At 38.7% G+C, this 72,089-nt stretch overlaps 2 protein-coding genes across 2 annotated transcripts; one reads left to right on the forward strand and one right to left on the reverse strand.

Moving 5' to 3' along the window:
- Nucleotides 1-1,410: 1,410 nt before the first annotated feature.
- On the reverse strand, nt 1,411-16,624 carry ube2ia (ubiquitin-conjugating enzyme E2Ia). Its single transcript, XM_063012376.1, has 7 exons — nt 16,513-16,624; nt 14,271-14,366; nt 13,513-13,596; nt 12,226-12,298; nt 12,024-12,133; nt 5,729-5,808; nt 1,411-3,975 (listed from the first exon to the last, which is right to left on the reverse strand). Exons 2-7 carry the CDS (start codon nt 14,334-14,336, stop codon nt 3,915-3,917), a joined length of 474 nt encoding a protein of 157 aa, XP_062868446.1. The 5' UTR covers nt 14,337-14,366; nt 16,513-16,624; the 3' UTR covers nt 1,411-3,914.
- A 6,703-nt stretch (nt 16,625-23,327) lies between these two features.
- Nucleotides 23,328-39,526, forward strand: LOC134301226 (interleukin-21 receptor-like). Its single transcript, XM_062985837.1, has 9 exons — nt 23,328-23,403; nt 23,736-23,811; nt 25,835-25,943; nt 26,169-26,356; nt 26,471-26,625; nt 28,450-28,639; nt 29,729-29,810; nt 31,716-31,809; nt 38,846-39,526. Exons 2-9 carry the CDS (start codon nt 23,754-23,756, stop codon nt 39,524-39,526), a joined length of 1,557 nt encoding a protein of 518 aa, XP_062841907.1. The 5' UTR covers nt 23,328-23,403; nt 23,736-23,753.
- The last annotated feature ends 32,563 nt before the right edge of the window (nt 39,527-72,089 follow it).

Raw genomic sequence — 72,089 nt, forward strand, 5'->3', positions numbered from 1 at the left:
CTGTATATTGGTGCATACAAGATGCATAGTATTGATAATATACACTGATCAGCCATAATATTAAAACCACCTCCTTGTTTCTACACTCACTGTCCATTTTATCAGCTCCACTTACCATATAGAAGCACTTTATAGTTCTACAATTACTGACTGTAGTCCATCCGATTCTCTACGTGCTTTGTTAACCTCCTTTCACCCTGTTCTTCAATGGTCAGGACCCCCACAGGACCACCACAGAACAGGTATTATTTAGGTGGTGGATCATTCTCATGTATAATAGCGTGGACAGTGAGTGGACACGGTATTTAAAAACTCCAGCAGCGTTGCTGTGTCTGATCCACTCATACCAGCACAACACACACTAACACACCACCACCATGTCATTGTCACTGCAGTGCTGAGAATGAACCACCACCTAAATAATACCTGCTCTGTGGTGGTCCTGACCATTGAAGAACAGGGTGAAAGCAGGTTAAAAAGGTATGTAGAGAAACAGATGGACTACAGTCAGTAATTGTACACCTACAAAGTGCTTCTATATGGTAAGTGGAGCTGATAAAATGGACAGTGAGAAGAAACAAGGAGGTGGTTTTAAGAATATGTATTGATAATATACATTGACAATTTTAAGCTTAGATGGAAAATGACAAATGTTCATGTGCACTATTATTTAACCCCCAGTTTCAGAACTTAGTGGAAAATTTTTTCGACCTTAATAACCTCTAACCTCTAAGTTATTTCAGCTAACAAGCTTCTGACACCTCTTCACCTCACATAGTCAAGATTGGCAGTTCCTGCTTAAAAAAAACATCCTCACATATTTACTGTCCCACCTCTATGCTTGATTGTGGTGATAGAATTCTTCTGGTCATAAGCCTTGTGTTTTACCACCGCGCCCCCTGAGTGGCGGGTGCACATTTTAAATACACAATTATACTCGTTGAATTCTGTCTGTTGCTATGCATACTTTGTCAGACACTCTCTAAACTAGGCAGTGGTAGCTTAACAGTTTATGTATTGGGTATATTGGGTATAGGGCAGTTGTAGCCTAGTGATTAAGGTACTGGACTAGTACTGGACTGGTACTGGACTGGTTCAAGCCCCACCAATGCCAAGTTGTCACTGTTGGGCCCTTGAGCAAGTCCCTTAACCCTTGATTGCTTACACATTATACTCTCACAGTACTGTAAGTCACTTTGGATAAAAGCCTCTGCCAAATGCCAAAAATGTAAATGGTATTGAAAATGGTCCACCACTCGAACAGTATTTGGTAAGTCATATTTGTTACACTCTACCCCATCAAAGATAGCATTTGTGTATCCATATATACAGTATGTATGTACCCTTAAAAATGGCCAATAAATGGACATGAAAAGTGTAGTAAATAAACTGACCCCGGATTTACACATCTTGGCTTTGTATAAACATTTTATTTACTCTAAACACTTACATGAAAAAACACCATATAAACACAAAGACTGCGGCAGCAACGAACGAATCTTCTGGCTTTGCTTCAGAAGCCTTTTCGCAGTACTTATTTACTCAGCCAAGGCAGCATATCATACACTATATTACAACATGCTGTCTGCACTGCCCGCACCAGGAATGGAAAGTTCGATCGACACACTACTTCAAAAATCAAGAACGTATAAAAGTATCATTTTACAGCAGTTGAAATACTGACATTTAAGCAATAGCATTTTACATTATTAAAACCATAGAAGAGTCTAAATATAGCCAGTCTGACAAAGAAATAAAAAAAAAAAATGAATTCATCAATGTATGCTCATACCTTATTTGTTTATATTAGAGCAGTGATGTGGATGTGCATGTAAAACATCGCCTGTGTGTTTTGTAACAAATATAAACATCATATTCCTAATCGCTCATTATCTTCAAAGCAGGGGCCCGTCTTATAAAGCAGGTTCATGAAGGCTTGGGTTTATATCTTTGTTATAAGGGGCTCTGTTTATTAGCGGTTTAAACTCTTCAAAAACTGCTGATCAGGTGTGAAATAGACACAGAAAAACACTGAAAAACATCCAGTGAGCAGCAGTTCGTCAACAGCTCCGGCTGGTGGTGTGAGAATGGGGTTTGAATGCCACATATACCATCGTCTAATGACTGCTTTCAGCATCATCATGTGCTGTTTGTTAAACTCGTTCTGTTGTACTCCAGCTGCCTCCTTAGTCACTAGGTCAATATCAAAAAAGCATTTGGAACTTGGTGGAACAGGAGATCCAAGAATCCAGTGCATTCTACAAAGAACTGAAGCCATAACTGAGCATAATATTCCTAATAAAGTGGTCAGTAAATGTAAGAAAACAGCCATATATTTAAGTACTCATAAAAACCTATTTGTTGTGTAATATGCAACAGCTGAACTTATTTTGCCAGGTGGAAGCAAGCTGGAAACCTGGACTAAACAGCCAAGCATTAAGAAATGACTCTTTTCAGTTCATTCCACTGTAATTTAGTACAGGTGCTGTCAAAATATTACCTTTTGACATTTGAGGTTTTGTACAGAGGACATCGAGAATGCAGATTGTAAAATCTGCATTGAATAATTACTTTTTGTTTGTTACTGTTTTATTTGATATTGGGTAAAAACAATTTTCTAACCAATTATTTTTTTAAGACCTGCCCCCCCTGGTAGTTGCACCCCTGGATAGAATTCTTCTGGTCATAACCCATAAGCCAATTATTTTTTTTAAGACAGTAAAGAAGAAACACTTCTGCTGCAAGCAAAAATGTGCTATTTTGTATGTTTATTTAGCCCACAAAATATATATATATATAAAAATGAACAGATTTAGCCATAAAAATGAAACTGGCCCTAAAACATTTTCTATTTATAATACACACATACATAAAAAGAACAGTCATGTTTGGAAAATGAAGCATTCATATTGTCATGTTTGTCTTTAGCATGCAGGGCAAAAGGGGTCTCTGACTCTAGTTCCAAGGGTTCCAAGAGTTACCCTGCCTGATACACAGGATCATCTGATCAGTTTCTCCAGCTTTTTCTTACTAAATCCTGGAAAAATTCGATTTTTTGTGACTGTAGCCACATGTAACTGTTCTCACTTGCATGTACAGATCAGTCAACTAACTGGATACACTGGATAAATGGAATTAAAAAATATTTTGGCTGTCATTTCAGTAATTAGGAACAGAATCGAGCATATCATTTGAACATCAAAAGAGCATTTAAAGAAAATGGTAATGAAGAATTGAGTGCTAGGCTTGTAAAGTAGATTAAAGGCTATTTTTTTAAGTGGTCTTGGATGGACGTCCTCTAAAGAAATGATATGTCTATTTTTAGAGTCTGGCTCACTTTTGGTAGCCAGGAAATGAACTGGACTTTTTAAAAGATGATAGGTCCAAGAGCTGTATACAGTCTACACGTGATCTGGTAATACTAGATCAATCACTGGATATAAAATCCATTCTTACCCCAAATGTAACCAGATAACCAATCCACCCTGCTTCATGAGACAGGCCCCGAAAAGACGACAGCACAGAAGTCAGTTGTCCCTGTACAAACACACTCGAATTCATTGCATGAGCTAATTAACCAGTCGTTTATGGATCCAAAAAAAAAAAAAAAAAAAACACCACCACTGTAGCATACAGAGCTGGAGAACTCATGGAATGAGTGCTTGTGCCAGCACTGAGCTGGAATAGGTGGCAAAGGTGTCATCCACCTCTTTTAAAAACAATAAAGCCAAATTAAGAGCTGATTGAGTGCTTTGTTAAATGAATCACCTGACACACGATGGCACAACACGTTCAGTTCTTCAAACCCTTGTGGAAAACCGTGAAGTGGAAGGAGGGGAATGAAATGAAAGCTAGGGAAAACTGCATGGTCGCTGTTAAATATCGTTTCTTCCATCAGAATGAAATCTTGAGGCTTACGGAGAAAACTTTTTGGCTTGTGCTCTGACCCTTTTTTCATATTCCACTCTGTTTTGGCTGTGAGGGAACAAAAAAAAAACAAATCAAAAGGCTGCAATTAGGGTTTACAGTCAACAACATTTTAGCACTTTTAAGTCTGGTAATATTTATTTATTAGGATTTGATCATCATGTTTTACACACTTTGGTTACCTTCATGACAGAAATGGTAGTTACTGGTTACATGTCAAACACAGTCATGGACAATTTTGTTTTTCCAATTCAGCTCACCTGCATGTCTTTGGACTGTTGGGAGGAAACCGGACCTCCCGGAGGAAACCCACGCAGACACAGGGAGAACATGCAAACTCCACACAGAAAGGACCTGGACCGCTCCACCTGGGAATCGAACCCAGGACCTTCTTGCTGTGAGGCGACAGTGCTACCCACCGAGCCACCATGCTTCCCATAGTCTGCTTAAATTGTTATTATTATTTATTACTATTTTATTCGTTACACAACATTTATCAGTTCACCAGTTCAATGTTAAACACAGTCATGGACAATTTTGCATCCCCAGTTCACCTCACTTGCATCTTTTTGGACTGTGGGAGGAAACCAGGGCTCCAACAGAGACACATGGAGAACATGCAAACTCCACACAGAAAGGACCTGGACCGCTCCACCTGGGAATCTAACCCAGAACCTTCTTGCTGAGGCGACAGTGCTACCCACCGAACCAAAGCTATGCTTTCCATAGTCTGCTTAAATTATTATTATTATATAAAATTTTTAATGTCATGTTTTAAACAATTTGGTTACATTCATGACAGGAAGTTATTCGTTACACAGTCATGGACAATTTCATATCTCTAATTCACCTTGCACTCACTTGCATGTTTTTGGACTGTGGGAGGAAACCGGAGCTCCCGGAAGGAACTCCACACAGAAAGGACCTGGACCACACCACCTGGAATTCAAACCCAGGACCTTCTTGCTGTGAGGCGATAGTGCTAACCACAGAGCCACTAGTTAAATGAAGCTTAGGTTCAATTTCCTGTGTGATTCCTTTGGGTAGATGTGAACACAGTAATCAGACTTAGGTGTGACCAAAACAAGCACACCGAGATCCTACAGAGGAGGGTGTCTCTGTGCGGTCCCAAACAAACTCTGCAGCGTTGCATCTGTGGCGAGAACGTGGTTCGACCTCGATCTGACTCAACTACCAAGTGTGCACCTCGAGTTTGAGCTAAACTGTTTTGGTTTAATGTGCTTTTTCTAAGGGTACTATGTCTTCTTTGCAAAGTCAGTACATCATACTCTCAAAATGAGTTTGGAATTCTGATGATGTACTTTAACCAGAAATACTTCCCAGATTACTACAGCTATAAACAAATGCCACCTCTGCTACTCTTGCAAAGAAATATGCACTAGTCCAAAAAACATGGGACCTTTCTCCTGCATTTACTTTCTTGCTTCTGATTCAGACACATCTGACCAATAAGCAGAGTAAACATTTATTTGAACTTCTCTCTGTCTAAAAAGAAACCAAACCCAGAGGAAAACGTTCCAAGTTAACAAATGCATCAACTGATTCAGACCAGAGCAAACAAACCTACAGGTGTGAAAACATCCGTAATCTCAAGGTAAGCTGGTACTTCATTGGATTCCTTACTAAGTAAACATTGTTACAAGGTTTTTTTTTTTTATTATCATAAGTTAACTGAGTTTATATAACATAACATTGCATTTTGTATGTTAGAGTTATTATGTTATTAGTTATTGATATTTTATTAGAGTTCATAATTGAGAATGAAATCAAAAACACTTACCAGTAAATTGTATATGCCTCTGCTTGTGCAGGGTCCTGAATATTTGGCTCATTTAGGAGTTCTTGGATTCCTAGCAATATCTAAAATAAACAATTATATATTAATAGCAATGTAATATAATAATAATAATAATAATTATAATTAAGGCAGCAGAAAAAGGCAAGACAAAAGAAAAATCTAAACTAAAACACCCAGTTTTATTTATTAGGATTTTAATGTCATGTTTTACACTCTTTGGTTACCTTCATGACAGCAACAGTAGTCACTGGTTACACAAGATTCATCAGTTCACAACTTTAATGTCAAAACAGTCATGGACAATTTTGTATCTCCAATTCACTTCATGTCACTGCATGTCTTTGGACTGTGGGAGAAAACCTGAGCTCCCGGAGGAAACCCACACAAACTCCACACAGAAAGGATCCGAACCACTCCACCTGCGAATCAGACCCAAGACCTCCTTGCTGTGAGGTGACAGTGCTACCCACAGAGCCACCATACCCAATTTTAAGATAAAAATATGTTTCACCACCTTCAGGAAGACGTTGTACAATTTTTTTTTTTTTGCCAGACTTAACCCCTACACCTAGCAACTGTCTACAAAAATACATAAAAAGTGCATTACACAACAAACAGACTGTACAAGCTGTGCACTGTTGTAATGTGCACAGATTGTATGAGTCTCTGGAACTACACAGATGGAACAACATTCTAATAAAAGACATTCATGGAAGTCTGATGGCAGTACAAGCAAACGTTTTAAACACCTACTGAAGATTATGTACTGCTAAACTGTTAACACGGATTGACTTGGTGATTATAAAAGCCACATCATATTAACTCATTCAACCCTCCATGCATTGTTGATCCAGGCATTATCACTGTAGTGGAAAGAAATTCAGCTTATTCCTGGTCAGGGTTGTGTTAGTTCCTGCATGATCCAAAAATATTAAGCACAAGACAGGACCACAAATTTATTACATTCCCTTACTCACACCTATTGACATTTTTAAAGTAGCCAGTTCAGCTTCTGCGTGTTTTTTAACAGGTGGATGAAAACTACTTCTCCCAGAGTAATAAACCTTGGCAAAAATGGGGGAAAACAAGCAGAACTGCACAGATCTCACACAGGACCTCATAAATGATCCTTTATTGCGCCACTAACTCCACCAGCTGTCCCACCATGCTGGTAAATAATATCATAATGTTGCATTTTATTAGTCTGAATAATTTTATATTAATTTGCAGTTTTCTCCAAGGGGACAAGCTGAACCAAACTGTGCTATACAAAATGCTTATTTCAGTACCACATATACAGTATGTAATGAAAACATAAAGCTTTAGTTGGTCACTCAATCGATACAATTTAAATAGTATATTATATTGCTTTCACAATCCAATCACATTCAACACATTAACTTTTTTTTCTATGCTCACATCTGAGGTATGTAATTATCCAGTAGGATTTCGAATGGTTCTGTACTGAATGAATGGTTCATTGTGGTCATTCTCCAGTGGGGACCGCCACAGCGGAACATTCACCCATATATTTCATTTACATTTTCAGCATTTAGCAGACGCCTTTATCCAAAGCGACTTACAGTACAGTTACAGTATACAGTCTGAGCAATTGAGGGTTAAGGGTCTTGCTCAAGGGCCCAACAGCAGCAACCTGGCAGTAGTGGGGCTTGAACCATCGATCTTTTGATTACGAGTCCATGTCATTTGACACAGTTTTTTCTTTTTTTACACCAGATACCCTTCCTGACAAAACCCTCCATTAATACAGGATTGGGACTGGCACTAAAGGTGTACTAATATTACCCTCCAATGGCTTGGTTCATAAGTTTAATGTCAAACACAGTCATGGACAATTTAGTGTCTCCAATTCACATGCTTTGAAATGTGGTAGGAAACCAGAGCTCCCAGAGGAAATCCACACAGACACGAGGAGAACATGCAAACTCAACCCAGAAAGGACCTAGACTCCCAGGCCCCACCTGGGGATCGAACCCAAGACCTTCTTGCTATGAGGAGACAGTGCCACCCACTGAGCCACCGTGCCGCCCTGCTTGGTTTAAACAACTCCATGCACCATCCGTTTTTGTGACCCCCCAGGATATGATTCAAAATAAATGCTGACGACTGTTTTAATACATATGACTATGAGCAAAACAAACTTTGCATACATTTCTGCCTCTTAGATTTTCCACTGCAACCAGCTTAAAGGTTAATCATGTCAGCATTAAAGAAAAAGAGGAAGGGTGGGCATCAGCAAAATAAGATAAAAAAAATAACATCATATTGCTTTTTTTGTACTTGTTTCATCACATATTTTATCTATCAAATGACATTACTGCAGCAGAAATGTTCTGCCTATGGTGCAAAAATATATATCAAACAACTATTTAAGATACATGGGAAAAGATATTGGCCATAGTGATTACAAGGTAAACTACAGCTATGGCTGACATTTTCTAACATTTTTTAGAAGTTAGCTATTTATTAATCAAGTCTGTCTGGTTCCCATGTGAGAACAGAAAACGGTGCTAGGCTTGTACGGGAGTGTCTATATGCTGACTGACAGCTGGGGTATAAACATACCAGCCCAAATTTTCCTTAATCATCGTTTTAAAAATTGTGTCTTAAATGTAAAGCTATATTCCCCATATTGATAATAGTGACAGCAATAAAACATTGATCAGTGCAACTTCAGCACCAAAAAAAAAAGCTAATTTCACACTACTACATCCCGATCAGAATTGCAGTGGGTTAGTCTCCACACTGAAGTACTGTGGGCAAGGAGGGCAGCAGTAACTACAGTTTAAGGTATTGGACTAGGGTTGCCACTGTTGGGACCCTGAGCAAGGTCCATAGAGCTCAATTGCTAGCTCTGTATTAGGCCAGAATTACAAGTTGCTTCACATAAAAGTGTCTGCTAAAAGCCTCGAATGCTCAGTGAATTAGAATTAATCGGAAGGTTGCCAGCTGAAACCCAACCACTGCCAGGCTGCTGGGCCCACTTCTATGCAAGGCCACTTCTGTATTCAGTCACAATTGTAGATCGCGTTGGATAAAAGCGATGGCTAAATGCCAGAAATGTTTGGACAGGGCGCATTGCAAGCTTATGAATTCAGTTACTTTTTATAACAAACAACATAAAATAGCCAATTTACCTCCATGTTTTAAGTGGTGGGAGAAGACCAGAATACCTATGTGGACATGGGAAAACTACACTCGAATATGATCAGTAGCCAGGTCGCTGGAAAGTGATAAGCACAAAACTGAACACACAAGTATAGAAATGAAAAGATATAATGCCTTGCATTAATACCTAGAGCAAATTAACAACCAACTGACATTAACCATCCACCCACTGGTTTCCTCTGAGACGTGTTTCTAGGCCTCCTCTGTAACTATTTTTAGTTCTTGTTTCTTTCAAGTTCTTGTTTTAATCTTCTTGAAAGCAACTGCATGCTTCAGTGGATATAAACCGCCACACTGGGTAAGTCAAAACACTACTTTTAGTCTTGGTTTGTGTTTAGTTTTTGTACACTATTAGGCATTAGCCATTAATATTTGGTTGACATACTAAAGGAAATGTGACTAAAGTGCTTTTCTAAAGTCTTAGTCCTGTGGTCACCTGTAGGTCATGTATTCAAGGTCATGTTTCAAAAAGAATTAATGGCTTTTATTTACCCAACATTGACCTTTTATTGTAATAGCAAATGTTTGCTTATTCCATATTCCTTTTCTCTGTAAATCCTTAAGCTTGTTCTGTTATGGGATACAGCAACTACTGCTTTTGGATTTCAGATTGCTTTTGCATGCAGACATGTTAGCAATGATCATCCTTTAAAATCTGAGCTGTCTGGTTTTTATATTCCATTTATATAGTCTTTATTTTGGCTTTTTCCCCCCACCTTAAACACTTGTTTTATAATGCATGACAATTCTCAGATCATTATATTATTATTATTCCACACTAATCTCACCCTTACAAAAATGTAATTCCCTGTTTAAATGATGCAGCACTTTAAGCGGCAATTACTGCAACCAAATGCTTTTAGAAGTGATTGCAGTATTATAAATTGATATTATAAACACTGTGGAACAATTTTACTGAAAAAAGTGCTTCAAATTATAGACACACTACCAGGTTTCCCAGCACATTTGATTAATCTATCTACAGGGTCACCAATATGCTTTTTATGCAAATGTCAGACAGGCATTGACACTGTTCTTGGTTAGTAGAGGTTTCCGTCTGGCTAACCTTTCACAGCTTCTAATTTTCTCTAGTATCATCTCTATTACTGGGTCATGAACAATGATCTCAGCTGAGGCTGGAAAAATCTGCACGTTCTTTAAATGTGTCAGGCTTTTTTTAAGTTCCCTTTCTATAAACTGTGCTTAGTTTAAAGATCTAAAATTGTTTAAGTGACAAATATGCAATAACATGCAAACCAAATGGGGCAGTTACTTAATTTAAGTTAAATACATTTAAGTATTTACTAAACTGCCATTTAAATAATACAAGTACATGTTGGATTTATTTATTAGATTTTTTTTACACCACTATACACTTGATTGTGTTATTTATGGCATGATCGGTGTTATGTTTTTTTTCTATTTGTCTATTTCTATTTTTGTTTTTTTATTTTTGTTTCTGCCAGGAAGTTTAGGATTGCTCTTGTGTTTTCTTGGTTGAGAGTTTCTTTAACAGTTCCAGGTATGTGTAGTTGTTGTCTCTCTCTGGTGTATTTGGGGCATTCGATTAAGATATGTGTACATGTTGGATACGGTGGGTAGAGCAACCTCAAAAACTTTACTAAAGCAAAAGTATTAAAAATAGACAAGCAGAAAAGCAGGTCTTTAGAAATTGTTAGCCGACAATTCCAGAGCATTGTAAATTCTGGCTATTTAACCCTGAGCTAACACTCAACAATCATGGACAATCATGGGCAAGTATGGGCTTCTAAAAGTAGAAGACTGTTATAAAAGCTTGGAAAGAACAATTTCCACTGTCCAAAATGCCAGTAAAAAAATAAGATGCAAATGTGGAAGTTAAGGCAAGATCTGGAACTAGGCAAAGAGACATTTATAGGAAACCTTACCTATGACATTACAAAGAGCCATTGATGGCAGAATGGATTAAACCAAACAGCAAATTCACCCTCATTGTTGTGAAACTACTCAATTAGTTCTTGTGTATTAGATATTATTAGTAGTAGTAGTAGTACGTTTCATGGCAGGATTGTTCAATTCTTTCTTCAGGTTTAAATATGGATCTTCAGTTGTATGCGTCTTGGGAATTCAATAACTGTCGCTGCCTTGTTGTGGTTGAATATGTTCTTTACGATTATTATTTATTCGCATGCCCCATTCTTGCTGCCAGATGCTTTGAGTGTATGGTGCTATGATGAGTCTGGTGTCTGAGAATGGGATTTTGCAATTGGTAGTCAAGATCTCAAAGCAGGTGAAAACCTGGTTGTACGCCTCCAGGGGGAACATTCTAGCAATTCTCTTACTTAGCTCCATTTTGCGAGTAGCAGTACGGTTCTTCTGTCTGAGGGGTTGCACAACATTTACTTTAATTTTTCTGTAATGAATTTCATATTTGAGTGGAACCAGACTAAGCAGGGACCCATCATCTCTGGGTGGCCTGGAGGATACTTTAAATAAATAGGATTTACACAAATCATACAAACACAAAATTAAATTGAACTGAAAGTTGTGACTAGCAAAAAATAATAGGAGTCTTGCATTTTTCAGTCCAGTAATGATGATCAATTCTCTGGTCTGATAAAATCAAACAGAACTACTTAGCTTTGCTGCAAAGCAATACGTTGGTAATAACCCAAGACATAATTGATCTCCACAATAAGGCATGAACATTCCTACAAAAAAAGCCTGTTAGTGTGAAAGAGATCTGAGAATGGCACAGACACTGACCCTAAATACCTTTAAAGCTACATTTAACTTTCTGTGGCAATACAGCTCTTCACCACTGCTCTCTCACCAGTATGACAGAGTTTGACCAAAACGAATGTGACAAATAGTAGACATATCTAAAAATATATATACACAGCTGTATAAAGCAGCCAAAGGTGGTTTGACCCAGGGTGAAACCAGCAATTTGATTGAAATACTAAATCGAGTTTAACAAAAGTTATCCTATGTCCTATTCCAGTCTGAATTTAGAATTTGCTTTCTTCATAATCATACAAAAAATGTACAGTATGTACAAATGTACTTTTGTACAGTATACTAAATAAGCAGAAGTTGATTTGCTTACTTGCTTGATAGTGATAGCCGGCCTCCAGTCTTTGTCTTCCTCTAAAATGGAAAGGCACACAGTGCCAGATGGGTATACGTTAGGATGGAACAGGGGTGGCTCAAATTTACCTGATGGAAGCAACAGCTTTTTTTAAGATATATCCTTTCAGACATTGCATGTAGAACATTAATGAGATTCAAACATCATGGATGCAACTTACACTTTGGAGGAGACGAGGGGTAGTCATCTTTAAAGAGCATCCTTAATTTAAACAAGCCACCCTCCCAAGGTGTCTGAATAAGAAATCAAAACCAATAAACACACAATTATCACACAAAGTAATCAGTTAAAAAAGAAGTTTATATGTGAAGGGCAGTCTGAGTTTTCATGACGAGCTTAAGCAATAACAACCAAGGGGCACGTGTTTGCTCTCAGTCTACCTCAGCTTGGTTAGCTGGACTGCAATTTGAAATTGCTATACATGCTTTAATCTAGCCAGCGTGAAACACTCTTAATATTATTGAGTGAGCAATCACAATACTAAAATATTGGTTGTCAATAGCCATAAATGACAAGTCTCTATAGCAATTCGATAGCAATTTATTAACAATATTAAACTTTATAAACTGTCAATGGTATTAAACAGACATGTCGATTAAGTATTGAAGTAAACTTAGTGTTACCAGGTATCTTAATGTTCCTATGTTGCTCGTCACTGATGTTTATTGGAATTATAAGCTACTTTTACCACTAGATAATGTTTAGGAGCACAAAATTTAAAAACAAAGAGCTAAAAAAAAATTTTTTTATATACATTTTTTAATTTTTTAGGCCAAATGAACAATAATCTCTTGTGCATCAAGAAGCTCATTTACAGAGACTTAGACAAGGAATCTATGAATGGGATTCAAAAGTGAAATGCATTCATTTACCTACATACAACCAAAATGCAATTGCTATTTATTCCATGGATCGTTCTGACCTACTATCTCACTTAACCTATCTGTGTAAACGCAGCTAGGTGGCTAAGTAAAAGCACACCTGCACATTAATATGTAATATTTTTTCAATATTTACACTATGGATGGGCAGTTGTAGCCTAGCAGTTAAGGTACAGGACTACTAATCAAAAAGTTACTTGTTTAAGCCCTACCATTGGCAGGTTGCTGTTGTTGGGCCCTTGAGCAAGGCCCTTAACCCTCAATTGCTCAGACTGTATACTGTTACGCTACTGTAAGTCGCTTTGGATAAAAGCGTCTGCTAAATGCCAACAATGTAAATGTATAGTAAGGATTTCACACATGCTGGCATATTTCTCTTATTAAACCTATATCTTATACATGGAATAAAACATGGAATTTTGTATTTGTTCATTCAGTGCAATTTAAACTTCATTTGCGCATTGAAAACAGAACAGACTATGGTTTGTTGCATCATTAGAGAACAGTTCACAAACTATTTATTAGTACAGCTTCGCCAGCACTCATTCAACAGCACAGAGTCCTACCGCTTTTTTTCCAGGGATGGCACACTCCCAATTCATCAAGTTCATAGTTCCATCTGGGTTTTTGGTGGGCACAGCTACAAAGCCCTGCAAAAGAAAATAATCATTTATAAGCAATGCTGTTTGGTCTGAATGAATATAAAAATCTAACAGAATTAGTCAAACACATCCTATTTGTCTTGCAAAAATAAATGAATAAATACAAACTGAGAAAACATCAGTTTAAATATGAATTTTTTTTTTAATATGGAAATGCAGATCCACATGTCAATTGCTAATTAACAAAATAATGATGTAACATTGACACTAGTCATAAAACAGCATATTTTACTGCTATATAAAATAATACAGGATATAAAAGTCATATCACAAATGTGAAACACTGAAATAGTGTTGGCAGGGGCACTGATTTTGGCTTTGCTTTCATCACTTTATTAATATTCCATTCCAAAAGATGATATCTAACATAGATCACCCTGACATCTAAGATTAAACTGTAAAATTAAACAAACAATATCACTAAACTAAATCACAAACTACAAAAAGCAGAGAAATCGTTTACTGCAGTCAGCATAGAGGGTTAGGTATAAGAAATTTAAAAATAGGTTTTTTTTTTCCCCTCAAGCCAGATCTGTACACTTGTGTTATTAAGACATAGAGAATATGCTTTTGGATGCACATTGGTATCAAACAGGACTCGCTTTTAGGGGGAGTGTATAAACGTAGATGGCAGTTATAATTCAGAACCTTCTTGTACTCACAAAAGGATGATCTTTCCGCCAAGCCTTTCGTTCTTGAGCAAGACGACTTAATGCTATACCAGACATGCTTTAGATCTCACAATAATGGGTGGAAACCTGGGGATTAAAAAAATAGCAACAAATAAGCAAAAGTGATAGAATAACACAGGATAAAAATACAGGAGTGTAGCGAATGTCATGAAGCAACATATTTTACAGAGTAAAGATTAAAGTGTACGAACATTTTATAAATTAACACAAGTTTACAGTACAGTGGTACCTTGAAACTCAACGTCAATTGGTTCTGGAAGTGGCGTCGAGTTTAAAAGACGTTGAGTTTCAAGGTGATTTTTCCCATAAGGATGTATGGGAAACCTGTTAATGTGTTCCATGGTCCGGTAACACTGCATATATTTTAGGTTAATGTAAAATAATGGGGTTGTTTTTGACACTTATACACTGAAAATAACACAAATATAATATAAAAACACTGAAATAAAAAGCTGCGACTTACAATTTCTTAGCACCTCAAGCTGTAACAAGTTTAAAAGTGAAACAGGAAAAAATCAAGTTAAACACAGATACATGTGGACGCTTTCAGAGTGGATTATTCCACACAAATGCAGATTTGTCTCATATTTCCATGACGTTTAACCGCACTGCTCAAGCCGAGCGCTGAGCAAAGCAGCAGTCGCACACAAATTTCTCGATGAAGGGCGTTGAGTTTCAAAGATTTTGACGTTGAGTTACAAGGTACCACTGCATTTAAACTGTTCAATAGCTTGTTCAAGCGTATCTCATTTCAAGAAAATATAACCTATTCATTTATCTAAGTGCAATATAAAAGTTGGACATTTATTTTTATTTTACTACATTTGTGCCTGCACATTTCATCCCCATTTCTACCCCATATACTAATGAAATGAAACCTGTGGTCTGGGTGGTTCAGGATTCTTAGCAATGACACTAAGAAAATAAACAAAAAGTAATTCTTACACAATTAGTATTTTACTTTGTGTTTACTTTTACTTTACTAGTAATTCACTTTGTGAACCATCCAGTTCTGTGTAAATATATTAACATTATGTCAGAATACTTATATTGACTTTATTTTCTTAAAATCCGTTCATCCTAATGTATACACACTTCTTGGTTAAAATTATAAATACAACGTTAACAGAGGTTTAGAAATTTAAGTTTAAATTTTTTTACAAAATCATTTGATTTAAAAACTGAGATAGAACTTTTTTTGATCCTAAGGGAAACTGCAGCATTACAATACTGATTATAAGAGGGCATTATAAGTGTAGCCTAATGGTTAAGGTACTGGTCCAGTAATCTGAAGGTTGCGGGTTTAAGCCTCACCACTGCCAGGTTGCCACTGTCTCAATTGCTTAGATTGTGTACTGTCACGGTCGCTTTGGGTAAAAGCGCAATGTAAATGTAAAAGAATTACCTCTGGGCAGTGGTAGCTCAGTGGTTAAGATGCTGGACTAGTAATCATAAGGTTGCTGGTTCAAGCCTCACCACCACTGTTGGGCCCCTAAGCAAGGCCCTTAACCCTCAATTGCTCAAACTGTATTCAGTCATGATTCATAATTGTAAAAAAAAAAAAAGCGTCTGTTAAATGCTGAAAATGTAAATGTAAAAAAAGACTATAGTAATAAGCGACTTTAAAATAGAAAATATACAATACAAATATAGAATAAAAATTTAAAATATACATTATAGATTGGATGTACTTTCATACTGTTTAATACACATACGACGACATTTATGAGGCTATATTTGGCTTTTTTCTTTAACTGAAACTCAGTTTAAAAACGCATTGATTTTGTTTTCTTTTTAAATTGGTGACAAAGCGGCCTAATTTTATACTATTAATTTATCTTTTAGACGTGTATGAAGTAAGTACGCTGCTTTGTTTACTTTGGATATGTTGGCATATAAGAACAGCAATCTACTGCTCGAACCAGACTGCGCATTTTTAAAATATTTAAATGAACAGATTTACACCGTTTCAAACAGCGAAAACATCCAAACTGAGAGAATTATTGCAAAACAAAAACAGTTTAACACAGAATTAACGGCGCTTTTAACGGTAGCATAAACAGCAGCACACAGATGCAGTTAGCCGCGGCTAACAAGAGAGCTAGCAACGTCGCGAGCGCAATTACAACCCAAACAAAAACACTAAAATTTCACTTCTCACAATATAACACTTTTATTATCAATTCCGTTTTACACGGACTTATTTCCTCACCTTGTGCCAGATACACTCAGTTGTAACTCCTTCTATTAACGCGTACTGTTTATTAAAGTAACGTAAACCAAGCGCAAACAATCAGTAGCATTAGCTTATAGCAGAGCCTGTTTTCCCTCCTGTATCATCACAGAGAGACCAGGACCTGAGAGCACTCATCCACCTGCCTGAGTAAATACACCACGCACTGCCGTTCACTGTGTCCAAAATACCATGATTTTACACATCACCTGACAGCTCTGATTATTACATAAATACTTATAAATGAGTAATAAAAAGAGTAAATATGAATCATACTATTTACACAAGCACATACGATGGTCAGAACGATGCCTTGGAATTCGTAATAAAAACAAAAGCATATTAAGTGATTAAGAGATAAAACAAGCTAATGTGATCTTAGCAAAGTATTCTTAGATTGTTCCAGAAAAAGAAACGTTCCCAGAAGCATCTATCTAGCTGAACTGTCTGTCAGGCGATGCTCGGACACCTTTATTTAAAGGCACAAAGCCAGAATCGCTGCCAGAATGTATTAGCACCTGTTGTAACAGTACAGTTTGCATGTTCTCCCCATGTCCGCATGGGTTTCCATCTGGAGCTCCGTTTTCCTCCCACAGTCCAAAGACATGCAGTCAGGTGAACTGGAGATACAGCATTGTCCATGACTGTGTTTGACATCAAACTTGTGAACTGACGAATCTTGTGTAATGAGTAACTACTGTACTGTTTCTGTTATGAATGTAACCAAAGTGTGTGAAGCATAACGTTAAAATCCTAATAAATAAATAAAACAGAAATAAAAACAATGTGTTTTGGCAGATTTTTCTTATAATAAATCTATTATTTAAGCACCTGTGTGGAATTTCGAACTTGTTAAAACACCAATCAGCAAAACACTAGGGCCACCACCCTCTAAAATGTGAATTTATGCACAAAACAAATGTGCATACATTAGTTTTCTTTAAGATATCCACAGGATTCCTTCAGATTGTCTTATGGAGTCCATGTTCTGGTTGGTTTAGAGTCGTTTTAACACCACTTTAGGCGGGTGGTCCTAACGCTTTGGCCAGAGGTGGAAAGAGTACTAAAATATTGTACTCAAGTAAAAGTACTATTACTTTAATGAATTTTTACTTAAGTACGAGTAAAATTACTAGTCCAAAAATCTACTCAAGTAAAAAGTAAAAAGCAACTCATTTAAACTCAGAGTAAACGTTACTTAGTTACTTTTTTAACAGCAGTGGGGGTGTCTCTTCTGTCTAATGCAAACAGAACAAGTGGATATATCTCACAATAGTTGTTTTTACTTAAAATATAATAGAAAAACATGTTATACAACATTTAAAACATTTAGGGATGTGCAATGTGTCATTTTAGTACAGACCATCCCATAAAACTTTTTCAAACTGTATAACCACTGAAGTTGGCATTAATTGTGGATTCTATAGACCAGCCTTCTTTTCATCACCAACAAATACCAAACAACAGTCATACTGCAAATCTCAAAACAAGTCAAGGTTACAGGTGTTGTGACTTTCACTAAATGACCCAAAGAAAACCTTCAAGATGTAAGACAAAACTTTGCCATTCTTTGATATCAGACTGTTATCAAATAACGAAACTCCAAACATGTTAAACTTTTACAAATCGCCCTTCCCTCCCTACTCTATACCTAGATTACAGCTCCTTTATTTTAGCACCAGTTTATTTTCCATCGCAGAATTCACTGCAGCAGCTTCCCATACGCAATTTTTTAGCGTTTTGTTTTTTTACTCAAAAACGGATGTTATTTTAAAATGTAGCGAATTACAATTCTTAATACAAAACATACTTGAGTAAAAGTAAAATTACTGGTTGTAAAATCTACTTTAAAAAGTACAAGTACACAAAAAACTACTCAATTACAGTAACGCGAGTAAATGTAATTCGTTACATTATGGGCGGTTTGTTCATTAGTGCGATCGAGTGACGCACCATCAAAGGGCGAAGGGAAGAAATTTTTCTATCACATTCAACCAGTGTTAAACTAGCTGTGACTGTTCTGGACAGTCTGTCTTGCCTCTGAATATCGTAGTCCAATCAGCGGCGAGTTGTGTTCCGTACAGTACCACCCCTTTTGGGCGATTTCAGTCTGATTGAAAATCGCCCCGGATTGCTCTGATAGACTCTCATATTAAGGCACTTTTTTTCGAACTGTAGGCACTGCAATACAATCTGTATGGTTTCCGGGAGGGCTCACACTTACGTGCTTGCGTCACACGTAACATGGTGTGGCGATAATTGGAGCAGCTAGCGATCTCGTCAACATGACTACAATTACCTCAGGATCTGCTGCACCGTGTAGAGTGAACTTGGCATTAAAAGCAAGCCATGACATCGAAGCTACATTAGTGCCCCTCGTCCACTTTGGACACATTGTCCTCATGGCTTTGGGTGCTGGTAGAGGAAAGAGGCTGTTGCAGGACTCGCTGGTCTGTTCGGTTTCCAAAAACTAGGGTGACATTCTCTGTCCTTTAGATAGGGAGCTAAAGAATCCCTGTCCAGGACCATTTGACGTCATGTACCGGTGCACACCCAGTACACAATGTCAGAGAGCCTGTCCAGCATTGTGCATGGTCCCATTCAATTGCTGAAATTTCTTTTGCTTCTGCAAGGGTTGAATACATATACCCATTTTATGACCTGGAATTCCTGGCCCTTGGTGTGGAGGTTGTAGCTGCTCCACTCCCTGCTGGCGTCTTGAGCTCCCTCGCCACCTGGTGCACCGCTCCATCTGCTGCTGCAGTGCAATGATGCAGTCAGACTAGAGCTATTCTGGAATCTGGTGACCAGCCAAAGATCAGATCCAGTGTGATACAGTGTGGCAAGCAAACAGCAGCATTTGCAGATGACAGTCCCAGTCAAGCTGTCAGTGGTCAACAGTGCCAGCTGAGTGGTGAGCATGCAGTTGATGCCATCCCCATTCAGTCATTCTTATTTATGGCTTTTATTCTTGGGTGTTTTTCTTTACCTGCTGTTTGGTAAGGTTACAGCTGGCACCTCCACCTTGCCCATTTTAATTTCCAAGACATCAACCCCAGGATACAGGTATCCCCGACTTCGGGCACAAAGAGGGATTGACTCAGATTATTGCCCCTGATCTTAAGGGTTGGGTGACTGTTTGCCTTTTACATACAGTGTATAACAAAAGTGAGTACACCCCTCACATTTCTGCAAATATTTTATTATATTTTTCATGGGACAACACTATAGAAATAAAACTTGGATATAACTTAGAGTAGTCAGTGTACAACTTGTATAGCAGTGTAGATTTACTGTCTTCTGAAAATAACTCAACACACAGCCATTAATGTCTAAATGGCTGGCAACATAAGTGAGTACACCCCACAGTGAACATGTCCAAATTGTGCCCAAAGTGTCAATATTTTGTGTGACCACCATTATTATCCAGCACTGCCTTAACCCTCCTGGGCATGGAATTCACCAGAGCTGCACAGGTTGCTACTGGAATCCTCTTCCACTCCTCCATGATGACATCACAGAGCTGGTGGATGTTAGACACCTTGAACTCCTTCACCTTCCACTTGAGGATGCGCCACAGGTGCTCAATTGGGTTTAGTCCATCACCTTTACCTTCAGCTTCCTCAGCAAGGCAGTTGTCATCTTGGAGGTTGTGTTTGGGGTCGTTATCCTGTTGGAAAACTGTTTTCGAAGGGAGGGGATCATGCTCTGTTTCAGAATGTCACAGTACATGTTGGAATTCATGTTTCCCTCAATCAACTGCAGCTCCCCAGTGCCAGCAACACTCATGCAGCCCAAGACCATGATGCTACCACCACCATGCTTGACTGTAGGCAAGATACAGTTGTCTTGGTACTTCTCACCAGGGCGCCGCCACACATGCTGGACACCATCTGAGCCAAACAAGTTTATCTTGGTCTCGTCAGACCACAGGGCATTCCAGTAATCCATGTTCTTGGACTGCTTGTCTTCAGCAAAGTTGATGCAGTGTGCGGCGTATGGTCTGAGCACTGACAGGCTGACCTCCCACGTCTTCAACCTCTGCAGCAATGCTGGCAGCACTCATGTGTCTATTTTTTAAAGCCAACCTCTGGATATGACGCCGAACACGTGGACTCAACTTCTTTGGTCGACCCTGGCGAAGCCTGTTACGAGTGGAACTTGTTCTGGAAAACCGCTGTATGACCTTGGCCACCATGCTGTAGCTCAGTTTCAGGGTGTTAGCAATCTTCTTATAGCCCAGGCCATCTTTGTGGAGAGCAACAATTCTATTTCTCACATCCTCAGAGAGTTCTTTGCCATGAGGTGCCATGTTGAATATCCAGTGGCCAGTATGAGAGAATTGTACCCAAAACACCAAATTTAACAGCCCTGCTCCCCATTTACACCTGGGACCTTGACACATGACACCAGGGAGGGACAACGACACATTTGGGCACAATTTGGACATGTTCACTGTGGGGTGTACTCACTTATGTTGCCAGCTATTTAGACATTAATGGCTGTGTGTTGAGTTATTTTCAGAAGACAGTAAATCTACACTGCTATACAAGTTGTACACTGACTACTCTAAGTTATATCCAAGTTTCATGTCTATAGTGTTGTCCCATGAAAAGATATAATGAAATATTTACAGAAATGTGAGGGGTGTACTCACTTTTGTGATACACTGTACATTGCTTGGCAAGTAGTTGATGTGTGTGTGACCCAATAAATAATGCCAAAACTTGATGTACCATATATTTACTTTTAACATGTTATTAAAAAAATGCTTTACTCTGAATGGTTGGTGGGTCTGTATTAAATCCCGATAACTGGACAGTGTTCTGTCACAGCATCGTAATGGTATTTAAGTCATGCTACAGAATGCTTTGGGGTCATCAAGGTGTTTAGTGGCAAATTTGACATTTTATGTTCCCTTGTTAAGCATTGGTTTCACCTTGCAACTCTTTCATGGCTACCATTTGCACAGAAGCATAAACTGTGCCAAACAAGGAGGTAGCCATGGTCATGGACTGCCTGATGGAAGGGAATGTTTGCCCGATTTGGCATCCTGGGAGGGATAATTGTGCTTTAACTTGCATACCTTTGTACTGATGGTGATGATGATTATCATGAATATTATTGTTTTATTTGTATATTAAATAAATAAATACATTCTGTACTGGGTTAATGTGCGCGTACTGGTAAAATACTACTGTGCATGATTACAGTGTTGTGTACTTTGTGAGTGGGTGTTATTAATTGTGACAAAGTGCTGATCTTATGTCTGGACAAATGGGCATAGTACAAGTGTTATTTTTATATTATTATATGCAGGATAAATCAATGGCTTATTTACTACTAATGGTATGGGGTGTGAAGCTTTTATTTGTGTGATGGTGGTACTTTACATTAGTGGTTCTTAACCTTTTTCTCTTAAAAAAATGGCACTTTCAGTAAAGATAAAACGTATCATCTTCTTGCTCATGGGAAATTCAATAAATCTATGATGAAGGCAAATATCTTGGCATTTTCTGATTTTGGTTGAGGGTTTACTTCTTGTCAACTAGTGGTGGAAGCTTCCTCACCTGGGTCGACTTCAGTAGGATCTGCATCAACAACTAAATCTGTATCATTCGTAGTAGCCATCTGTTGACCATTGCACTTTTGAGTTGGGCGAATCATAAACACCGACCAGGCACAACATTATTATAACATAGTCAATAACACTGATTATCTCTTTATCACGGAAACTGTTACTGGGTGGGATATATAACACAGCAAGTGAACATTTCATCCTCAAAGTTGATGTGTTAGAAGCAGGAACAATTGGCAACTGTAAGGATTTGAGCAAGTTTGACAAGGGCTCAGAGAGTCTCCAAAACTGCAGCTCTTGTGTGGTGACAGGGTCATGGGCGGCCAAGGCTCATTGATGCACGTGGGGAGCGAAGGCTGGCCCGTGTGGTCCGATCCAACAGACGAGCTACTGTATCTCAAATTGCTGAAGAAGTTAATGCTGGTTCTGATAGAAAGGTGTCAGAATACACAGGGCATCACAGTTGCAGGGCTGTTTTGTCAGCAAAAGGGGGACCAACACAATATTAGGAAGGTGGTCATAATGTTATGCCTGATCGGTGTGTATGTCCATTCTTAAAGACTGAGCATAGGCTATAGGTACAATTTTATTTTTTGATCTCCTGTAGGCTAATTATGAAATGCAACGGGACCCCCACCCTAGGCTCACTGAGGTCCCCTAGTGGGCCGCGCCCCACTGGTTGAGAACCACTGCTTTACATGGATGGTGACCGCCTGACCGTTTTGTGCTGCCTGGTCGAAACTGGTCTGCATCTCTCTGCACATTCAAGTGCTTAGAGAAATTCATCCGCGCCACAGTTTTTCAGAACCCAAAATTGTGTTTTATTAATTATTTATTTATTTGTTTATTTTTGCCTAGCACAACAAGACGACGTGTCTTAAAAGTTTTTATTACGTTTTGAAAGTAAAACCAATTTAGAGTTGCAGCTGTTCGCGCTGTTAACTAGTCCTCAGCTCTGGAGAAGAGCCGTTTCACCTTAACTTCGCGTCGCTCCGCCGCCCACGATAATGATGATGCAGTTTTGTAGCCATGGAGGTAAAAAAGTGCAACATACAGGAGGAGATGTTCGATAGAGCTGTTTTACACAGGTGGCCACAAAACCACATCCTTGATGTCATGGTGTCCCAAACGTCGTCTGCTGAATGACTGAAAATGTACAAGAATAACAGCGTTGGTAGTTTAGTATATGCTTTAAAAGTTGTTTTCTAGAATAAATATATGTACGCCCTGATGAAAGACTTGTTTTGGGGACTTGGATATGTTCGGTACATAATTTAAGTAGGATTGGACAGGTGAGTAAAACGATACAAATTCTATTTTATATGTATATTTATATATAGTTGTGGTTTTTCTTCTTTCTTTTTTTTTACCATGTTTTCCTTCCTTTTAAGAGAAGTGAAAAAGGTAAAAGTGAAAATGAACTTTTTATTTTTTTATTTTTTTATTTTTTCACGTGGCGGCTCTTCGACAGTCTTAAAAGAACTTGCATTTGTGTCTATTATTTCGGTAGACAGTTAGCATACACACGTTTATAAGTTTATATTTTACTGAGTTTATATTTAAATATAAAAAACCCTTTGCTGTGTAATAATAAACTGAGCTGAGCTAAACACTTTTTCCACAGTTTGTCTGCGTCTTCATTATGGCTGCGTTTTGCCAGGCTGTTTTTCTACTTGTGTTCTGTGAACTTATTCGACACAGTAAGTCTATTTTCTAAGTTTTTCTATTTTCTTATGACACAAAGCCTTCTAAAGTCTTAAATGACTATTTACATAAAACCTTCTTAATTCTTAAATTACTATCCTTAAATTACTGTTTGTTCTAGGTGAAATTAAAGGGTGTGTGCATGCATTTCTGATTTCTGAGGTATTTTCAGGTATAAAGGGTAAAAAATCATTTGTACTGGATACTTTTATGAAGGAAAAATTAGTATGTGAGGTATTAAAAAGTTGTACTGTCAAATCAATTTTAGTAAATATTAGGTGAAGTCTATAGCCTAAAAAATATAGGTTCATAGTACTGGCTGTAAGTAAATGTACTAAGTTTAACAGTACAAATTAAAAACCACTGACAAGAGCTGGATTATGAATGGTTATTATTATAAGTTAAAGTAAAACACATGTATTGAACTCACTTAAAGTGAAAATAGTGCACAGTTTCACTTTTAAAAATAAGTCGTCTTTCTTGTTGATAATTAATACCTTTGTTCTGTTGTTATAAGTTAGTTGATGAACAGTCTATAATTTGAATAAGCTGGATAAACCTGTTACCTGACCTTTATAAGCCATCAACAATTACATGATAAAAAATTGAAATGATTGATTGGTGGTGTTTTATTAAGCTTTTTTTTTTGTCATTAATATGTAGTTGTATTGTTTTGTGTTTTCCCAAAGTAACAAAACTAAATGAGAGCATTTTTAGATGACAGTCAAATTTCTGTACTGTAGCTATCCATGTGTAAAGCCAAGCCGAATCATTGAAACCAACTCGCAGTTCTCTGTTACGATGTAGAGATGTAACCAGCAGTGTGTCTCAGTATAAAGTGACAGATTGGTTTTCTACCCAACCGGAGGTTTCTTAGCTTCAACTAGCTTCTTACTGACAACTGTTTGTACTGATGATCTTCATTAGAAAATGGCTCCGGGTGACATTACTGAGCTCTTTACAATGTTCTACTGTAATGCTTGTGACTCTAATGGCGGAGACCATGCCACAATGTAAAATTATCTTGTAGAACTTTCTGTACCACCAGATTAATCATCTCAGTAGCTGTATGTATATTTCTGACCCTAAGTGTTATTTCGGGCAGTGTTTCAGTCATTTATTTTATTGGCTAACTAACTGCAGTCTACTTCATGGAATTTTATACATTGCTAGCACTGCACTAATGCATTTACATTTAAATTACAGTAAAAGTTCAGTACATTTTTTGTACACATTTTTTAACACAAACAAAGTTTTTACATAAAAATTTAGCACCAGTAATAGTTTTTTTACGAACTATTAATAAAACCTTTATACTAATAAACTTTTTTCTGAAGCAAATAACAATATAAAAAGTCATTTTTATTAATTTTAATTGTATTCATTTAAACGTTCACCAAAAAGGTGCTATACAAATAGGCCATGACATGCACTGATCAGCCATAACATTATGACCACCTTCCTAATATTGTGTTGGTCCCCCCTTTTGCTGCCAAAACAGCTCTGACCCATCGAAGCATGAACTCCACTAAACCTCTTTGAGGCCAAGTCAACACCTCAAACTCGTTGTGCTTTTTAAACCATTCCTGAACCATTTTTGCTTTGGTCTGAAACATGGTCTGCAACAGTAGGTGGTACGTGTCAAAGACATGTAACATCCACATGGAGGGCAGGACCCAAGGTTTCCTAGCAGAACATTGCTCAAATCATCACACTGCCTCCGTGATGAAGAGATAATCAGTGTTATTCACTTCACCTGCCAGTGGTCATAATGTTATGCCTGGTCGGTGTACGTTTAATACAAGTGTATAATAACTAACAGCTGTAACTAATGCCAAAGTCATTTTAGTTGTGAGTACTTAATGTAGAGTGTGACTTGAGTTTTTAATCTAGTGTAACGAAGTGAAAAGTGTTAAGTGAAAGTACTTATTATTGTAGTTATTTTTTCAGATGTCTGGTTGTAAAATTCAGCTAAGAGGAAAAACAATAATAACCAAAACCTCCTGTGTCCTTTTGCAGCAGAGGGTGTCTGCAAAGTAACTTGCACCACAGACTACATCTCATCATTGAACTGTTCCTGTTTAGGCTCGACAGAACCAGTGATAAGCGATATTCAGGCAGAGTGCAGGTATCACGTCACTTCTTTCCTTTTCACTTCTTTCATCCCTTTATACATTATGGAACTATTTACAAATCATGTACACTTTAAATATCACAGAGGAAATGATACATGTAACACCTCAACAAGTGACTTCCACATATAATACAAACAAGTGTAGACTTTCTTGTCTCTTGTTACATGCGGGTACATTACTCCCTGCATTGTTGCATTGTTCTTGCTTGTGTTTTTCAGGGATGAATTTGATTCGGTAGCCGGGAGCTGTGTTATCAGGCCGCCACGTCAGTGGTGTGAAATAAACCCAGACAACTTTTATGGAATAGCTGATCTTGATACTGTTTGCACACTACAAGTTAAACAATTCAACACCCAAAATAAGATGACCGAGAACACCACACACACTGTGAAGTTAAAGGATGTCAGTAAGTGTCTGGAAATATTTCTGGATCCTTTTTTTATGTAGTTTTGCTTCCTATAATATAGATAAACTCGTGTCTATAATTTAGCTGATATGTTTTTCTATTTTTTTTCCCAAGTTAAACCACGACAACCCTTCAATCTAACACTTACAAAAAGTGATCAAGTTTTTAACCTATCATGGAAAATGGCCTATACAGAAGATGAAAATGTTGAGCTGAACAGTGACTTGATTTACAGAGTGCGATTAAGACCACAACACGATTGGGATGAGGTAAAAGCTTTACACCCCACTTTATTAGTATAGACATACACTGATCAGCCATAACATTAAAACCACCTCCTTGTTTTTAAACTTACTGTCCATTTTATCAGCTCCACTTACTATATAGAAGCACTTTGTAGTTCTACAATTACTGACTGTAGTCCATCTGTTTCTCTACATACTTTTTTAGCCTGCTTTCACCCTGTTCTTCAATGGTCAAGACCCCTACAGGACCACCACAGAGCAGGTATTATTTGGGTGGTGGATCATTCTCAGCACTGCAGTGACACTGACATGGTGGTGGTGTGTTAGTGTGTGTTGTGCTGGTATGAGTGGATCAGACACAGCAGCGCTGTATTTTTAAATACTGTGTCCACACACTGTCCACTCTATTAGACACTCCTACCTAGTTGGTCCACCTTGTAGATGTAAAGTCAGAGACGATCACTCATCTATTGCTGCTGTTTGAGCTGGTCATCTTCTAGACCTTCATAAGTGGTCACAGGACGCTGCCCATAGGGCGCTGTTGGCTGTATATATTTTTGGTCGGAGGACTATTCTCAGTCCAGCAGTGACAGTGAGGTGTTTAAAAACTCCATCAGCGCTGCTGTGTCTGATCCACTCATACCAGCACAACACACACTAACACACCACCACCATGTCAGTGTTACTGCAGTGCTGAGAATGATCCACCACCTAAATAATACCTGCTCTGTGGTGGTTCTGTGGGGGTCCTAACAAAGCATGCAGAGAAACAGATGGACAGATGCATTTGGTTAGCAGCACAGAAGCCTGCTAAGGTTTTGCTACAGTTTAGCTAAAATCTGAGCTTTAAGAATCATTCTCAGTTTGCAAACTGTAAACAGTGCAGCTTTCTTTTGCTAATGTTATACTATGTAGTGTGCAGACACCCCTTTAAATAATTGAGTTCAGGATTTAAGCCAGGCCCATTTCGAGGAAGAGTGTGCCAACATTCCTCCACAGTGATGTAAAAGACTCAACACATATGTTTGATTGCAGTTGTTACTGCCTTAAATGGCACAGCCAGTTATTAGGTAAAGGGTGGCAGTTACCTTTTCAGCTTTTTCACATAGTTGATATACATTTTGATTTAATCAATGGAATGATCATTTATAAACTGCATTTTAGGGTAACTCATGTTGTCTGACATTATCTTATATTAAAATGAGTTGGAATCCCCGGTTCGAAACTCGGTGTTGCCACCGGTCGGCTGGGCACCATCTAGCGGGCATAATTGGCAGTGCCTGCAGCAGATACTAATTGGCCACCGTATCTGCAGGCTGGGGGCCGGACTATGTGTGGGTGGGTGGGTCTTCATACGCTGTGTAAGGACTCTGATTGCCGGAGAAGACGCCTGTGCAGAATGCATGGGCGAGAAGAGGAGGGCTGTGCACGTGTCGGAAGAGGCGTGTACAGCGACGTGATCTCCTCGGATACAATCTGGTATCTCTTAGCATTGGAAGACAAAATTGAGTGTGATAAATTGGGAGGAAAATGGGGAGAAAATGCATTAAAAAAATAATAATAAAAAAAAAAAATTAATTAAAAGATCTGATTCAAATGCGACTAATTAAAATAGTAGATATCACTCTAATTTTCTTCATGAAATAAATGAAAACACTGCTTTATGTTGATATTTGTATTTAACTTACTGTCCTTACTTTTTTTAAATTATGTTTGTAAACAGTTGTGCTCTTAAAAAACTGATTATTATAAAAACTTCAGTACCTTTTGCATGATGTATGAATCTTTTACATTTTACACTAAACGATTGGTCATTGGAAGTATAAAATCATTTTTTCTGCCCCACAGAAGCACATCAAGATGTATAATGTCAGAAATGACGAAAGATACCAGGAGATCCAGTGTGAGCCCCTCTTGGCAGGAACAACATACGTGGCCGACGTTCAGGCCTCAGTGAACGCAGAAGAGTTTTCCAAGAGTAAGGATAAATGGAGTGAGTGGAGCTTCAGCACTGAGTTTTCCTGCCCCCACCGAGCTGGTAAGTGGTCAAAATAAAATTCCACAAGCATTTAGTGTTCCTGGAATATTATGCAATAAGCCCACACATGTACTTTCATTTTCAATTCATGGAAGTTTCGGGTAGTGAAAGTTTTTTTGTGTTTTAACTTATTGAAGGTCAGTACAGTCAGTTTGTTTTGGAACTGGTCTGTGCTTAGGCTTTGTTCAGGCTGCACAAAAACAAAAACATGTTTTTCACTAATCATTGCAGCATGTCTGCATTCTCGGTCACTCTTTTTTAAGACTTGTTCTTTTTAACAACAAGCTTAACTGAATAACTGAAATAATTAGATGATACTTTTTGGCAATATACACATTTTAATGAAATATTTTTATATGCATATTGAAAACATATACTGATCAGCCAAAACATTAAAACCACCTCCTTGTTTCTACACACACTGTCCATTTTATCAGCTCCACTTACCATATAGAAGCACTTTGTAGTTCTACAATTACTGACTGTAGTCCATCTATTTCTCTACATACTGTTTAGCCTGCTTTTACCCTGTTCTTCAATGGTCAGGACCCCCACAGAGCAGGTATTATTTAGCTGGCGGATGATACTTAGCACTGCAGTGACACTGACATGGTGGTGGTGTGTTAGTGTGTGTTGTGCTGGTATGAGTGGATCAGACACAGCAGCACTGCTAGAGTTTTTAAATACTGTGGACTACAGTCAGTAATTGTAGAACTACAAAGTGCTTTTATATGGGAAGTGGAGCTGATAAAATGGACAGGAAGTGTAGAAGCAAGGAGGTGGTCATAATGTTATGCCTAATCGGTGTATATCTGGTCCCCTAAAGCAGCTTTTACATGTTAGTATATAGAAAAGAACATGAAACAGAGACTTACTGTTTTTTCGTTCTTATTTTTATATTGAAAGTAAATTCACTAGGCTGCTTCTGCTAAATTTAAATATATTACATCTTTTAAGTTATTCTCAGTACACCATGCACTGAAAAGGCTTTTATTACTCCTGGATATCCTATTTTATTAAGCTTTTTAATGATAAAGCTTAAGCCCTGCATGATTCATAGCATCTAATATGACGTTTTTATTATTACAGATTCATATGATATTTTTTGGCCTAAGAGCTACATTCTGGTGCTGGTTTTAGTTTTTGGATTCCTGTTCTTCTTTGGAATGATGTAAGTATGTTTGATTGATACACAGTATGCACAGTTAGGTTTAAATGATGTCTTATTCAGGATTGGGCAGTAACTAAATGCTAATGGTTAGAAAATGTATTCAGAATATGAATATAAAAAATACAAAAAATAAATATAAATATTAACTCTATTATAAAGTGTTTATTATACATGTACCTAAAATTCTTTACCCACTAAATGTTTTCTTGATGGGTTAAAAGGGCATTTTGATACACATTAGAATACATTACATAATTTCATACATGTGTTTTTAACCGATTCCTGAACCACATATAACTGCTTTTGCTAATAACTGCTGACACACACTATATTGACATATAAAGCTCTGCACAGCCTGACTTCTCACTACCTGGTTAGGCTTCTCCATCAGAATATTCCATTTTCTACCTTACATTCACAAACCTTAGGCCTTCTTGTTGTTCAAAGGTTTAAACAATATGTGAACTGCCATCGTGTAGCTCCCAAATTGTGCAATACTCCACCCAAGTTTATATCATTAAAATGAAAGACCTTTATGTTTACATTATATTTGACTGAACTTGTCAGAGCTTGTTGAACTGAACTTGTTCTCTCAGTAATGTCCTTTGTTGTACTTCTGCTTTCTGTTCTTTGGTTGTAAAGCATCCTCAAGCATGGGACTGGCACTATAAATAAAAGTAAAAACAAATATATGCTTCCATTTTTGTGGCTACAGTTTGGGGAAGGCCCTTTCCTGTTCTAGCATGTTTGTGCCAAAGCAAGATTGATGAGTTTGTAGTTTTAATTGTTGCGGTTCATTAGTATGAATTGGAATGTTGATTGCAAGCCAGGTTTTATGGTCCAACAATACCTCAGTAATGCTCTGATTGGACAAAAAATCCCACTTATACACTTCAAAATCTTGAGAAAGCCATCCCAGAATAGTTTAGGCTGTTTGAGCTGCAAGGTTGGGGTTGTCCAACAGTGCCTTCTCACAAAGTATTCCTATACTAACCTGAATATGTGACTAATTTAGGATGTTATATTGAGTATTAGGCCATTGTTTGTCATTGTTTTTATAAAGGCAGTGGTAACTCAATAGTTACAGTATCAGACTAGTAATCAGAAGGTTCCTGGGTTAAGCCCCACTGTTGCCAGGTTGCCACTGTTTGTATTGCTTCTTGAGCAAGACCTTCAAGCTTCAATTGCTTAGATTGTACATTGTCAGAAGCATTTCCCAACAATGCTGCACACAAAACTTGTAGAGATCTTTATAGTCAATCATTGTGACAACAAATTTTCTCATGAATCATTCCTCCATACCCATCATTCTTAGCAAGAAACCCTCTATCTAGTAATTAACTGCAGACTTGGATGTTTAGAATTAGTGCTTAATAGACAATTTGTCTGATTTTAAACACCGATAGTGCCTCCGCCTTTTCCAGTAATTGATATTACTTGGTTTACCGTATGTATATTGTCCTTTCGTGCCTCCTACGTTCACAAAAACCACAATGGCAGCAGAGTAGTGCTTGCGGCAGCCATCGCTTCATGCAGACGAGAAACTGGAGGAAGTTAGACGTGCAGTGCTGCTGCATTCAACGTTTCACCCATTTCAGTGCATCGTCTCTCTCCAACCCTGATTTTTAGTTGACGTCAGTGCATTTGAAAGTGTGTGTGCTGCCTGAGTTCTCACAGGCCTGGTAAAAAAAAATGATAAAAAAACTCAATCTAAAGGTTAAAATTTTTTTCCACCCACATTTTTAGGGTGAAGTAATTATTAAAATATTTAACCACAAATGTTAACCACATAGAATTTTACCCATTTTTATTAAAGTTGCATATAATTTTGGAGTAAAGTGTTAGTTTAGACTATACCAACTAAAAAGCCATCAATAAAAAATTGGCTTTATCTGTCATCTACAGGGGGCTGCGTAAGAAGCCATGCCTGTTTCAATACATCCCGAACCCTCAAGATTTCTTCAAACCCCTCTATCACACATACCAAGGAGACTTTAAGGTAAGAAATCAGAGAGGCTGTGTGTCTTATTAAGAAGTTATAAAGAAAGGAGATACTCTTTTGATCGTGAGGGGGTTTTTATGTGTCATATATAGCACAAGCCATCAAACCACATACAAACAGGGACTGGCATTTAGCGGATGAGTCAGTCCTCAGGGGCTTCAAAAGGTTCAGAGAGGACTGCGGCGCTGACATCTGGGTGGACTTGTGTTACATGTGCAAAATGAAAGTAGCGATACTCCCCTCAGATGGAAAGTACTCTTAGCTCAAACCTAAACTCAGATAGGGTGGGTAGTTTTAGATAGATGTTTGTATCTCAAAGGGAAAATTTTTGAAGTTTCCACTGAAAGTAAAGAGGCCTCTGTACGAAGCTCTCACCAAATTTACAAGTTTTAGGTGTCTAGATTGTATGTTTTGTTTACATATAGTCATTTTTAGTGGCTTATGGCTGTATTATTGATTATTGCCCTCAGTATTGTCTTAAGTCCTGAAGTAATTCCAGTGAAAACAAACAGCTACAGGCTCGCACAATTAATAAAAAAAAAGTAAATAAATATATCCGATCTGTATAGATAAGCATGCTTAGAACTTAGCATACGTATGAGACGGAAAACGGAAGTCTTTAATCAGTTTTATCAGCCAGCGAAAAGTGAAGCTTTTGAAGTTTTTACTTCCATCCACGGTGGAAATGTTTGCACAGCTGAACACACTGCATGAGACACTAAACTCTTTTCGTTTGTATATTTAATACACACAGTCAGGCTGGTTAAAATGTTTTTTAATATTCTTGGATAAATCAAAACAGCCTTTACCTATAGCTTTTTGGAATTAGCAGATTCCAGTTTCAGTAAATTTGTGTTCTTGGACTGTTGTCTACGTAAACTAGAGTAAGGTAATGTTCACTATGGAAGCACTTCTGTAAGTCACTCTGAATAAGTCTGCTAAATGCCGAAAATGTACATGTAAATAGAATGTCTTACTGACTTTGTCACAGCACCATACATGCCACCTTGGGCCTTTAGTATTACAGGCATTTACCAAAAGTTTTCAGTGACTGGAGTGATAAAGCTGCTTTATTTAGCATACTGTCTGGACTTGGGGCATTTTAATACCATATTGATTGTGGGCTTGTTTTAGATTGGGCACATTGTTGCAGACCTGTGTGAACAATACATTTATTGCAAACCACAGATAACCTGTGCAATTCTAATATATTGGCTACTTTGCAAAAATCTTTACAAATAGGGGACAACCCCAAAATTAATTTATTATGTGTTTATTGGGTGACTATTATGATGATTAAACTCTAACTTAAAATTCTTTAAATGTGTTGTTTTAAAGATGAAGTTTTAGAGTTTCATTTGCTTTATGCATCACAGCTAGAGCAGAATGATCAGAATTATTGTGTTTTTTTTTTTTTTTTTTTTTTACAATGCTGTCCTGTTTCTGTCAGACGCTTGCAGATACAAAATAATAATAAGGTTTATTTTTTTTTTAAAAAGGGCAAATGGGCGGCAGGGTGGCTCAGTGGGTAGCGATGCACGATACTGGGTTCACAATACGATTTTTTGACAATTATGACAAAGTTTCCTTTTATTATTTCTCTTAAAAAATTAAATACTGTGTGCTGCACGTTTCCCTTTTTTGCGTAAAAAAACTGAAATGAAATAAATCCCACATTAAATAAATAAATGAATAATACAAATAAAGAAAGTATCCTCACATAAATACATTTGGCTGGAAAATTCCAAACCTGGCAACCCTGCAGTGACGTCAACCAGGCGAGGTGAATAGCACCAGTGCCCTCTGCTGTTTAAAGTGAATATCGATTCATTATACATGTAAACCGATTTGAATCGTTACACATGTGAATCAATTTTTAACTGTCTTGTGGTGCATCGTTACATCCCTACAGTCAGGTACAATTTAGTATCTCTAATTCACCTCACTTGCATGTGTTTGGCCTGTGGGAAGAAACTGGAGCCACCCTGCCACCCCTGTCATTGTTTTCACCTGTATGCAATTATGTCTGTATGTGTATATAGACATGCTCAGTTTGTTTTGTTTTTATGAAGTTTTGTACTGATTAGTGTTGTGCATACTGCATTAATTTCTTGTCCGTTGTCAATTTCTTGTCCATCTCTTGTTTTTAGTTTTGGCTTTTTCCTAAAACTTTGGTATTGACCTGAGCCTGTTTTGCATTTACTCTTCTGGTTGTCTTTTTTAATTTATTTATTTATTAGGATTTTAAGGTCATGTTTTACACACGTTGGTTACATTCATGACAGAACAGTTACTGGTTACACAAGATTTTGTATCTCCAATTCACCTCACTTGCATGTCTATGGACTGTGGGAGGAAACCGGAGCTCCCGGAGGAAACCCACACAGACACAGGGAGAACATGCAAACTCCACACAGAAAGGACCCGGACCGCCCCACCTGGGGATCAAACCCAGGACCGTCTTGCTGTGAGGTGACAGTGCTACCTGTCCTGTCATTAATGTAACCAAAGGGTGTAAAACATGACATTAAAATCCTAATAAATAAATAAACTAAATAAATAGAAAACAATGAGACATCCAGGAAAGAGGTTCTGTTTAGCGGTTTGGGATTGGTGAAAAGTGAACATCTGACAGTGAGGTCAAAACATGAAGAATTATGGTAGTTTGCACTTTAGTTGAAGTGGGTCGCATGACCGTTTAGTCATTGTGAAACTTAAAATGGTGTGAAATGTGACACTTGCATGAATTTGACATTAGCTGCACTTCTTTGTACCCTTTCCTCCCAATTTAGTCATTTCTTATTCCTTATGACGATTCCTCTGCCAATTGAATCTTACCCATGCTGTCTGAAAAGTGCTGCAGACTAGCACCTCCCCCCCTACCAAAAGCTGATTTTTTTTTTTCCACCAACCAGCAGTGGATTTGCAAAGAGAGCTGTATCCCATCATGCTGTGTCCGGCTGTACCCTCCACTATTTATGTAGGCTTGATCAGACAGCAGAGTCTGTTTATGCTTTCCTCCCTCAGACACAACCCTCATTTAGAGAAGTGTTTGAAACCAGCCTCTGTGCTGTGCTAAGGGCCATGTAATTGCATCCTCTTTGAGGTAGGCATATTAGAGCTATGGTTGGTAAATACTTACGATTATTGCTCAAACTATTTCTTGCTCAAACAGTAAAGTGGGCTTTTTAGTTGTTTAGCTGTTTCTTATAGCCGATGCTTTATTAGTGTTATTCAACTCACTGGTCTAATTTTATTTGGATTATAATCTCCGATGTTGATAATTAACTATATAAATTTGTCTCCATGTATTAATACCGCAGTGAAAAAGGAAGTGATGATGGATGGATTGAGTTCCTAAAATGTTCCTGTGTGGGATGACAATTGGTTCTCAAGAGTTTCTATAGTTTTGTTAGATATGGTAGAAAATAAGGCTTTTGATTTTCTATAATGAAAGGTTACACCTTTCTCATAGTTTTAATGAAAGATTAAGCACTTTAACCACAGACATTTTCTATGATCATTTGCCCCATCTCTACCAAAGCTGCCAACTATTCTGCCATTGGCTGTGTAGTATCCAATAGATCTGTGCTTGTTTTGTAGTCTATCACTTACTTTCAAAATGAGTCTGATACAGCACCTTTATGAATCATGCATGTGACATTTAAGACACCTGACCTTATGAATCATGATTTCATTTTAACACTGAAACTGTGTTCAATTTCAAATCTATATTGTGTATTTTCATTGTATTCTGATCTCTAACAGGTGCGAGCAGTTCTAAATTTACTGTGTTTGGTTAGACACAGGACAAAATAGCATGGAGCACCACTGCTGAAACAAACCATGTGCCAGCTAGCTTATTGTAGTAAGAGAGTGGCTTATTGTTCACCAGAAATAAAAAATAAAAAACAATAAAAACATAACTAAAATTTTTTTTTAATGGAGTAAGAAGAAGGGTCATCAATGCTGTTATTAAATCCCAACAAGGCCATAATAATTATGGCCCTACCTAAGTCCCATGTCACGGATCATGAAACAAGCTTTTTCCCATGTAATATGCAATTTGCTGTGAAATTCGAAATTGAATGTTTATGTTTAGCGATTTCAAGTTTTTCATTCACGCAGCATTTAAGTGACCTGCAAGTGAGGTGAATTGGAGATACAAAATTGTCTGTGATTGTGTTTGACATTAACTTGAACTGAAGAATCTTGTGTAACCAGTAACAACCTGTGAAAACAAATAAATAACTTTTTAGAAAGCTTTAATATTGTTTTGTATCTGGTGATTGATAAGCATATGGAAGATATTGGCATTACCTTGGCGTTTAGAGAAGAGTGGTCGACCTAGTCGATGATGTTAAAAATGCGTCAATATTTTAAGTTGATGGATTGTTTTTAATACTATGTTTATAAATGATCCTTTTTCATTTCTACAAAGTTTCCATTAATATAACCATTCATATGATTTCCCTCAGCACTAATTGCTGCGTGCATGACCTAAGTCGTATTTGGTCCAGTCACTGGTTGGCGGCATTAAGTGCAGTCTTAAAAAATGCCGTCTGCAGCAGTCAGAGGCCGATTGTAGAGAGCTTTCAAAGAAAAGCTAAAAGTTTTCCAAGACCCAAATCATCAAAAGTTTGGGAATACTGAAAACTGGCACAAAACAAAAAGGTGGTTTGTACACTGTGCAAAGCTTTGATGGTACCACAGCAGCACTAGCGCCATGTTGCACGTATATTGTTTCATTACGCTTCTTAATCGCGGAGATCTTGGAATACCGTGTTCCTTAGCGAGTTCAGTTAGGGCGCATGAGACACGGCAAAACTTCTGCTTCTATATTGTTTCATTATGCTTCTTAATCGCAGCGATCTTGGAATTCCGTATTCCTTAGCGAGTTCAGTTAGACCACACAAAAACTTGTCTTGTGAAACACTTACCACTTTGTTTACATGGCTTAGAATTTGACGTAAGTTTTGAGTGAACTATTCGAACTATTTTATTTCTGCTATAAGTATAAGCACGTTGCTTTGTGTACGGAATGCCATGCACTTTGTTTAATATGGAGCACTTGAGAATTTGATGATGTGGACATAAACCCTGTGTACATTTACAGTTTTGTGCCATATTATTATGCCATACAGTTTGTTGTTAAAATAAAAGTAGCTTAAATGATATTCTGAATTCATCGTTTAGATTAATCAACTAATTGATAAAATCTGTCTAGATTAATCGAAAGAAAAATAGTGGTTAGTGGCAGCCCTAGAGGAGTTATCATTCTTGGATACAGAAATATTATCAGGAAGATCTTATTCTACATATACATATAATATTTGGTTGGACCGCCTTTAGCTTTGATTACGGCACACATTCGCTGTGGCATCATGTCCACAAGCTTCTGCAATGTCACAACATTTATTTCTGTCCAGAGTTGCATTAATTTTTCCCCAAGATCTTGTATTGATGATGGGAGATTTGAACCACTGCGCAAAGTCTTCTCCAGCACATCCCAAAGATTCTCAATGGGTTTCAGGTCTGGTCTTTGTGGTGGCCAATCCATGTGTGAAAATGATGTCTCATGCCCCCTGAAGCACTCTTTCACAATTTGAGCCCGATGAATCCTGGCATTGTCATCTTGGAATATGCCCATTGATGGAATAACCTGGTGGTTCAGTATATTCAGGTAGTCAGCTGACCTCATTCTTTGGGCACATAACGTTGCTGAACCTAGACCTGACCAACTGCAGCAACCCCAGATCATAGCACTGCCCCCACAGGCTTGTACGGTAGGCACTAGGCATGATGGGTGCATCACTTCAGCCGCCTCTCTTCTTACCCTGATGCGCCCATCACTCTGGAACAGGGTAAATCTGAACTCATCAGATCACATGACCTTCTTCCATTGCTCCAGAGTCCAATCTTTATGCTCCCTAGTAAATTGAAGCCGTTCTTGCCGGTTAGCCTCACTGACAAGTGGTTTTCTTAAGGCTACACAGCTGTTTAGTCCCAATCCCTTGAGTTCCCTTTGCATCGTGCGTGTGGAAATGCTCTTACTTTCACTATTAAACATCTCCCTGAGTTCTACTGTAGTTTTTCTACCATTTGATTTCACCAAACGTTTAAGTGATCGCCGATCACGATCATTCAAGATTTTTTACCGACCACATTCCTTCCTCGAAGATGATGTTTTCCCCACTGTCCATAAACTTTTTAATAATGCGTTGGACAGTTCTTAACCCGATTTTAGTAGTTTCAGCAATCTCCTTAGATGTTTTCTCTGCTTGATGCATGCCAATAATTTGACCCTTCTGAAACAGATTAACATCTTTTCCACGACCACAGAATGTGTCTTTCGACATGGTTGTTTAAAAAATTAGAAGCTACGCACTGCGTCAGTTAGGGTTAAATAACTTGTTGCCAGCTGAAACACAATCACCCATGCAGTAATTATCCAATGGGAGGCTCCCACCTATTTGCTTAGTTAAATCCAGGTGGTGACCTTGTTTTTGGCCAGGCAGTGTGTATTATTTGTTGGCAAATACTGTATATGACAATGCAGAACAATGATTAAACCTAATGATTTTTGCCAGATGTGGTTTGCAGCATTGTTGGTTGAAGGCAATTTTAAGCTTCCTCTAAACATAAATGCATCAAGGTGTAGGAAATACTTATCAGATCTTACTACCTTACAAATCTTTTTACTATTGCTTGTGAGGCCACATTTTGTCCTTTCTTATTTAGGTTATACATTTCAGATGTTTTTTTTTGTTTGTTTTACGACTAAATAGCAGCTCTGCCAAGAATTCCAGTTTTGTAAAGATAACAATGTTCAGCTGTTGTTTATGACTAGCAAAAGACATACTTGTTTAATTGTGTCTGTTTTTTATTTTTTTATTTTGGTAGTCAGTGAGTTAATACATCTGTTCCTCTTTCCAGTTGTTGTTTCGTCACTTAGAATTCAAGGCCCATTTTCATAGTTTTTTTTTGTTTGAGAATTTTCCCTTCAACATCTGTTACTCTTTGTTTTCTGCAGAAATGGGTCGGCCCAGTGTTTACCTTCAACAGTTTTGACGTGCTGGAGAAGAGCGCCCCTCTCCAGGTTCTGACCGAGAAGCAGCATGCTTCTGTTCCGTCGCAGCTGGACCTTCTGTCTAACCCGGGAACCGGCAGCAATAGTCTGGGAGATTGGAGCCTGCTCAGCCTGGTGAACCCTGATTTCTCCAAGCGCTACTTTCTAGGAGGCAGCAGCCTTGGTCTGTCCCACTTCAGTGGCCACATCTCTATGGACACAGTGACCGTGTCTGGCCAAGAAGGCACCATGTCGGACTTCAGCGATACAGATCAGAATCCTAGACTTGCTCATGACGGTCAGCACTCAGAGCCGGACGGTGAGGGAAGCCCAGAGATGCAAGGTTTTGATAATTGCCTGCTGCGGCTCAACAACATGGAGAACGCAGAAGAGATCTCGCTGGACTCCTACAGTTCAAACGAGCACTCGGATGATGGTTACCCTCAAATAGGTCTGGACTTGGACACCATTGACAGCGGATTCTTAGAATCAGACTGCCCAAGCCCAGTGAGCTTAGAATGTGGCGGAGGAGAACCAACGGATGCTGCTTTTCTGGGGAATGCTGTGGCAACCCATTCGAACTATGTCAAGCAATGGATGGCAGTCAAACCAGACACTGAAGAGGAAAGTAACTTGTTGCAGTAGTCTGTAAACTCAATGAGGGATGCATTCGTTTTTAAGGAACTCCCCACACGGACAGTGTGTTAGTGGGTTTGAAGAGTTCCTAAACTGTCATGACTTGATAAGTGTTGAGCCAAGCAAGGCTTCAGCCAAAATGACTTTGTTACATGGACCTTGATGTACAGCTGCACTGTTTAGGTTTGGAAACAGGAGACTTTTACAGTTTTGTTGCTCTTTGAGTTGTTTGAAGTGCATTTTACATATGTAACTGTTTTACAAACGTATTCAGTTGTCTAGAAATTAGTCCACAGTAAATTGTGCTGGTCCTTTCTAGCACAACCCTCCTTAATCCCAATGGCTAGACTGTTTGCCCCCCCCATCCCAGACATAGCCAATCATGTCTGTGTAGACACCTGACCGGCTGATAGCCCCGCTAAAATTCAAACCCTAGATGTCAACGGTAGTAGGCTTGCATATGTAACTGCTGCAGCCCATTTAGCCCTAAATGTAATGCTACAGTACAAGTAAAAGTGCAGACCATACGTTTTTCAACTCATTTTCATGTTTTACCTTCTTTATCCTGGTCAGGGTCGCAATGGGTCCAGTTTTCCCAGCAACACACCCCAGACGGGATGCCAATCCATTACAGGCCTCTGCCATGCTGTTTAGAGAGAGAGAGAGAGAATGTCTTTATTTGTCATATATACATATTCAGACGTACAGTACAATAAAATTCTTTCTTCCAAACAAGCTGGGGTCAGAGCACAGGGTCAGCCATTGTACGGCGCCCCTGGAGCAGAGAAGGTTAAGGGCCTTGTTCAAGGGTCCAACAGTGGCATGCATCAACCTTTCAGTTGATAGCCCAAAGCTCTACCCACTAGGCTACTACTGTCCTATGTAGACATCCGACAAGCCAATAGTACCGCTGGGGATTTAAGCCCTGGATACCGGCAGTAATGAGCTTGCATTTTAGTATTCAAGCTCATTTCAATTAAGTCTGTCATGGTTATTACGTTCATTCGTATTCACTTTTAAAACCTCTCCGCACAAGTCCATATTTTTTGAGTCATTTTGTTGTCAATGCCTATAGATACACACCTCTTTTTTCATAGTAATAAATACAGTCAAAAAACATTTTTGTGTACATACAGAGAAAATAAGTTCACTAAAAGTACATCGACCAGGCATAGCTTTATGACCACTGACACCAACAACACTGATTATCTCTTCATCACGGCACCTGTTAGTGGGTGGGATATATTAGGCAGCAAGTGAACATTTTATCCTCAAAGTTGATGTGTTAGAAGCAGGAAAAATGGGCAAGCGTAAGGATTTGAGTGAGGGGCAAGGGCCAAATTGTGATGGCTAGAGGACTGGGTCAGAAACTCCTCGGTTCAAAACTCGGTGTTGCCACTGGCCGGCTGGGCGCCATCCGGCGGGCATAATTGGCAGTGTATGCAGCAGATTCTAATTGGCCACCGTATCTGCATGGTGGGGGCCGGACCATGTGTGGGTGGGTGGATGTTCGTACGATGTGTACGGACCCTGATTGGCGAAAGAGACGCCTGTGCAGAATGCAGGGGTGAGAAGAGGAGGTGTACAGCGTACAGTACAGCGACGTGCTCTCCTTGGATGCAGTCGGGTATCTCTCAGCAGCGGAGGACAAAATTGAGTGTGCAGAATCGGGAGGAAAACGGGGAGAAAATGCATTAAAAATAAAGTGGTCCAAGGAATGAACAGTGGTAAACCGGCGACAGGGTCATGGGCGGGCAAGGCTCATTGATGCACGTGGCGAGCGAACGCTGGACCGTGTGGTCATAATTTTATGCCTGATCTGTGTATGTTTTTATTAAATAAAAAACCCTAAAAGGCTTGTTTTCCATCACTGTATCTGAGGACACCCTGTTTTAATCATGCACCACTCGCTTCTGAGAAAACCGTTAGAATAGACTGATATTGTCTGTGTTTTTTGTGATAAACACACACACACACTAACACACACAATCTCAGTTGTGGTATACAAGGCATGGGGATTACCAGCGATGTGCCTACGATTATTTACAATAGCTCTACACATGTGAGAAATGTCTGGGGAGAATAAGCAACCCTGCAGAGCTGTTCTGAACGTGTCCTAACTAAGATAAGAGCATGGGCATACTAATAATTTGCCATCTGCCTTGTTATCAGATTGAATGTGGACAAACCAAGTTGCTAAGCTCAGCTATTGGCTTTTCTCCACAACACAAGTAAAGTACGAGTGCAGCGATTGTCCAATCTAATCACGGTTGCACTTTTTTCCCCACTGTGTAAGACAGAACTGAAAACCTTGGTTTAAAAATGTTTCCCACGGTGTGAAATAAACGGTGGGAGGGTTTCGGGTTTTGGAGGTTTATGGAGGTGGTGGAACTGGTGGTATGGATAATGCCAGCATTGTTTGTATAAACTTGCTACTGTTTTATATGTATGTATGTGTAGATATATATGTAATATGTTAGGTATAATAACATTAAGACATGACATATGGTGCAAATACAGACTGGCTGGGATGTTGATGGTTATTGTTATATTGATGTTTGCTATGTTGTGTATCGTCTACATCACCTTCCTGTACTTTATATGTTTGGAATCTAATGATGGCTAAAAAATAAAATCTAAATGGATTGTTAAGCATTTTATCCAAAGCGACTTACAATAATGACTTAATACAGTTTGAGCAATTAAGGGTTAAGGGCCTTGTTTAGGGGTCCAACAGTGGCAACTTAGCAGTGGTGGGGCTTGAACTAGCAACCTTCTGATTACTAGTCCAATACCTTAACCACTGAGCTACCACTGTCCAAGCGTCTATCAGTATAGCAAGTGTGGGGAAACTAGATATTAGGCAGCGATATTGCAAATTTCTGAGAAAATTCTGGTCTTCTTTGATATGCTAGATGACCACCTTCCCATTGAAAAAACTTGCCCTTGATCCAATATTGCGGCTTTCAAGATGGCGGCCATGCTCCGGACATAGCCTAAAAGATAGGCCCCCTCACCCATTACTTGCTGGGGTATTCAGATATGTCATTTTTCCTTTCGTTTCTGAAATAAAAGAGTGTCCTGAAACTTTTGACTCACCCTGTAGATTCCCTTGCACTAAACATTTCAAACCATGTCTTTATGGACCATACCAGAACAGAAAAGGATATTTTCCAAACTTTAGCCATAAAGTTTTAAACATCTCTTTACATTTGGGGAAGGGGTGTCCATATACTTTTGGACATATGTGGACATATGACTATTCAAATGTTCACTTAAGCTGTACACGGCAAAGAAGAGCTTAATGAATAAAGTTTAGTCCTGAAGAGGTTTGTGGATAGTAACAGTTTGCTCTGCTTTAACAGTTATTGGAAAAAGTTTGTGAACCCTTTGGAATGAGTGATCTCTTAAGGACCTGATTAAAGGACAAACTCGTTTTGCTTACATTTTTTCCACATGCAATATTACTGTATTGAAGTACAGTATGTGATCCCATGTCTTTATGAACTGATAGAGTCAAGTCAAGTCAAATTTATATTGTGTATATTGCTTTTTAGGGCGGCATGGTGGCTAAGTGGGCAGCGCTGTCGCCTCACAGCAGGAAGGTCCTGGATTCGATCCCCAGGTGGGGCGGTCCGGGTCCTTTCTGTTTGGAGTTTGCATGTTCTCCCCGTGTCTGCGTGGGTTAACTCCGGGTTTCCTCCCACAGTCCAAAAGACGAGCAAGTGAGGTGAATTGGAGACACTAAATTGTACATAACTGTGTTCGATATAACCTTGTGTGTTAACTGCTGCACCTTGTGTAGTAAGTAACTACCGTTCCTGTCATGAATGTAACCAAAGTATAAAACATGACGTTAAAATCCTAATAAACAAACAAACATATAGCTTTTTACAATAGACATTGTCTCGAAGCAACGTCTCAAATGACCGACCAAAAACCCCTGTTGAGTAAGGAAAACTCCCCTAGAAATTACAGGAAGAAACCTTAAGAGGAACCAGACTCAGCAGGGACACATCCTCCTCGGATGGCCTGGAGAATAATTAGAGCCATGTTTATGAGCAGTAATATTATTCAGAACTACTGATCGTGGCTCATGGTGAGTAGAATTTTTTCTACAGTTCAGTTGCTTTTAAGATTAAACCGTGGCATTTAAATACATTTAAATTAGGAAATAAATAAATAAATGTTAACTTGTTTTGGGTCACCTTGGATGGCTAGTGTTGTGTTGTATTAAGGTCTCCTAAACCCTTATATTTTAATGGTATTTATAACTATCCTTAGGTAAAACATGGTATGTATCCATAACATGAGTCTGCACTAATTGTACATAACACTGTAGTGTCACTGTTCAGTTTTGAGCCAAATACTGTGATGTGAAAAAGCATATGCACTTTTCGAATGTCTTATATTTTTACTACTTTTAACATTAGATAAAGAACCCAAGTACAAAAGACAAAATGCTTTTTAGAAATGATGATTTCAACCAGGTAACCACATTCTATTGACAACTGGGTTTAATTCCACACCCAGGCATGATTACTGCTAGACCTGCTGAATCTAAGAATCACTGGTAATGTGAAGCAGGCTAGAAGGTCTCAAAAAGAAGCAGATGAACATATAGTACGTTTCCAGCAAATCTACAAAGGGGTTACAAAGCCATTGCTAAGGTTCTGGGACTTTAGTGAATCATAGTGAGAGCCATTATCTACAAATGAAGATAACTTGAAACAGTAGTGAACCTTCCCAGGAGTGGCCGGCCTATTAAAATTACACCAAGGCCACACTGAAGACTTATCAAGAAGATCACAAAAAAACACAGACAAACATTTAAAGAACTAAAGGTCTTACTTGCCTCAGTTAAGTTCAATGTACATGACTCCACAGTAAGAAACACACTGGGCAAGAATGGCATTCATGGGGAAAATGCAAGGTGCAAACCACTATTGACCAAAAAGAACGCAAAGCCTCAACTTGCATTAGCTAAAAGCTTCTAAAACCCCCAAAATGCATTGCTAGTAATGAGGTGAAAAAACTAAATAATTATGTGATTCCAAACAAGTGATGTCAACAGGTGATTATAATCATGGTTTGATACAAAAGCAGCATCCAGGAAAGGCTGAGTCTTTGATGAGCAAAGATGATCAGAGGATCCCCAGTTTGTCAACAAATGTGTGAGAAAATGATTGAAATGTTTGAAAACAATGTACCTCAAAGAAAGATTGGAAGGGATTTGCATATTTAAAGGAATCGGGAGGAATTTCAGTGCATGAAGGCCAAGGGCGCAAGCTTATCTGAACGTCTGCATCAAGAACCGGCACTCAACAATAGCTGATATAACCACATGGGTGAGGGATTACTTTGGCAAACTTTTGTCAAGCACTACAATACAGAGTTACATGCACAAATGCCACTTAAAACTTTACTGTGCAGCCTTATGTCCAGAAGCGGCGTCAACTTCTCTGGGCTCGGAGGCATCTAGGATGGACCATCACACAGTGGAAACGTGTATTGTGGTCAGATGAATCAGCATTCCAGGTCTTTTTTGGGAGAAAAAAATGGACGCTGTGTGCTCCGGACCAAAGATGAAAAGGACCATCCAGACTGTTATCAGCAACAAGTCCAAAAACCAGGGTCTGTCATGGTATGGTGCTGTGTCAGTGCCCTTGGCAAAGGTCATTTACACTTCTGTGATGGCAGCATTAATGCAGAAAAGTACATTGAAATCTTTTTGCTGCCTTCAAGACGTCATCTTTTCCAGGCACGTCCATGCATTTTTCAAGACAATGCAAAACCACATGCTGCACACATTACAAAGGCGTGGCTGCGGAAAAAGAGGGTACGGGTACTGGACTGTCCTGCCTGCAGTCCTGACCTGTCCCCAATTGAGAATGTGTTGGGAATTTTGAAACGAAAAATGCGACGACGACCCCGTACTGTTGCACATGTTAAGACGTGTTTGCAGGATAAATGGGACAAAATAAAAGCTGAAACACTAAATCACTTGGTCTCCTCGGTGCCAAAACCTCTTTTAAGTGTGGTGAAAAGAATGGCAACATTACAAAGTGGTAAATGCTTTACTGTCCCAACTTTTTTTGGAATGTGTTGCAGACCTGAAATGCAGGAATGAATGTTTATTAATAAATGATAATGTCCGAACATTATCTGTGTCTCCGAACATATAGGTGTCTGTCCGAACATCTGAGTCTCTTGCTGTCTTTAAAAAACTATTAAAAACCCACCTTTTTACTAAACACTTGAGCTGACTTGTACTTATTTTACTAACACTTTTCTTCCATTTACAAAAAAAAAAAAAAAAAAAGGTTCTAACAGGTTTCAGCAGATTTGTGTTATTTGACTGTTGTTTACTAATACTTGAGAAATGAAATGTTTACTATGGAAGCACTTCTGTAAGTCGCTCTGGATAAGAGCATCTGCTAAATGCAGAAAATGAAAATGAAATGAAATGAAGTTGAGCAGATAAAACATGAAATATCTCAGGTTCATCCTGTCCGCAATCAAATAAAGGTCAAAGACATGGGTCCTGTTAAGCTAACACCTACTCCGCCATAAGAACATCATAACAGAGTCAAACATGGTGGTGGAACCTTGATGATCTGGAGCTGCTTTCCTTCTGCAGGACCTGGGTGACCTTTCATAACAGATAAAAACTGGAATTCTGCTCTCTATCAGAAAATCCTGAAGAAGAATGTCCACCAATTTGTGATCCAAAGCATAAACACAGTTGAGTTATACAGCAGGACATACAGCTAGTCTCAAGCAGTGAATAACTCAGAAGCAACAATTCTTGCTGGAAAACCCTCCTATGTAGCCGAATTAAAACAATTCTGCAAAAAAGAATGGGCCAACTTTGCAGTATAGAGGTGTAAAGGACTCGGGACTTTTTACAAACATTTGATTGCAGTTGTTACTGCCAAGTCTGGCACAACCTGTTATCAGGTTTAGGGGGTTAAGTACATTGTCACATGGATGATATACACTATATTGCCAAAAGTATTCACTCGTCTGCCTTCACACGCATATGAACTTGAGTGACGTCCCATTCTTAATCAATAGGGTTTAACATGATGTCGGCCCACCCTTTGTAGCTATAACAGCTTTAACTCTTCTGGGAAGACTTTCCACAAGGTTTAGGAGTGTGTTTATGGGAATTTTTGACCATTCTTCCAGAGACGCATTTGTGAGGTTAGACACTGATGTTGGATGAGAAGGCCTGGCTCGCAGTCTCCGCTCTCATTCATCCCAAAGGTGTTCTATCGGGTTGAGATCAGGACTCTGTGCTGTGCAGGCCAGTCAAGTTCTTCCACCCCAAACTCACTCATCCATGTCTTTATGGACCTTGCTTTGTGCACTGGTGCGCAGTCATGTTGGAAGAGGAAGGGGCCATCCCCAAACTGTTCCCACAAAGTTGGGAGCATGAAATTGTCCAAAATCTCTTGGTATGCTGAAGCATTAAGAGTTCCTTTTACTGGAACTAAGGGGCCGAGCCCAACTCCTGAAAAACAACCCCACACCATAATCCCCCCCTCCACCAAACTTTACACTTGGCACAATGCAGTCAGACAAGTACCGTTCTCCTGGCAACCGCCAAACCCAGACTTGTCCATCGGATTGCCAGACGGAGAAGCGTGATTCGTCACTCCAGAGAACACGTCTCCACTGCTCTAGAGTCCAGTGGCGGCGTGCTTTACACCACTGCATCCGACGCTTTGCATTGTGCTTGGCGATGTAAGGCTTGGATGCAGCTGCTCGGCCATGGATACCCACTGTTCTTGAGCTAATCTGAAGGTCTGTAGCGATTGACTCTGCAGAAAGTTGGCGACCTCTGCGCACTATGCGCCTCAGCATCCGCTGACCCCGCTCTGTCATTTTACGTGGCCTAACACTTCGCGGCTGAGTTGCTGTCGTTCCCAATCGCTTCCACTTTGTTATAATACCACTGACAGTTGACTGTGGAATATTAAGTATAGAGGAAATTTCATGACTGGACTTGTTGCACAGGTGGCATCCTATCACGGTACCACGCTGGAATTCACTGAGCTTCTGAGAGCGACCCATTCTTTCACAAATGTTTGTAGAAGCAGTCTGCATGCCTAGGTGCTTGGTTTTATACACCTGTGGCCATGGAAGTGATTGGAACACCTGAATTCAAGGATTCGGATGGGTGAGTGAATACTTTTTTGCAATATAGTGTAGGTTTTGCATTTTGTAGTTGGCAGATTTTATCCTCACATTGTGAGATCATGCCATCAGACTGCTTTTGCACACCAGTGCACTTTTTAAAACCACTTTGTTTGTGTCTTGCTATCAGAGATACTGCTGTGAAAAATGAGCTGCAGCTGCAGAGTGAGATGATAGAATCTGATGATGATATCTGTACATGAATGCATTACCCTCATGAAGTATGCCAATCTGGCAATCTTTATTTCAACATGCAATAAATTATGCTGTATATATGTTGTATATTCATTAATTACTCTGCTTTTACAACTGCTTATTATAAATTTACATCTGCATTTAGCAGACGCCTTTATCCAAAGCAACTTACACCAACCAGGCATAACATTATGACCACTGACAGGTGAAGTGAATAACACTGATTATCTCTTCATGGCACCTGTTAGTGGGTGGGACAATAAAAACAATAAACAATTTATTTAAGTTGATGTGTTAGAAGCAGGATTCGAGGGGGCGTGGGTTAGCTTCGTTCTCCTCAGTCAGAGCCGAGGTCGGTATTAAAGTCAGGAGAAAAAAGGGAGAAAATGCATAAACACACACACACATATATATATACACACTGATAAACCACCTCCTTGTTTCTACACTCACTGTCCATTTTATCAGCTCCACTTACCATATAGAAGCACTTTGTAGTTCTACAATTACTGACTGTAGTCCATCTGTCTCTCTACATACTTTTTTAGCCTGCTTTCACCCTGTTCTTCAATGGTCAGGACCACTACAGAGCAGGTATTATTTAGGTGGGAGATGATTCTCAGCACTGCAGTGACACTGACATGGTGGTGGTGTGTTATTGTGTGTTGTGCTGGTATGAGTGGATCAGACACAGCAGCGCTGCTTAAGATAAATAGTGTTTCCACTCACTGTCCACTCTATTAGACACTCCTACCTAGCTGGTCCACCTTGTAGATGTAAAGTCAGAGACAATCGCTCATCTATTGCTACTGTTTGAGTCGGTCATCTTCAAGATGACTAGATGACATCAGTGGTGACAGGACGCTGCCCACGGGGCGCTGTTGGCTGGATGTTTTTGGTTGGTGGACTATTCTCAGACCAGCCGTGACAGTGAGTTGTTTAAAAACTCCAGCAGCACTGCTGTCTGATCCACTCATACCAGCACAACACACACTAACACACCACCACTATGTCAGTGTCACTGTGGGGTCCCGACCATTGAAGAACAGGGTGATATCCATCGCTGGGCTTCGCACACAGCTTCTTAGACACAGCCAATCATTTCTGTGTAGACGCTACGATCTTATTGGTGTTGAGTTAGCGTAATAGACCGCTGTGTCACCCAACCACCACATACACAGATATGTATATTTTAAAATAATGATAAAACATGTTCAGACTTTATGTGCGTTTGGTCAACATGGTTCAAAAATCACCCACACTACTAATCTTATTTAATTTATTGGAATACCTCACTTTTAAAACCGTTCTTAGTCCAGAGGGTTGTGTAGTTTTCCCCCTCTAGACTGTGGTAGTTAATCAGTGTGATTAATGACTTGTTTAGGCAAACTGTTTGTATATTATTCTGAAATGAATGAACTAATCAGGTGCATGTATCAGTATTTAATCAGAACTTTAATCAGAAATCTTAAAGGTTGTATTAGTAACGTTTTCCTGTTACAGCAAGTATAACTCATACTTTGTAAATGTCATAACTGCACAAACTTTAGAATGTTACATTAATGGTTTTCAAAACGCCCCAATCTTCAAAAGACTTACTACTTTAACTGATCAGAGATGTTTAGATAGTATAGAGGTTTTGAATTCACACAGAACAGGAACTGCTCTGGGTATAAAACCATGCACGTTTAGCAAATGCAGGGGCAATTCACCTGCCAAAGCTTTACCTAACAAGGTAATACCCTCATATATTTCTATTATGTCTTTCACAAAATATAATAAGTATTTTTTTACATTTTATAATCAGATTATTTGATGTTTTGTCTAGTATTGATGTAGATTATTAAGGAGAAATCTCAGGATTATTATTAAACTGAACTGTGTTAGATTTAACTTTGTGTTGCTTTCATTATGTGGTTTACTGTGTTATACTGTAGTTTGTCTTTGTCCATTCTCTCTAAGACCAGGTCATTTTGGCACCTGTAGTCCAGTATTTAATACAGTACAAAACACCTTGAACATTTTGTTGTTCATTATCTCTTAACTCATTAAAAACTGTTTGTAAATTGTTTTGTATTAGTTACAAATTAATAGCTGTAGCTGCCCTAGTAGTAGGCCTAGTTGTTAAGGTACTGGACTAGTAATCAGAAGGTTGCTGGTTCAAGCCCCACCTCTGCCAGGTTGCCACTGTTGGGCCCTTAATTGGGTAAAATCGTCTGTTAAATGCCTAAAATGTTAATGTAGTTTGACTGAAAACTAATTTGAATCAGTTATTTATTCTGGGTCGCAATGGGTCCCATTGACAGATCACCAGTCCATCATAGGGCAAACACCCACACACACACACACACACTCATAACTATGGTGATTTTAGTATCTATAATTAACCCGACTGCATGTCTTTGGACTGTGGGAAGAAACCAGAGCACTCGGAGGAAACCCACACAGACATGGGGAGAACATGCAAATTCCACACAGAAAGGACCCGACTGCCCACCTGGGATTCAAACCCAGAACCGTCTTGCTGTGAGGCGACAGTGCTCTCCCTAACCACTATATTTATAACGAGGTCCAAGTGGGTCTGGCAGCACACCCTGAACGGGGCATCATATTATATACTTACGCATACACCCACTTATTTACACTTAGTGCCAATTTATAGCAGCCAATCAACCTTCTGCAAGGTAACTAAACTACCTGCAGGAATTCCCAAAATTCTCACAGATCGTGACCAGCGGTGAGGATCATGAAAAAGATTCCCAGGACCCATGTTGCACAGTGGTCCAAACTTTACCATATGCACCATCATGTTATCGTCCACCCTCAGTTACTTTCAAATGGGTTATATAAGGTTTAAATAAATCTTTATCTTCAATCATTGAAATGCTCATATAAAAATTGCATTTTGTGGTTAGTGACATTGTCTTTTCCTTATATTCCTTATGAAAGATCTGAAGCATTTAAATGTGACAAATTGGCAAAATACTGTACATATATAATTTCACAGCACTGTACAAAAAAAGGTTTCCCCTTACTCTGTTCACACCACAAGACTTTCTGCTACTTATATGCAAAGTTTTCCAAGTGACATTTTTCATCTTTATCTAGCTACATCCTTGCAACTTTTTCATCAACATACATGTGGAGGATCCATGAACGGAGCTGCAGTTGGTGTCACAATAAAAATCCAAACAAGTTAATAAACTGACATCCTGATGTAAGCAGTGCAGCTGTAATTTTATATATTTTTCCACTTATCTATGATAGACAGATATACAAGGTACTGTATGTTAAGTGCATTTGAGATGGGCTTGTATCATTTTCTGGATCTGTGCTTCACTATGACTACATTTTTAAACTGTTGACTACATTGGTCAGTAGAAAAACCCCTTTTTACAGGCGTAGAGTTTAACAAATTGAGTAAATTGGCATGATAATTCATTACATGATATTAAGCTTAGTTATATAAATATATGGTAAGATAAGAAGTATAAAATGTTTCTCTTTTCAAAAACTGCAACAACAAAAGTTGATCCTTTTCTTCAACATAATGCACACCATGTATATCTATGAACTGAAACGGAACACCTGACTATGCTAAAAGCTTGATTGTCTTTTTAGACTTGGGCATATTTGAATAATAATGATGTGATAAACATGTTCTTTTATTTGCTATACACAGATTAACTGACCCTGAAGACTTTTTGACTCCTGAGAGAATGAGACTTTCATTTGGTATTCTCTGTGCATTATTGATGAGCACACAACTAGCTTTATCAATATCTAATACTACTGCCAAACAAAAAGGTAACACATTCTTTATACATTAAATTATTCTACCTTATACACCAATTAGCCATAACATTAAAACCACCTCCTTGTTTCTACACTCACTGTCCATTTTATCAGCTACACTTACCATATAGGAGCACTACAATTACTGACTGTCCATCTGTTTCTCTACATGCTTTGTTAGCCCCCTTTCACCCTGTTCCTCAATGGTCAGGACTCTCCCAGGACCACCACAGAGCAGGTATTATTTAGGCGGTGGATCATTCTCAGCACTGCAGACACAATGACATGGTGGTGGTGTGTTAGTGTGTGTTGTGCTGGTATGAGTGGATAAGACACAGCAGCACTGCTGGAGTTTTTAAACATCTCACTGTCACTGCTGGACTGAGAATAGTCCACCAACCAAAAATATCCAGCCAACAGTGCCCCGTGGGCAGCGTCCTGTGACCCCTGATGAAGGTCTAGAAGATGACCAACTCAAACAGCAGCAATAGATGAGCGATCGTCTCTGACTTTACATCTACAAGGTGAACCAACTAGGTAGGAGTGTCTAATAGAGTGGACAGTGAGTAGAAACGGTATTTAAAACCTCCAGCAGCACTGCTGTGTCTGATCCACTCATACCTGCACAACACACACTAACACACCACCACCATGTCATTATCACTGCAGCGCTAAGAATGATCCACCACCTAAATAATACCTGTTCTGTAGTGGTCCTGTGGGGGTCCTGACCATTTAAGAACAGGGTAAAGCAGGCTAAAAAGGTATGTAGGGAAACAGATGGACTACAGTCAGTAATTGTAAAACTACAAAGTGCTCCTATATGATAAGTGGAGCTGATAAAATGGACAGTGAGTGTAGAAACAAGGAGGTGGTTTTAATGTTATGGCTGATCGATGTATATTTTTCCTTTGAATTATAACTTACAGTTGTCAAAGGCATAAATAGCTGATAACCTGTATTTAAGAGAGTTTATGAATAAGATAACACACCAGATTTAAAATAGCTTGCCTATATAATCATTGTTTATTGTTTATGTCCAATAATCTGTCACACAGCTGAAATAGTTGTATTTAACATAACTGAAGTGGTGAAATATTATGCATGTAGTAATGCACCGTTTAGTATGTTTTATGAACCAGTTAATTCTAAAGATATGTAGACACTCCTCTTAATTATTGAGTTTAGGTGTTGTATAAGTTGTATAGACTTGTATATTTGTGCTAGTTGTATAAACTCAATTACATAAGATAAATTATATGCCTTCAAATTTGTGGCTTGCACAAATGGAAAACAACTTCTGTAATTTGACGCAAAATCATTTATAATTCAAAGGGATTTAAAAAAGTACAAGTTGCCTTTAAATATTATTTATTTGAACAACAACTTACCTTATGATTTATGTAGATTTGCATCATCAACTCGTGACCATATAAATGGTAACATCTTGTTTTACGTTTCAGCACAAGTGACCTGTGAGTCTGACTACTGGTTCACCATCAACTGTGTTTTAGATTCCAACTCCATCCCAGACGTGACAGATAATATTTCATATTGGCTGGAATTTGTTTTAAACTATGACAAGTAATCACTTACTATTATTTGTAATTCAGCATACTGCATAATATACTGTACAGTAGACTAAAAATTCATCCCTCAACTTTTTGTCCACATACACCAATCAGGCATCACATTACGAAAGAGCCACATACATCAGGCAATAGCGTTTCCATGAAAGGGTGTACATGCTCTGCAACAATGCTTAGATAGGTGTTACGTGTCAAAGTAACATCCACATGGATGGCAGGACCCAAGGTTTCCCAGCAGAACATTACCTAAAGCATCACACTGCCTCCGCCAGCTTGCCTTCTTCCATTGCTCCGTGGTCCAGTTCTGACGCTCACGTGCCCATTGTTGCCGCTTTCAGCGGTGGACAGGGGTCAGCATGGGCACCCTGACTGGTCTGCGGCTATGCATCCCCATACGCAACAAACTGTGATGCACTGTGTATTCTGACACCTTTCTATCAGAACCAGCATTAACTTCTACAGTAATTTGAGCTACAGTAGCTCGTCTGTTGGATCAGATCACACGGTCCCCACGATGACCCTGACCCTGTCGCTGGTTTACCACTGTTCCTTCCTTGGACCACTTTTGATAGATACTGACCACTGCAGACCGGGAACACCCCACCAGAGCTGCAGTTTTGGAGATGCTCTGACCCATTCGTCTAGCCATCACAATTTGGCCCTTGTCAAAGTCGCTCAAATCCTTACGCTTGCCCATTTTTCCTGCTCCTAACACATCAACTTTAAGGATAAAACGTTGACTTGCTGCCTAAAAAATCCCACTCACTAACAGGTGCTGTGATGAAGAGATAATCAGTGTTATTCACTTCATAATGTTATGCCTAGTCGGTGTAAATGATTCACAAACAGGGATTTGTATCTATTTTACCAGTAATTGAAATGTCTTAATCAAATGAAAATTGCTTTAGAAAAGACCAAAAAAACAAATCAATGTCATAATGTCATAAGTATTTACCTCCTTGTTTAGTACTTGGTTGGAATATATTTGGCAACCTTATCAAAATGCCATCCATGATACCTGATTTATAAGACGACATAAGATTCCTCTTTACAGGGTTTGTCAGGTTAGTTAGAAAGTGCTGGTATATATCAACTTAAGATCATGTCATGATGCATGATGGGGTTAAGATCAGCTGTATTTATTTTAAATTACTTCAGTGTCTTTTTTTAGTATAAGCCAATTTAAAGAAGAACTTAAAGTTCCACTTTATTCTCATAAGACCAAGAGTCTTATGAGGGCAGTTGTAGCCTAGCGGTTAAGGTACCGGACTAGTAATGGAAAGGTCACTGGTTCAAGCCGCACCACGGCCATGTTGCCACCGTTGGGCCCTTAAGCAAGGCCCTTAACCTTTAATTGCTTAGACAATATGTACTATCACAGTACTGTAGGTTGCTTTGGATAAAAGTGTCTGCTAAATGCTGAAAATGTCAATGTAAGCAATTTCATGCTTAATAAAAAAGCACCACTTTCTTGCAACTTTTCCAAAATGTCAATTTTGAAGTAACACCTGGGATACAGTATAGTTATTCTCTGAACACTTTTAGTAACCGCCACAGACTTCTGCAATTTAGTCAGAATAACAGCTGGTGAAAGTATCTATTCTAAACGATTTCCACTTCTCAGTGATTAGATCATCGTGGTTGCTATAAATGTTCCTTTAACCTTGCTTTGTTTTATTGATTTGAGGGAGCCAACAAAGGAACGAGCTATTTATGCTTTTAAATATTTTAAATATTTAAGTAACTGAAAATAGTCGCTGTATTTGAAATGTGCAAGTTAAAAACAGTTGAGGGGTGAATAATTTTCTAAGGCACTGTGTATGATGTACCACCGCAAATCAGAGAAAGTTGGGACAGCGTGGAAAATGCTAATAAAATAAAAATGCAATGTTCCTTACATTTACTTTGACTTTCATTTAATTGCAGACAGTTTGAACCCAAGATATTTCATGTTTTATCTGCTTAACTTCATTTCATTTGTTAATATACCTCCATTCCTGCATTTCAGGCCTGCAACACATTCCAACAAAAGTTGGGACCGGGACAATTTAGGGCTAGAAATGATTGAAAGGGATTTGCATATTTCTCCCTCTACAGTGCTTAATAAAATTAAATGATTCAAGGAATCGGGAGGAATTTCAGTGCGTAAAGGCCAAGCGTGAAGCGCAAGCTTAAGCTGAACTGATGAAGGTTGATTAGACAAAACATAAAATATCTCAGGTTCATCCTGTCTGCAATGAAATAAAAGTCAAAGTAAATGTATTAAATACATTTTTCATGCTGTCCCAACTTTTTCTGATTTGGGGTTGTATTTTCACTAAGGTAATCATGGTTATTGTGACTATAACACTGACTCCTTTTTTTCAAATACAGCAGTCATGTCTTTCGATGCTCATTTTTAAAGAGGAAGGAAGAGTACGTTTGCTCAGCCCAAACAAAGATTAAATATTATGAATCATTTGCAGACTCTATAAGTTTTAAAATCTACCTGTGTTATTTGAAGAATGGAAGTAAACAGACATCACTAATGCACTCCACATTCTACCCAGCAAAACACAGTGAGTAATGGCTGCACTCTCATGTACAAGTTATAGCAGACCTGTTTTTCTTTTTGGTGTAGGTGTGGCACGGTGGCTTGGTTGGTAGCACTGTCGCCAGACAGCAAATAGGTCTTGGGTTCGACTCCCTGGTGGAGCGCTCTGGGTCCTTTCTGTGTGGAGTTCTCTTCGTGTCTGTGTAGGTTTCTGCCCACAGTCCAAAGACATGCAGTCAGGATCATTGGAGCTACTAAAATTGCCCTGTGAATCTGTGTGTGTGTGTGTTTCCCTTTGATGGACTGGCACCCTCTCCGGGGTGTTTCCTTCTGTTTGCCCAGTAAATTAAACCCACTGCAATATTGAATAGGATAAAGTGGCGATTTCTCTAAGACTGCAAGGGAAGCTCAGCTTCCCCTAAAATGTAAAAAATTAAATGGTCAAATATGTACAGTTGTGTTAACATTTCATTGACTACAAATGCGTTAGAACACGTTCATCTCAAAGACGAGTTCGTTCAGGATCAGCTACTTATCACAAATCAACTGACTCGATTTTGTTAACTCCTGTAGCGTCATTGCATTTGCCCGTAGAAGCTGAGCGTCTCTTCACTTCAATGGGACTGCATGGGAGTTTTTTTTTCCTTGCTTCGAAACTCGCCGGTCATTGGATAAATGCCACGATTTTGTCCCGCCCCCGGACGCTGAGCGTCTCTGGGGGTGAATGGAGCTGTGGGCGGGTCTGGACGCTGAGCTTCTGCAAAATGATTGGAGGATCAGTCGAAAGGCTGAATCCCGTTTTGATTGACAGCTATTTTGAGATCTACACCATCACTTAATCACTGGGAGCTTCAGTCCCATCGCGGATTTTGCGAGTGAAGTCGAAAGACAAACTGCAACCCATTTCATGCCATTTTCTTGAAAAGGAACGGAGGGCAGAACTTATGTATAAATAAATTGACAAATGTTATGATGTAAGTCGACAATGAGCTTCCCCTCTTTGAAAGACCAGCAGCATTTATATATATATATACGTTGTGTACAGAGAGACACACCCTGAGAGCACTCTGTTCTCATCTCTGTGAAGGTGCCATCCGTCCTAGTCCCGCCCATATCTGAACAGCAGGCCAATCGTTGTTCATGTGGCCTCTCAGACTTAGCCGACAGGCAGAGCTGAGATTTGATACGATGTATTCAAGATCCCAGCTCTGGTTCCAGCGTGTGTTTTTACCGCTGCGCCACCTGAGCGGCCTAAATGTTTCTTTAACCTTGCTTTGTTTTATTGATTTGAGGGAGCCAACAAAGGAACGGGCTATTTATGCTTGTAAAGTAACTGAAAATAGTCATTGTGTTTGAAATGTGCAAATTGAGGCAGTTAATAATAAAAACAGTTAAGGGGTGAATCATTTTCTAAGGCACTGTTTATGATATACAGTACAACTCAAAATTAGAAAAAGTTGGGACAAATGCAAATAAAATAAAAATGCAGTGTTCCTTATATTTACTTTGACTTTTATTTGATTGCAGACAGTATGAACAATGAATATTTCATGTTTTTTTTTTTCTGCTCAACATTCCAACAAAAGTTGGGACTGGGGCAATTTAGGGCTAGTAATGATTGGAAGGGATTTGCATATTTCTCCCTCTACAGTGCATAATATTATTAAATGATTATATTTTGGCTCCTCAGTGTTTTGTGCCAATAAAGCAATACATTAATGAACAATTTATTTTTACACCATATTGACTGTTTTAATATTATTTTCTATTTACAGTAAAAGCAATCACACCATCTAATCTGAGTGTGCAGTATGTAGATGAGCACTATAACTTCACATGGATGAGTGGATATGAGAAGCACCCCTATGTCCAGGTCTTGCCTCTTTGGTACAATTTCTCATACCAGAAATTGGGAGATTCTACATGGGTAAGTCTAAGCAAGACCTGCTATTTTATTATCACTTCTAACAGCTTACTGGATTACTTTCTGTTCTCCAAATACTACACCTAAGCCTAGGACATTTCATTTTAAACACTGGTCATTCATATGTTGTTGGCCCTATTATGCTGTTTTAAGAGCCTCTATTCTTGGAAGACTTGGATAACTGATTTCATTAATACCTAAGATAATAAGGGGGATTTGATACTGATGCTAGGGCTGGCTCCCAGTCTGCACTCCAATTCACCTGGGCTGAGGTCCAGTTGGGACAGTATGGAAAATGCAAATAAAATAAAAATGCAGTGTTCCTTACATTTACTTTGACTTTTATTTGATTACAGACGGTTTGAACCCAAGATATTTCATGTTTTTTTCTGCTCAACGTCATTTCATTTGTTAATATACCTCCATTCCTGCATTTCAGGTTTGCAACACATTCAAAAAAAAGTTGAGACAGGGGAAATTTAGGGCTAGTAATAAGGTGAAAAAACTAAATGATGTAATTCCAAACAGGTGATGTCAACAGGTGATTGTAATCATGGATTGGTACAAAAGCAGCATCCAGGAAAGAGTCTTTAATGAGCAAAGATGATCAGAGGATCTCCAGTTTGTCAACAAATGTGTGAGAAAATTATTGAAATGATTAAAAACAATGAACCTCAAAGAAAGATCGGAAGGGATTTGCATATTTCTCCCTCTACAGTGCTCAAGCTTAAGCTGAACACCCACGATCTTTAATCCCTCAGACGGCACTGCATCAAGAACCGCCACTCAACAATAGCTGATATAACCACATGGGTGAGGGATTACTTTGGCAAACCTTTGTCAAGCACTACAATACAGAGTTACATGCACAAATGCCACTTAAAACAAAAAAGAAGCAGAATTGGTGTCGACTTCTCTGGGCTTGGAGGCATCTAGGATGGACCATCACACAGTGGAAACGTGTATTGTGGTCAGTTGAATTAGCATTCCAGGTCTTTTTTGGAAAAATGGACGCCGTGTGCTCCGGACCAAGGACGGAAAGGACCATCCAGACTGTTATCAGCAACAAGTCCAAAAGTCAGGTATGGAGTTGTGTCAGTGCCCTTGGCAAAGGTCATTTACACTTCTGTGATGGCAGCATTAATGCAGAAAAGTACATTGAGATCTTAGAGCAACACATGCTGCCTTCAAGACGTCATCTTTTCCAGGGACGTCCATGCCTTTTTCAACAAGACAATGCAAAACCACATGCTGCACACATTACAAAGACATGGCTGTGGAAGAAGAGGGTACGGGTACTGGACTGGCCTGCCTGCAGTCCTGACCTGTGTGGAGAATTTTGAAACGAAAAATGTGACAACAACGACCCCGAACTGTTGCTATCTTAAGATGTGTTTGCAGGAAGAATGGGACAAAATTACAACATTACAACATTACAAAGTGTCCCACTTTTTTTGGAATGTGTTGCAGGCCTGAAATGCAGGAATGGATGTTTATTAATAAATGAAATGAAGTTGATTAGACAAAACATGAAATATCTCAGGTTCATCCTGTCAGTAAATGTAGGAAACTGTGTTTTTTTTTATTATTTGCATTATCCATGCTGTCCCAACCTTTGCTGATTTTGGTGGTTGTATATATCTAAAAGGGGGGAGGGGTCCACATTAATGACCATGGTGTTATAATAAAATGTCCAACAAGCTCATGGTTAGGTGTCCATAAACTTCGGCCCAAATATTATACTTTGCCAATAATGTCTCATAATTATATTGTTTTCTGTCTGTATTTAGAAAAGTCTGCATTTAAGTCAAACAAAATACAGCATTGCAGAACATGAGTTTGATCCAGGAGCTGAGTACATTGCCAAAGTGTCCAATAAAATCAGTAAAACAAACAGTTATGATGGGACAATGAGTGACTGGAGCGTTGAAATCAGATGGAAGACCTCAGACACAGGTAAATGAAGTCAGTGTACTAATAGGAGATGCAAATAAATCAGATCAGTGTGCAGCCTTTTTTTGTGATTGTTGCAGGTAGTCACTTTGTTAGCTGGCTGCTTATTGGCCCTGCTCTTTAGATGGGAGGGATGATTGTGTCTGCATTAGGGCAATAAATTCAAGTGTGCTGATTAGTTCAATGACGTAGCATAAGCTACAACTTGTAAAGAGGCGGTGACGTGCTGTATCTCACAGCAAGCACATGCTAGCCTTAATTGATGGTTGTTTTGTAATAGTTGAGAATCAGTGAATGTAAATTGGAAACATTACAAAATTAATTGTAATTCTTTACATTGCAAATAAGGTGGAAAATGGGAACAATTTGTTAAAGCAAGAGTATTTGAATACATGTTTGTTTTCATAACTTGAAATCAGTGAGTTATTGACAATCTTGGCATAAATGGTTTAAAAATGTTTCATCTAGCACAAGCGCTTGGAGTTAATTAAATGCTAGTGGAAGTTATAGAACAAAGTTTTTATACTGTACAGAGAATGACCCACACCTCACAGTTCTGTTAAGTATGGAGGAGATTTTCCCTCGGCATTATATGAATATACTTTAATTAGATTTCTATTATGTTTAGTGTGAGATTTTTACGACCTGTAGGAGATTTTTTTTATGACATTTAGAAGAAGAAAAAATGCCTTTATATGTCATATATACCAACGAGGCATAACATTATGACCAAGTGATGAAGTGAATAACACTGATTATCTCTTCATCACGGCACATGTTAGTGGGTGGGATATACTAGGCACAAAGTGAACATTTTATCCTCAAAGTTGATGTGTTAGAAGCAGGAAAAATGGGCAAGTGTAAGGATTTGAGCGAGTTTGACAAGGGCCAAAATGTGATGGCTAGACGACTGGGTCAGAGCATCTCCAAAACTGCAGCTCTTGTGGAGTGTTCCCGGTCTGCAGTGGTCAGTATCTATCAAAAGTGGTCCAAGGAAGGAACAGTGGTAGGCGACAGGGTCATGGGCGTCAAGAGCCAAGGCTCATTAATGCGTGGGGAGTAAAGGCTGGCCTGTGTGGTTCGATCCAACCGACGAGCTACTGTAGCTCAAATTTGGGCCACAAACTAATTAGCCTAGTGGTGTATATTTAATATACATTTAATATACATTTTAATATACAGTTGCATGATGGTGCAGCTGGTATAGTGAGTGATGCACAGCAACATGGGCCCTAGGTAAAATTACCACCATTAATTGTCTGTAGTTGCTTTTTCTGTCTTCAGGTTGGTTTTCTCCAAATAGATGTGTTTATTCCTTGCGTCCAGTCATTCCACATGTCCCTGACCAGACTAAAGCCGTTATTTAGAAATGTTTATGTGTAAAGTTACACTAAACTGTTTCAACTAATTTTTTTTTATTCTTAAAGCAATTTCCACCAGCAAGATTCTCATTCCAGTTTGTTTGGTAATGGGACTATGTTTTCTATTGCTGTACCCTGTTGCAAGGTAACTGCTGCAAATACACAGTGCTTCAAACTGCATGCGAGTTAATCAAAAGATGACTAATACTTCAAAAATACACAGTGAGGGCCAACTAGTATTTAACAATATATGACAAATAATACTTTAACTGCAACTGTTAATATTAAACTTAATAACATTTTCTTCGGTTAAACTTTTAAAACAGTTTTAATAAAATCGAATTCATGCAATTGACCTTTCTTAATCTGGAGGGTATTTGAGTGACCCCACACTGTGTTTTCTATCACATATTAGTTTAGTCACCAAATCAGCTTACAGTCACAGTCTATCTATCTGTCTGTCTGTCTGTATGTCTGCCCGTCCGTTCGTCCACCCGTCCGTCTATCCACCCATCCCTCTATCTATCTGTCTGTCTGTCCCAAAATTCCACTCGCATAACCGCAACAATTAGTGTCGTCAGATCCTAAACCATTAAAAAGGATCATTAATAGAAAAGGTGATGGAACACAGGGACAAACACACTTCTGTTCTAACCTTTTTGGAGTGTATGAAATGCATCAAATTCAAAATATCTGTCTGTCTGTCTGTGTATCCAAATGCAAAATTTTCCTGCAGAGCTGAATTTTGTTTTAAATGACGTTTTTGTCAGTTAAACAATGCAGCAAATTAACAAAGAAAATAAATGGTGGTATTTAGATAAGCAGGATATTTTCTTAATACTGTCATATGACAATTATTCAACCCCTAGATAATATTGCTGATTTCAAAACCTACTGCTAGTCTGTATGACCTAAAGCTGGCAATGGGTGATATAAGATTTCCAAGACCTTGAACATTCCTAGAGACATTGGAAATATTGTCTAGAGGGTCAAAACATATGATGCAGCAGGAAACCTGATTAGCCATGGGAGAAAGCTTAAAATTCCAATGATAAAGAATTTAAAAAGAGTGCTAAATACAGAGTGCTTATCACGGTGAAATGTAGTTTGATTTCTCTTATAATTTGGTGTAGGATTAAAGTAAATTACCATAAACATATTTTTACAACATTTTCCTACATCTGTACCAAGGCTGGCAGTATTAGAGCTGAATGTTTTACACACATTTTAAGTTGGTATGTAAAGGTGTTTTCTACCTTATCATAAGAAAAACATAATAATATACCTGTTTTAAATTACAGATTGAAAATCAAAAAGAATATGTGGCTACAAACTCCAAGTTCATACTTGAAGTCGTTCAGCCAAACTTGTCAGGTAAACCTCCAGGTAGAATATCTACTGTTTTTTTTTTGTTATATACAGTATATTCATCATGCGTAATTCTTTTAATAGTTTACATAATACATCATTTTCCTTTGTTGGTTTAGGGCATGGTGCCTGAATTGTGTGTGCAACAATTGTACAGTGAGGAGATTTCAACAATTGACATGATAACGGAGATTAAAGCTGTACCGTCACATCAAGGAAATACGTACAACATGCTTTCCTCAACGAATACTCCCACACCTTACGTTTGTCGTTTAACAGATGACTGGGTCTCTTGCCAAAAGTCTGACCCATGCATCACTTCTAACGACCCTTTTAATGATCTTGACCTCCAGCTTAAAGAGAGTGCGGTTAGAGAGGCTTTGCTTTCCTTAAATACAGTTAATCCAGTTGAAGGTTCTGTGTGTTTGGAGGACCTAGAGTCCAGTGAAGAGATTTGTCAGCCGTCTGAAACTTTGCCCGTCACTCCAAGTCTTCCATGTTTCAATCTGAATTATTGCACCTTGGCAAACACTGCTGTTGGCCTTATTCCCACATTTTCCAGACAGTCGTCTGCTGCCAATCCCAATTCAGTGCAGGAGGGTCATGAGGAATCAGATCTGATAAATTATGCAGATAAAGAAAATACATTCGAATTGGTCACTTTGACTCTTGACACTTTGCAGCTGTCTATGGAGGAATGACCAAATGATGTCAGTTAAATAGGGATGCAACGACCCCTAAAAGTATGTGGACATCCCACCTGTTAATTGAGGTCACACAGACAAATTTAAGTACTGATTGTGAACATCAGTGCCTAACCTCACTACTATATCCCACAGACACTTCAAAATCTTGCACAACACTTTCCCAGAAGAGTGGAGACTGTTAAAGCTAATTCCATATTAATTATTAATGGCCATACTTTGTCTATATAATGTATAATACCAACATAAAAGTCTTAAAAGAGCAAGATGAGGAGGCACAGCAGTAAGTGTGACTTGTGAAAGCTGTATTCTCCCCATACAAAGCTTATGATCGGTTTTTTTGCATTTTCCCCCAATTTTCCTCCCAATCTTGTCGTATCCAATTACCCGATAGAATTATGCTTCCTCTCTACTGATGCTGATCTTCACTTTTGATTGAGAGCGAGACTGACACACGCCCCCTCCGACACGTGTGCAGTAGCCAACTGCATCTTTTCACCTGCACGCATTATTCCTTGACTCTGTGCAGGTGCCATCAACCAGCGAGTACAGGTCGTAATTGCATCAGTTATGAGGTCCCTATCCGGCTTCCCACCCTGTATGAACAACAGCCAATCGTTGTTCATGTAGCCACCCAGCCCAGGTGGATGGCAGAGCTGAGCTTAGAACGATGAGTTCGAAATGTCAGCTCTGGTGTGCTAGCGTGTTTTACTTTTTATTAAGGCTGTAGCCACATTACACAAACTGAGCTTAGGACATTCTACTAGCTTGACTTTCCATGAGGCACAGGGCTTTGAAGGCTTTGCGAAAGACATAATAATCAAACAGTTAAGATATTCATTTATATATACTGTATATGAGTTCTCTGGATTTGAGGTACAGTACTCCTGTCAACACAAATAAATCGTGTTGCTATTGATATGGCTAATATGTTAAATGGTATTTCATTTTTCTTTGTTGTCAACTGGGGCTCCTGGTATGAATCAAGACCGGGCTACACCAGATTCCAGCAGTGCTCAGACGACATTGCATAAAAAACTGCCATGCTGTTATGATAAATATAGCCACATGGGCTCGGGTGTACCTCAGAAAACCATTGTCACTTAACACAGTCTGCTGCTGCATAAGGAAATGCAATTTGTAATTCTAATACGAAAATCATTCTTAGCAGAAATAGCACCAAGCTGTCTGGGTCTGAGCTCATCTCAGATGGACTGAAGTACAGTGGAAACGTGTGCTGTGGTCAGACAAGTTCAGCCAAAGATGAAAAGAACCACCCAGACTGTTATTAGTGAAAGGTGCAAAAGCCAACATCTGTCATGCATGGCAGGGGTGACTTGCATATGTGTGAAGGTACCATTGACAAGGAGGCATATATTGGGATTTTAGAGATACACGTGCTGCCATCAAGGAGACATATTTTCCAGGATACCAGGCCTCATTCTGAATGTGCTACAACCATAGACAGAATGTACACTATATTACCAAAAGTATTTACTCACCCATCCAAATCATTTCAAATTGCAGTGTGATTATTTTAAATTCCAGCAGATGGTGCCAATGTCCAATGTCTACGTTGTCTACAGCTATAAAAATAGTAATCATTACTTTTACTGTGACATGCTGTACTATTTTTGTACTATATATAAATGATAATAAATAAATGTTTGTACTATACACTTTCTAAAAATGAAATGAAAAACTGTAATTTGTTTAATCAATTGAACTTTTATTTAATTGATAAAAATACAAAGAAAGCATTTTCAGTACTGACAATTCTAATTTTATTTTGTAAATAAAGATTAAGCATAGAAGCAGCGGCCACCAGAGACTTAATCCTTGCAGGTTAGCATGGGTTGTGGTTCACCATTCGTGAGAGAATTGTCAGTCAGTTCAAAGACATGTTTCTCAGCACAAAACTGTAAAAAATAATAGGTATTTCTCAATCTACAGATCATAATATCATGAAAAGATTCAGGAAGATTCATTTGCAAGTCACCATCAAGCCCTCAGGTGATATGGTTTGAGGAACAGTCACATGGGCTCAGGAGTACTTCATCAAGAAATGCAGCCTGAAACTATGCAAAGAGGAAGCCAGCTTCATTCATTTTGCGCCAAAACACTGATGAGTTCTCTGGGTCCTAAGTCATCTGATATAGTAGAAGCAGTCAGAGTCCAAGTTTCAGCTTGTTTTGGGGAGAAATATCAATCCAAAATGTCGAATTCTATGTGACAAAGATAAAAAAAGACTATTCAGACTGTTACCAATGACAAGTGCAAGACACAGCATCTGTGATGCCATGGAGGTGCATCGGGGCCCAGAGCATCGGTGATCTGCATATATGTGAAGGTAGCATTGAAGCAGAGTCTCATACTGGTATTTTAGCAGGACAATGCCAGGCCTCATTCTGTTACAACAGCATGGCTTTGTAGACATAGTGTGTGTGTGTGCTTGACTGGCCTGTCTGCAGTCCAGATCTGTCTCCTATTGAAAATGTAGGCCACACCACGAAAAGGAGAATCAGACAATGTCGACCCCAGACTGTTGAACAGCTTTTTAAGTCTTATATACAGTAAGAATGGGCAAAAATTCACTTGCAAAACTGCAACAATTCATATCTTTAGTTGTCAAATGATTAAAAAGTGTAATTAAAAGAAAAGCTTATTTAAACCAGGGGTAAACATGCCTCTGTTACAGCTTTTTTGAGTGTGTAGCAGGCATCGACTTCTAGATTTGTTTATATTTAACAAATATAACTTAATTTGTCATTGAAAAAAATGAAAGATGAAAAAGACCATAAAGAATGTTATCACCAAAAAGTGCAAAAGCCTCTCAAAGTCTTTCATGGTATGGAATAGCCACAACATGGATAATTTGCATATGAAGGTCAAGGTTCCATTGATGCGGAGGCAAAAATTGGAATTTTAGAGAGACACATGCCGCCATCAAGGCGACGTCTTTTTCTGGGAAGTTCATGATTATTTCATCAAGATGATGCCAGACCTCATTCTGCATGTACAGTAATACAGGTGTGGCTTCATAGACACAAAGTATGTGTGCTTGACTGGCCTGCCTGTAGTCCAGATCTATTTCCTATTGAAAATGTATGTGCATACACTGGAGAAGGGGAGAATCAGACAATGGTGACCACGGACTGTTAAAAAAGTGAGGTCTCATGTCAAGCAAAAATTTTTATTCACAGTTCCCAAACCATGAAATAGTCTCTTAAATGGTCCCAGCTTTTTTGAGCGGGGTGTAGGCATCAAATGCTATATTTGCTTATATTTACCAAATACAATAAAGTTTAGCAGTAAAAACACTGGAAATCTTTTCTTTCTACTTTTGTTAGTTAAATAAAGATTCATGAGAATTAAGAAATCACAGATTCTTCTTTTTACTGCATTTTACAAAAATGTCCCAAGTTTTCCCAAATATGGGGTTTGTAAGTAGAATTGAGGGCGAAACCAGATTGCATAGTGACCTACTGATCATTACAAGATGTTTCCCCACTCCCCCCCACCACTATAAAACTGTAACCTCCTTTTTTATCTGTCCTGTTTTATTGGCTCTTGAATTTTTATGGTCCCAGAAATGAAACTGTCTGTATCACATTTTAGTGTTCCAATTCACAAAGCTTGTTTTGTAAAACCACCCTGTTTAGCTTGAGCGGTTTGTGTGTTTGACGGGTTTTTGTTGAGGTGCTTTTTATGGCAGCTGTTTGAAAAGTACCCTCCTGCCTTACCAATAACAGAACTCTGTGTGCTGTCTTGCTGCACTTACAAACAAATAATAAGCTTTATGTAGGGAAGTGTGGCTTTTCTCATTTGCATTACTACCTGATAAGGATTTTGTTTACTTGACTTAATTTCTTTCATAACACAACAGGAGTCTGCGTATTGAAAAGTCAGCATTTTCTCTTCTTCTGGCACTACCTGAAGAGGCTGCCGAATTCTGCTTTTCAGCAGACAGCACACTTATTAAATCAAAAGAACAAATAATAATTCAAACAATAATTTGTTTCATTTTCCATTGTTTATGATGGTAATAGTTGACCAATAAAGACACTCGGGTGACACAGTGTTCTATAACTGTAAACCACCACCCCTAAGATACAGGTTCGAATCTCAGCAATTATATTGCCCAGACATCTACACAGACATTCCTGTTGGAACTGGGCCTGGCATGATCCTGAAGAAAAGAAAACATACTTACCTTCTGATTCATTTTCAGCAACCGCTTTATCCTGGTCAAGGTTACGGTGGGTCCGGATTCACCAGGAAACACTGGGTGCAAAACAGCAATACTCATCACAGGACTTCCCCTTTTTCTCGGCCATGTATGTGTAGACACCCAGCCGGTACCACTAAGATTTGATCCCGAACCTCAGTGGTGGATGGCTAGTGTAATAGACATGGGTTAATAAACATGGGTTATGGTGAATTATGGATCCTGTACATAAAATACACTGACTACATTAAATATTGTTTTAACATTTTGTTTTTATTCAGTAATACTGAAACTACAAATTGTCTAAGATTGTAGGATTTGGTTGCGATAGGAGTAGTTTAATAGCTGTGATCTGATGTGTCCTGACAAAAACAATCTGGTTTACAAAGCTTACCAGGAAACATTTGTTACACACAGTGCCCTATAAATGTCTTTTTGACCTATAAATATTTATTTTATAATTAAAAGAAATAATTTTATTCTTTCACGGGGGCTCGGTGGGTAGCACTGTCACTGTCATCAAAATGAATGAATGAATAAATTTTATTCTTTGTTTTGAGATATTCACAGCCCATCACGTTTAAGGGCTATGTAGTAGTAACAGATTGCCTCCCACAAAATAAGAGCCACTACACCTTCTTAAAGTAGAAGTCAAGAATTCAGACTTGTGCTGTTCTTTTGGTGTACTCCTTGTGACTCCTGTTTTCTGTGCCCCAATAATTAACTAGTTTCTGAACTTACTTTTATCCTTTTGGCCCAGTCATAGTGGCCTGGACCTGCTCAACATTTGTTGAAATTTTGCTAGACCACTGTAGTAGCAAAAGCAGTAAAAATACAGTAAAATTCATTTTGCTCAAAGCAAGTCAAAAGTGTAATTCCCACTCTCCTAATGCTCAGATTGTATGTTGTAATTAAATGTCTATGTTTTTGTGAATGTAATGTTCATGAACTGTATATACTCTTTCTTTGGGCAGTATGATGACCTCCTGAGCCAGTTCAACAACATAGAGCTGGTCCATTCCTCCTCCTCCCAGCCCCTCCCAGTACCAGTCATACTGGTCCCACAGAGATCGTCCAGCAACACTAAGTAGTATATCCTTGATCTGGATAAGAACTCCTTTGAGCTGGACTTGCAATTTTCCAGTGAGAGAATTAGACCAGCAGGAACCCCTGGTAGGAACCAAAACATTTCGGCATAGTTTCGGCAAGAGGTACAACCCCAAATCAGAAACAGTTCGGACAGCATGGAAAAAGCAAAAAAAAAAAAAAAAAAAAAAAAAAAAAAAGTAAAGTTTCTTACATTTACTTTGACTTTTATTTCTTTGACTCAGGATGAACCTGAGATATTTCATGTTTTGTCTGCTCAACTTTATTTCATTTATTAATAAACATCCATTCCTGCATTTCAGGTCTGCAACACATTCCAAAAAATGTTGGGACGGTAAAGCATTTACCACTTTGTAATGTTGCCATTCCTTTTCACCACACTTAAAAGAGGTTTTGGCACCGAGGAGACCAAGTGATTTAGTGTTTCAGCTTTATTTTGTCTCATTCTTCCTGCAAACACGTCTTAAGATGTGCAACAGTACGGGGTTGTTGTTGTTGCAGTTTTCATTTCAAAATTCTCCACACATTCTCTATTAGGGACAGGTCAGGACTGCAGGCAGGCCAGTCCAGTACCCGTACCCTCTTCTTCCGCAACCATGCCTTTGTAATGTGTGCAGTGTGTGGTTTTGCATTGTCTTGTTGAAAAATGCATGAATGCATTGACAAAGGTTTGCCAAAGTAATCCCTCACCCATGTGGTTTTATCAGCTATTGTTGAGTGGTGGTTCTTGATGCAGTGCCGTCTGAGAGATCGAAGATCATGGGCGTTCAGCTTAAGCTTGCACCTTTGGCCTTTATGCACTGAAATTCCTCCTGATTCCTTGAATCGTTTAATGATATTTTGCACTGTTGAGGGAGAAATATGCAAATCCCTTCCAATCTTTCTGTGAGGTACATTGTTTTTAAACATTTCAATAACTTTCTTACACATTTGTTGACAAACTGGAGATCCTCTGATCATCTTTGCTCATCAAAGCCTCAGCCTTTCCTGGATGCTGCTTTTGTACCAAACCATGATTACAATCACCTGTTGACATCATCTGTTTGGAATCACATCATTGTTTAGTTTTTTCACCTCATTACTAACCTGTCCCAACTTTATTTGGAATGTGTTGCAGGCCTGAAATGCAGGAATGGATGTTTATTCCTGTTTATGTTTATGTTTATTAATAAATTAAGTTGAGCAGATAAAACATGAAATATCTTGGGTTCAAACTGTCTGCAATCAAATAAAAGTCAAAGTAAATGTAAGGAACACTGTGTTTTTATTTTATTTTCATTTTCCATACTGTCCCAACTTTTTCTGATTTGGGGTTGTAGAATCTAATAATGTGTTGCTTTTATAGTAGGGTCAAATAGCAAATTTAATTCTTGTGACATTTGATATTTTCACTAGGGCTGCTATGTCCAGTTAATAAATTGTAAAGAGTTTTTAGGGCTCAAATGGTGAGTGGGTAAGGTAGGTTTAATAATTAATAATAATTAAAACGAAAAGCAAAAGGTCTCTGAACTTTACAAGGGATAGTGGTTGGCCAACATATGGACATATTAACTACAATAATAATATTTACTATTGTAAATTACTGTTATATTTTATGAAAAACAGCAGGTACAATTGGAAACAATCAGAAAGCTGTGATATGTAAACATCTCGACCTGCCACGGCCACACCACCCGGCAGGTAGGGCAGACGCAGGACTGTAGTTAAAGTGTAGTACAGTAGTAATATGTAGTTCTGTTTGAACTATACTTCAAAGCATTTCCTGTGCACCATTAGCATTACTCATCATGGGCTTAGTCCTCTGACTCCCTGATGCACTCCCCATCTCTCCACTAGCTCCCTTGCTAACATTCATCAGATCTTGATTCTGGGAACTCAGTCTGTAAACGGTAGTGGCTTTCAGGTTTCTGTAGTTGCCATGTGCATCCTTCAGTTATGGGTCTTCCCAAGGGTGTAGTTGCAGCTTCTTGCGTTCTTTAGTCGCTATTTTTTGAGTTCCCCTGACTTGTTTCCTTGGTGAGCGTTGAACAGATGGTTGAGTTGCAACAAAGCAAGTTTTATGCTGTTTCCTTTGTGTGAAGTGCACTAGTACTTCTCCTGTAATGCAGCCGCCTGTTTATATTTGTATTTTATCAAGGTTCCACTTTGGGCTGTTGTTTTTTTTAGTTAGTATTTCATTTGTATTCTGATTAACACTCTAGCACTTGGTTTGTCAAGTGTGGAGTTATATTTGGTACCTCTTTTACCACTTGCTACCTCGATTACCACTTTTTTCTATTTATTTATGCATTTTTCTCCCTTTTTCTCCTAATTTAGCATAGCCAATTTGTCTTCCACTGCTGGGGATCCTGATTGCATTCAAGGAGGGTATATTTGCCTGCTCACGCCCTCTGCGATGCGTGCGCAGTCCTTGCAGACCCCTTCTTTACGCCCGTGCTTCAGTGAATTCGCACATGAGGCTCATCCACCTTCTGCACAGGCGCCTCGGTCTGCAAACCAGGGTCCTTGCACAGCCTTTGAAGACCCCCACTTAGTCCGGTCATTTTTCCAATTTTGTCTGCTGCAGGCACTGCCAATTGTGCCCGCTAGATGGCTCCTAGCCGACTGGTAGCAGAGCCTAGATTCGAACTGGAGTGTTCAGAATCTTGGTGCTGGTGCGCTAGTGGAATATCCCGCTGCGCCACCTGGGCATGATTGCCACTTTTACTGAGTAATTTAATAAAGTGCATATTGGTTTGTGAGCAAGAATGGGTCAATGTTCGCCACCTTGCAAAACACTGCTATGTCCTATTAATGCACAGTTGCAAGGAATTTAGGGACTTCAACATCTACAGCCCATGACATTATTAAAAGATTCAGAGAATCAGCAGAAATCAAGGTCAAAATTAAATGAAATGCCTGATTCCCAAGACGGTATAGTGCATTAAGACCCAACATGTTTTTATATAATAATATGTATTTCACTGTATTATATATTTAAATATGCAGGGCAGAAGCCATGAATCAACAACATTCAGAAGTGCCGAAGTGCAGATTCATTTGAGATGGACTGACGCACAGTAGAAATGTTCGCTGTGGTCCATCGGGACCATTTAGCAAATTGCTTATGGAAATGGATGTTGTGGTTTCCAGGCAATGTAGGAGAATGACAATTTCAACAGTAACCAATGCAAAGCTTAAAAGCCAATGGCTGTCATGGTATGGGTGTGTGTTTGTGCAGATGACATGGGCAGATGACTTATATCTCTGAAGGCTAACCTGCTTGTTTGAGAACGACAATGCCAAGCTACATTATGCACATTTTCCAGCAGTGTGGCTTATGTAGTAAGAGAGTTCAGGTGCTAGACTGGCCTGTCTGTGGTCTATCCCTGTTTCCTATTAATGTGTTGCCTATTATTGAGCACAATATACAACAATGAGGATGTTGAGTGTTATATCAAGCAAGAATAGTGGAATGGGGGGAATAATTCACTTTCACAGATACAACTGTTGGTGTTCCTAGTATTCAAATTATTACAGAACATTGGCAAAAAAAAAGATACATTATGGTTAACATGCGCCTGTCCCAGCTTTTGTTGGAACATGTAGAGTTCATCAAGTGTAGTGTATATAT

This window comes from Trichomycterus rosablanca, chromosome 2, assembly GCF_030014385.1.
Source record: "Trichomycterus rosablanca isolate fTriRos1 chromosome 2, fTriRos1.hap1, whole genome shotgun sequence".
NCBI lineage: Eukaryota > Metazoa > Chordata > Actinopteri > Siluriformes > Trichomycteridae > Trichomycterus > Trichomycterus rosablanca.

What these genes read in the sequence shown, in the direction of transcription:
- ube2ia (XM_063012376.1), bottom strand. Translation starts at nt 14,336, where the DNA reads ATGTCTGGTATAGCATTAAGTCGTCTTGCTCAAGAACGAAAGGCTTGG. An exon ending in CCCCTCGTCTCCTCCAAAGT is followed by an intron (nt 12,134 to 12,225) that starts GTAAGTTGCATC and finishes TGCTTCCATCAG; the next exon opens with GTAAATTTGAGCCACCCCTG. An exon ending in CGGCTATCACTATCAAGCAA is followed by an intron (nt 5,809 to 12,023) that starts GTAAGCAAATCA and finishes TGTTTATTTTAG; the next exon opens with ATATTGCTAGGAATCCAAGA.
- LOC134301226 (XM_062985837.1), top strand. Translation starts at nt 23,754, where the DNA reads ATGGCTGCGTTTTGCCAGGCTGTTTTTCTACTTGTGTTCTGTGAACTT. An exon ending in CACAACACGATTGGGATGAG is followed by an intron (nt 26,626 to 28,449) that starts GTAAAAGCTTTA and finishes TCTGCCCCACAG; the next exon opens with AAGCACATCAAGATGTATAA. An exon ending in TTCCTGCCCCCACCGAGCTG is followed by an intron (nt 28,640 to 29,728) that starts GTAAGTGGTCAA and finishes TTATTATTACAG; the next exon opens with ATTCATATGATATTTTTTGG.